Raw genomic sequence first — 56,105 nt, forward strand, 5'->3', positions numbered from 1 at the left:
ACATTTGATTACTTTATACAATGTAGCATTCACTATTTATGATATATATGATTGCCGTGAAATAAAATTACACATTGTGAAATACGATTTTATATCGCTGACCCAGTTGGTTATTAGAGACAACATAAAAATAGTATGATGTGTAAAATAAATTGATTTACTTAAGAATGGTACATTTTTCTGAATTTGCTTTCACTGTTGTTTGATTAGTCTTTTTTGTGCAGGCAAAGTGTCTGTTGTTTGATGGACAGAGAAACAGTTCATCTTAATAAAACTGTCTGTTGACGGCTACCTAAAATAAGAAAACGTGAAATTGTTAATATTTTTGGTTCAGTCTTATTTTATCTGTTCAAATTTTGTATATATTTGTTCAGTAAAATATTGTAAACAATTTAAGGACTGTTTGAAATAATAGAACTGTCTTTCAGTTATATAGTATTACTGTTCTTTGAGGTCAAGAACACCACTCAACTGTTTCACTGTTTCAGAGCAAAATCCAATTAGTTATTTCATCATTACATTACATTCCTTTTCATTTGTCAGCAGTGAGGAAATGTTACCTTTCAAGAATCATGGATTTCTTGTCTTTACTATTCACTGAGGTGCTTATTTTATTAATGCTGTTATATGCTTGAAATTATTCTAATGCATTATGTGCAATGTTGTCAAAAAGCATTTACTAAGGATGAATCAGGAATGTAAAACATTTATTGAATTGCCCAAAGTTTGCTAGCAATATGAAAAACATTAAAACTGTGTACACGTGTACTGTAAAACTGGGCTACAGGTAGCTCTTCTCTTTTAAAGTGTATTTGCCGGTTGGCAACAGATCCACAACGGAGCGTCCAGTTAGAGATTTATACGGGATTAACCCATTTATTGTCACCACAGAATTTGCATGTGTGTGTGGTTTTCTACAAATAAAGATATATATATATATATATATATATATATATATATATATATATATATATATATATATATATATATATATATATATATATATTAAAGCCAAAAGAGTGCTTTAACTCTTAGAAATGAGCGATACATATTAAATATATATAAAATAAACCATATGATGATTAAATCGCACACAGATTATGTCCTTTAAACATAGCGGTAATGTGAGATAACTAGTATGTAAATACACACAAACATCTTTACCAGCTAGTTCGTCTTTGTCAATCGCATGCATTAATTTATAAACACTCAAAGCAGTTCAACGTTCACAAACAATATAGAAAGCAATGGATGAGCAGACTCTTACTCACTTTTTAGGCACGCACACAACTTTGGCAAAGATAAATCGCTACAGTACAGCTAGCATCTGTCCGCTTTCCCGATCGGTAACTTCGTTCTGTGGGCGGGACCGCTGACCTTCGCATCCTGCATGTAGTGCTGATTGGCTCGCAGGATGGATGCTGCGTGTGCGTTGACTGTAGTGTATTGCAGGGGAAACTTAGCCAAATGAATATAACCTGTGTCGCCTTTTTTACATGTACATTAAAATAGATTCAAATAAAAATAGAGACAGCCTGGTGTTTATATTGATGTGCTATAGACACATTTTTAAACATTTTTGTTTGATTACAGGCAAGCATGAAGGAATGAGGAGAGGCTGAGAGGTACATTTCTCAAGAACAATCTTCACGTTTCAGGTGTTATCTGAGGCAGCCAAAGTCTGGGAGACTCAAAGTTGCCTCAAGCTGAGAGTTCACACATGGAGTGAATTGTCAACAAGGTTGAGTCTAGCAACATCCTAAAGCTAGAAGTGTCCATACACCATTGGCTTATGAGGCAAGACAGGATGCCAAAATGATTTTTACTGGCTTTCTAAATCAGAATCTAAATATATATATATATATATATATATATATATATATATATATATATATATATATATATATATATATATATATATATATATACATACATACATACATACATACATACATACATACATACACAAACACACACACACACACACACACACACACACACACACACACACACACACACACACACTACTTTACAAAACTCTTATGCCATTAGTATTTTCACCAAAAAGAAAAAAAGTTTTAAAACAGTTAACTCTATCTTTTGCTGCAGTGTGTCCGTAGAAAATATCAGTTCAAGGAGTCTGACAACAGCCAGTGCTCCACACAGAGATCTGGGGCCAGTTGCATTTAGTTAGCCTCTATGTTAAGCCAGTCTCTTAATTAAGTTTGACCAGTAAGTTTTTCACATATGAACAACAACGTTTTCAAAACCTTTTACACATATCAGCGAAAACGGCCAAAAACGCTATATTACATATGCCAGGACAGTAGTTGGTGATGTCCCCTTGTTAGTAAACAATACCTGTAGGGAAGTGATGATTATATGATGCGTCTCTGCTGTTGGTTGTAATATTGGTGAAGTAAATCCACACTTTGCTGAAGAAGCATTTAGCAAACTCTTGAGCAGCAAAAACAAAACCATGGACTCTGCATGTCTACATAGCCTACCTAACATATACTACTCATGCACATGACGTCACCATTTTCAAAGATTCCCATATTGGGTGTTTACATGGATACGGTGACATTTTCAAAAACTTGCACTTTGAAACCTGTTTTCAAAAACTCTGGTTTCGCTGTCTACACGATAACACTGCAACCAGAGTTTTTGAAAATCTTCACCCTGGCTGGCGTTTTCAAAAATGTTTGGTTTCAGTGCCCTGCTGCTGCATTTGCATGTGGATGAACGGCCAAACCGCATAGAAAAAATTGCAGTTTTGAAAATACCTGCATTTGTGTGGAACAGGGCCTAAATGCTGAAGAAAGGTGGCAACGTCTCCAAGATGCTTCAAGAAACCTATCTGCAAAGCTATCTGAAAAACTATTCGCAAGTGTTCCTAGCAAAAGCTGGTTTAATCCCACCAAATGTTGATTTGATTTCCTAAATCTGTTTAGGACATCATTTTTCACAGAATCCTCACTTTACAGCAGTTTTACACAAGAGCCTAAAACTTTCACAGTACTGTAGCTTTGCAGGTAGGTTTCTTGAAGCATCTTTGAGACGTTGCCACATTTCTTCTGGATTTAGTCTGTATCAGCTTCTTCATGTAATCCCAGATGGATTCGATAATGGGTGAGATCGGATCTCTGTGTGGAGCATTGGCTGTTGTGCATACAAATGTCTCAGTGGAAAATTACAATTAATGGTAAAACGAATGTTTGGAAATAACGATAACTGCCTTAAAACCATTTTATTTTTTTTGGGGTGAAAATACTAAAGGCCTAAGAATTTTGCACAGTAAATGTTTAAAAATGTATACAGACATGTCTTTGCCCTGGTATTAGCAATAAGTTCATGCACCAATATTGCAATATGATTTGTGCAAAGAATAGTTAACTTAAAAGGTTAGTTTACCCAAAAATGAAAATTCAGTCATTAATTACTCACCCTTATGTTGTAACGAACCCATAAGATCTTCGTTCATCTCTGGAACACAAATGAAGATTTTTTTATAAAATCTGATAAAAACATGCGTGCACTGTCTACTGAATGTAACCAACGCTGATTATGTTTATAACATTCTGGAGTACTTTACAAAATGGTAGAAAACGGTAACTCGGGGAGAAGAATTGCTGAATAAACTGTGTTTTTATTATTTTCTTTGCGCACAAAAAGTTTTCTCGTAGCATGGTAAAATGATGGTTGAACCACTGATGTCACATGGACTATTTTACTGATGTCCTTACCACGTTTCTGGACCTGGGAAAATTGCAGCTGCATTGCTGTCTATGGGAAGGTTAGAGAGCTCTCAGATTTGATGAAAAATATCTTAATTTGTGTTCCAAAGATGAACAAAGGTCTTATGGGTTTGTAACGACATGAGGGTGATTAATTAATGACATCATTTTTATTTTTGGGTAAATTTACCCTTTAAATGAGCACAAAATCGATATTAGGATGTGAAAGATAGATGACCAGGAAATGGACAAACAGCTAGATGAAGTTCTCAACAAGTATGATTAAATGACTAATACTGAGCTCAAATGGTCCAGTACTACAGCAAGGGTGCAACAGTAAAGTCTCACTCAAATGTGCATTATGGGGACATATATTATCCATTCTGAGGACACCACTGTATAAATAGGTAAGGTTATCACTTGAAGTAGGATGAAAAGGATTTCAAAATCCAGGAAAATGCATGGAATTGTGGATGGAACCTTTGAAGATAACTGAAATTGTTCAGTGGGTTTGTGTATATGTACTTTACTGATTACCCTTATGCAAATACTTTGAAGAAAGTCACCTTTCAAATAGGAACTTTAAGTTGCTTGACTGGACAAATACAATTCAAGCCACCTATTCAGTTCACCTTTCCTTCTTCCTGGTGATTTAAGGTACCTTTCAGCTGCTAAAATATACTAGTGGAAAAATGGCCTTTCACTTAGAGTGTGTGCAATCATTGTCATGCTGGTGCTCTTATCTCCAGCCCTGGTTCAGCTCTCAATAGGAATTTGTGGCCAAGAGGTGGGGTGCGAAACTGGGAAACTGTTGGCAGCATTTGAGGAACACATCTGCACTTCATCACTGGAGCCATATTCAGATTCCCCAGTCTTTAAAATTCCAAAGTATTCTTGAACTCCTGCATGGACCAGCACAGATAACTTAGTACTGTTTTAAACAGTGTCTATATTTGAATGCTAAACTTTCTGTTAGTTAGTTTTGCATGTGTGTAAATAAAACTGAAAAAAGCTTGCATTTAAGTGTGCAATTTAAACCAGGTACACCCAGCTGTTACCCAACAAACACCATCATTCACACAAAAGACCACACTTGTCATGTAATACAAGAACCACTTAACCTACATAAGAGGGTATAACTGTATAACAGGATCTGAAATGGTTACAAATGTATTTCATGTGGCCTATTTAACAAATGGTTGGTATAAAGAGAGGTTCTCTAATTTTTAGGAAAGGTTGATATTCAAGCTATCAATTAAATATTCCTTTCATGATTGTGCAATTTTCTAGCTAAATAAATAAACATGTAGCCTAAACTACCAGCATTAAGAACACAGATTCAAATACTAATTACAATTAGTTAATTATTATTATTTTGTTTATTTTGTAATCACAAGGTTGCAATTTTAGCTTAAATAAGGTAGGGACTAGCTAGTTTGAGATCAAATGTTCGTTTGTAGGATAAACTTGACATACATTTAAAAAAAGGTTTTATTTATTTTAAAATAATAATAACTTGGATAACAGGTTGAATGGCCTAGCTTGACGAAAATTTTAGTAATTCAAATTTTCAAGTATTTTATACAATTAATTTATATGAATGATAATATTTTGAATTTAGAAACGCAATAACCTTAGACAACTGTTTTTCAAACATATCTACATTGGATGTCTTTGTTATTAAAACTCAAACCTTCTCTGATTAAACATTTATTATTATATTTTAACAAACATTTTCTAGCGTGTGGAAATACAATAGGACCAATTGAATCGGCGATTGTACCTTATTAATATTACGTAAGATGAGTAACGCAATAAATTTATCAAATGTTTAAAACAGACCAATGATTGAGCTCAATGCATGACCTCTTTATTAATATTCATGAGCTCCTCGCTGCCACTCCTCCGCAGTGTCTTCCTGTGATTGTGTTGTCTGTGTCCTATTGGGCAGATACATCTTGCCGGTGGTCACACATTATAGATTTTCACTTTTTCGCGTAAATTATTATTGAAACATGTCGTCTTTGTATAAGCCGTTTTCTGTTTCGGAAGGAGCGTGCAAAGATGCGATACTGAGACGAGGATGCACGCCGCTACAGCATCCTGCAGCGCTGCCCCGGATTGCCTCCGCCGGCGGGGGCTCGACGCGCACCTTTACCCCAATTCCTAACATGTATCCAGGCCAGAGGAATCTAGCGGCCGCAGCAATCGGAGGGAGAAAAATCACCCACCCGTGGAAGGCTATTCTCGCAGGTAAGTGCGTACTGTGTTTGTGTTAGAAGCACACAAGCGCCAATGTTTTGGTGGATCACGCTATACGCTATTATGCGCGAGACCACAACAACAGTCATGCGTGATTACGGATCAAATGTCTCCCATTTATAGCCCCCTCCAGTCTGCCATTACTGTGAAACTCACTGTCAGTCCATGACCTGCATGACTTTTTTTGGGCAACCAAATGGTAGCTTCCAGAAATCTCATGTATTGACATGTAGCTCAGGCATTATACAGGGTTGGACACTTAGAACAGTTTGCTAATACTAACATAAATGTCAGTTTAACTACTCATATTCCAACATTGCAAATTTAACAACAAACACTTCTTTGGTTGGATTGTTCAAACATGTATGTCTTAAACAACCAAGCAGAATGAAAAAAAAAATGTCCTTGTATGAAACTGACTTGTCCTTGATTGAAGTCAAACAGCTGTATCACATAGATTGACTCTGATGTCAGTGAATGTAATTTAGATGCACTTTACTTACTGAAGATATTATTTTTATCCAGGTGGCATTGCAGGAGGCATTGAGATCTGCATCACATTTCCAACAGAGTATGTGAAGACCCAGCTACAGTTAGATGAACGAGCAAATCCTCCACGCTACCGAGGCATAGGTGAGGACAACGACCATTATTAAAGGAATAGCTCACCTCAAAATGACAATTTTCTGAAAATGTACTCGCCTTTAGGCTGTCCAGGATGTAGAAGAGATTATTTCTTTGTCAGAACAGAATTGTAAAAAAGAAATCAACCACTAAAAAGTTTTAACTACTTTTAAATCTGTTTATTCGGGTTAAAATACGATCCCTGAATATATATTATTGCTTTCGCTGGTGAAAAACTCATCTTGTCCGAATCAGGAGAGAAATATGCACAGATCAAGCAGTGTTTACAAGTAAAAACAGTTCTAAATAATGTGTTAGTGGATTTTGATGACAGTGAATGAACAATTTCATTGGAGGAAGTGTTATTATGGATTATGGACTGATATTTTGGCCAGAAGCATCAGTTTAAAAATAAAATACTTTGATGGATTTGTTTCTTAAAAACACTCAGCTTTTCACTTCACAAGACATTCACTGATGGACTGGAGTTGTGTGGATTATCTGTGGATTATTATAACGTTTTTATCAAATATTTGGATTCTCATTCTGACGGCACCCATTCACTGCAGAGGATTCATTGGTGAGCAAGTGATGTAATGCAAAATTTCTTCAAATCTGTCCAGATGAAGAAACAAACTCATGTAGACCTACAATATATATCTATTTTTTGTGAACTATTCCTTATCTATACGAATGGACAAAATATGTGAATGTTTAAATGAAATGCATAACCTGGATTTTTTGCACAGGGGACTGTGTTAAACTGACGGTGCAGGATCATGGGTTGAGAGGTCTATACAGAGGACTTAGTTCACTGCTTTATGGATCCATTCCGAAATCTGCAGTTCGGTAAAAACGTTGGTCTTTAAGTGTTTGAGCCTAAATAGTGTCTCTATTGCTGACACACTTCATTTTGACATTATGGCAGGTTTGGGACATTTGAGGTTCTTAGTAACCCAATGAGGGATGCCACTGGTCGGCTTGACAATAAAGGAAGTTTGCTGTGTGGACTTGGAGCGGGAATTGCAGAGGCGGTGTTGGTGGTCTGTCCAATGGAGACAGTCAAGGTAGGACTGTTACTGGTTGTCTTCATTTTAAATCAAAATAATACATCACCTTAAAGGCATAGTTCACCACAAGTTGGTCCCCACTGACTTGCATAGTGTTTCTTTTTCTTCCTCCATACTGTTTTTTTTTAATTAGTTTATTTGTCAGGGACAATGCAGCGCACATTTTTACATACATAGTTATCACAGTCAGAGCCATAACAAAATGTATAGATGTGTTGAATAGAAGGTTTCTAGCCGATAGGCTAATTTGCAATCCCAGTCCCTGGTCAGACCTTTCTAAAGGATAATCCATATATATGATTTTTAAAAGAACTACATAGTGTGAGTTACACAATTATGCAGCAAATACATTAAATACTAACATCAGCATTTCGAGTCGTGACCATATTACACAAAACAGCACATCATGTAACAAAATAAACACCAAGCACCCAGCTGTTCGTACCTGCTCACCGATAACCCCAATAGTGAGGGCCTGGGCTGCTACAAGATTATCTCCCATACCCCAGACCCCGCCCTGTGGGGTGATCCTTGGCAGCCATGTGTAAACAACCAGGGATCCAACACAGACAATACATCACAACAAAACTGACTCAGTGGCCACATGTTTGATTTTCTTTCAGCCAGTTTTTCACCTTTCTATTAAATGTTTTCAGTTCGTTTTGTGTTTTTATTTCAGTTGGTAAATCATTCCAAAAATGGTTCCCTATCACTGTAAAACATGACTGGCCGAAAGTGGTTTTGCGCCCCTCTGCAATGCAGTTGCCACCCACTGCTCTCCTAGTGGCCACCCTCCTTGTGCTTGTTTTTGTCACAAAAGGACAGAGTACCTCTGGAGCTAGATTATTTGCGCATTTAAAAGTCAGTTTAAGAAAAAATAATTTAATAAAACTATCAAAATCTAGAAGCTTGTATTTCTGTATAATCAAACAGTTGTGCCACATAGTTGGTTTCTGATCCATTATTTTCAATGCCTGTTTGTATAATGATATGATAGGTTTGACTGTTGTCTGGGAGGCTTGGCCCCATAAAGTAACACAATAAGATAAGTGAGAGATTGAAGTCATTGGGGACCAGCAACTGAAGGTGAACTAACCCTTTAACTAATCCTCTGTAATGTACATTGTCACTCAAAATATGTCCTGTTTGTTTTATTTTAAGGTGAAGTTCATTCATGACCAGTGCTCTCTGAGGCCACGCTATCGAGGGTTCTTCCATGGTGTACGGGAAATAATTCGAGATCAGGGTACTAAAATGAAATCACTACAACTTACTTATTCATAAAACCAGTAGGAGACAGATCACTCACAGAAAACTTAATGGAAGTTATAGCATCTATCAACAAGTCGGCCACGAAAAAAAAAAATAGTTGGTGAAAAATAAAATAACATAATAAAATGTAATTTTTTAAATTGTTTTTAAAATAAAAAGTCTATAAAATATAACATTAAAAAAATAAATAATCTTGCCTAATAGCATATTTATTTTATGTTTGTAGGTGTCCGAGGGACTTATCAAGGGCTGACTGCTACTCTTCTGAAGCAGGGTAGCAACCAGGCTATACGCTTTTATGTTATGAACTTGTTGCGCAACTGGTACAAAGGTGAGGATGAGATAACTGTCCTTTATTTGACAGTAATATTTTGAAAGTAATTGATTTGAATATTGCCATTCAACAAAATGATCATCTTGACTTTTTTTTTTCAGGCGATGACCCCAGCCGTGACATGCATCCACTGGTTACAGCATTGTTTGGAGCAACAGCCGGGGCGGCGAGTGTTTTTGGGAACACGCCACTTGATGTGGTGAAGACTCGAATGCAGGTCAGCAGAGACTGATGCTTATTATTTATTAAATAATAATAAAATGAATCTATTTATTAATTAGTATAGAAAATGGTATTAAATACCACTCATATTTTATATATATATATATATATTTTTTTTTAGGGGTTGGAGGCTCATCGCTACAAGAACACGTTAGATTGTGCATTCCAGATTTTGAAGAATGAAGGCCCTCAAGCGTATGTTTTTTTTTATTGATTTAGAATCATTATTTCCTTTTGAATTAAATGTTCTATCCTTAAGCCTTAAAGGGATAGTTCACCCAAAACTTTAAATTCTGTCATTTACTCAACCCTTGAGCTGTTCCAAATCTGTATAAATTTCGAACCAAAGAGTTTCTGTTCTCCATTGACTTGCATAGTATTTTTTTCTTAGTATTCAGGTTAATGGAGACCAGCAACCAGTGGTTGCACACATTCTTCAAAATATCTTCAACTGTGCGTAAATGATGACAGTATTTTGGGTCAAGTGTTCTTTAAAGCTGCGGTCACTGAACCCGATGCAACATCTGCATCTGGAAATCTTTCACCCACAGCGAATCTATTGAAGTGATACTGAAACTTTTCTGAACCGCTGAAAACATGACCTCTCCATAACACTTTTTTTTAACTTTGCATCACAGGTTCTACAAAGGCACGGTCCCACGACTGGGCAGAGTGTGTCTAGACGTGGCCATTGTCTTTGTTCTCTATGAGGAGGTTGTAAAGCTACTGAACAATGTCTGGAGAACAGACTGAAGACGCACCAGGTTGCAGAACTGATCGAGACAGACTGAACTATCCAAACACAGTTGGCCACGTCAGTCAAGTCTAAAGATCTAGACTTGAACAGTGATCTCTGGCCTAGAGGATTTATACCATCAATCTGTGTCTGCATTGTTGAATCCGCGAGCTTGAGCCATGAGAAAGAACCTGTAGCTTACGGTATATTTATTGACGCACAAAAATATTCGTACATGAGCAAGCGTTTCATCATTTTGCACTTCAGTAAAATCGTGTGAATCATGTGAACAAGTGTCTTCTCACCACCATGTCGTGAGACAGTCTACTTATGTGGCATGAAATGTAATAGCACAACCATGTACACAGAAATATAAATGTAATGCAAATGATCTTTTGTCTTAGTTAACATGTACAGCTCTGAAAATGTGCTTCAAGTCTCAAAACTGGTAGAGGCTCAAGACATTTGTGATTCTCGATATAAAACTTGCATGTCGAGTGCAATCATGAAGACCAGGGCATTCAAGCTTGATGTTTTTTATTTTTAAACACTGTAAATGGCAGCTTTTTTTTAGTTGTGCAATTTGTTTATAAGCTTCCTTGTTCTTAACACAAGCATTTCCCACAAAGGTTGCTTATTCTGTACTAGTCATGCTACTTTTGTTTTAGTGTCCGATATATAAGCAGTGCTTCTTCACAACCGATTCAACACAGATTCAATAAACCAAAAAGGGTCAGTTTCCCGGCCCGTGACCGTATTGAGTAGCCAATATTGATCAGTCGACCCAAACTCTTTGAATTCCATCTTAAGACTCTTCACGTCATACGTGTGCTGTGCGATAACATCAAACTGCTTTTGATGCTCTACAGTTGTTCATTCAAGATAAGAAAGCCACACGACACAGGTCCCATAAAAATCCTTGTACTGCTTGTTAAATGAGAAAACGTCTCTGCTGACGTAGTACGGCCCACTGTGACGATGCCGGTTATCTCTCGGCACTGGAACAGACCCAGTTAATGCCGCCTGTATCGCAGCATTCGGGATTAAGTTAATTACAAAGATTACACAGATTAGACTGGGTCAGTTCGCCTGCAATTCCACAGGGCTATTGCTTATTTGAGTGGGGCAAAAAGGCAGCGTTTTATCTTCCTTCTATCTGGCCCAACAACATCAGAGAGCATTATATGTCAGCTATTGTGATACTGTCGAAGCGGTTTCATTGGACAAATAGGCTAGGGCTTAATGCTCCGACACTGCTGTCCACCAAGCTGTGGAGTGATGCTTTGAGACGCATGATTGGCTGTTGCGTGCAGAGCCAGGGGTCGCTGGTTTCTCTGGGTTACTTCCTCCATCTAAAGGGGAACAGAAGAGAAGACATGCCAGGTGTTCCTAGCAGGTGGTGTGGCACACCGCATTGTGTGTGTGTGGAAATAAATAATCGGTGTAGAGTCACTTACATCCTTAAACACTTGTCTTTTCCACCACTGGCCACTCTCTGACCGTCGGGACTCCAGTCAACTGCAAAAACCTGAGCAATGAAAGAAAGCTAGATTAGTGGTGTTTGTCCAGGCAAAAACCACTGCTATGCTGTTGCTAATGTATTTTGAGTGTTTTTTAGTATTTTGCTATGTGGTCACGTAGTGACCTGTCAAAAGTAATCTCTAAATGTGGCAAGTTATATGGTTAACAAATATAAAATATATAAAATATGCATACATATATATAACGAAAACCAATGCAACTGGTTCTTGACTCGTGAACGAGTCAATCTTTCGTTCATTATCTGGCTCGGCTCAGTGTTCATCTTCAGTTCTCTCTTCACAGCAGTTCAGTCAGTGTACTGTTTGAGTACATGAATTACTCCGGGATATTGGTTTGTTTTAACTCAGAGGGAGTGTCAGCCACATTAAAAAAGTTAACAGCTTAAGTCATTTGTGGATTAATGCGTATTGGAGACACGAACCGTTTTGATTTGGTGAACTGGTTCAAAAAGATCCAGTTACATCAAATGATTCGTTCGCGAACCGGATATTACTACACTGCAGTGAACGCACTCGCAACAGACCGGAAGAGAAGACAATGATGAATAAAGTCGTAGTTTTTTTTTTTTTTTAGACCAATATTTATTTTCGATTCTTCAACAAATTCTAACTGACCCTCTGATGTCACATGGACTACTTTGATGATGTTTTTCTTACCTGAGATAAACGGAGGTCTTACGGGTTTGGAACGACATGAGGGTGAGTTATTGATAACATAATTATGATTTTTCGATGAACTAACCCTTTAAGTTGAAGTACTAAAATTCCTTAAACAAAAAAATAAAATTAAAGCTAAATAAAAATATATATTTTTAAATGAAATGTTATTAAGGCTGATATGAAATAAAATCTTAATTTTAGATTAAAAAAAATAAATAAATTGCTTGGTAACAATCTGAAGTAAACACATTTAAGTTGAAGTACTACAATAACCCAAACTAAATTAACAAATACAGCTATATAGAAATTTGACAAAAGCACATAAAATTACATCTTAAATAAATAAAAAAATATTACCTACTAAAATATTATAATAATAGAAATGCAACTAAAATAACAGATGTAGGTGTACTGAAAAAGAGAAGTCATTCTAAAGCTCAGGCATATGTACAAGACTCCATTCTAAATCCATTCAGTGTGTCACCTCATCAGCGTGGCCAGGCAGATCTGCGTTCAGCTTGCCCTTCTTGATGTCCCACACCTTCAGGGTGCTGTCACTGCTGCCACTGACCAACAAACGGCTGTCTGCGGACCACGCCACCTGGTACACCGACCCCACATGACCAGGAAGTGAGGTCAGGTACCTGAAAAAACAACGAAAAGAGGATTATACAGTCATTTAAAAACACTTTCACAAAGTTAGAGAAAACATATTAATGTTGTATTTCAAGAAACTCTGGGTTGTTGTTGCCATGCACAGACGAGCAAAATATATCAGCGCTGATGTGATCTGAGTGCCATTTAGTGTACACTACTGGAAGTAGTGTACACTAGAATCCATTTAACACTAATGTTGAATTAATGTAGAATCTGTATATTCATAGCATACAGAATATATGCATACTTTGCAGACACTTTACATATTATATAGTAATATTAATATTGAAATATACAGTAGTGAACATTTGAAGTGGATCGAAACCTTTCATCAAAGTTGTCCTAAAACCAAAACAATACCCGTTCTCATCTTAGGACATATTTGATGAACTTTTTTTGATCCACTTCAAACGTTGACTACCGTAGTACTGCACATATATTACAGAAATGGTAGTATGCTATTCTGAAAAACAACAGCAACCAAATCAACCAAGGATCTGTGACCATCCTGCTTACTTTCCCGTCTTTCCATCCCAGATCTTTATAGACTTATTGAAGGAAGCGCTGGCTATCAGCCGTGTGTCTGGTGAAAACAGCACCTCATTGACCAACGGGCCACAATTGTCAAATGGGCCACTGGCTTCTTCTCCTCTGCTGGGTTCCATAAGAACATTGTGAAATCATCTGATCCTGACACCAGCCTCTCATGACCTTCACCCTTGAAAAGACCAGATGTTCAGGTTTACACATGAATTCTTTCTCTTACGGGTCAGTACTGTATATAGACTGGTCCCGCTCACTCTGACACTGTTGTAGCGCTTCAAAGCCTTTTCCTTGATCTCTTCCATTGTGGAAAGCAGAAACATTTAGATTTATAAAATGATCCACAAACCTTTGAACAGTAGTGTAGTGTATAATAATGAATCAACTGCAGGTGTTGAAACATACATGATCCAGAGAGATCCTGAGGGTTTATGGTTGCAGTAGCTGGCTCAAACGCTCCTGTGCGCAGAACGTAATCTGTGCTGAGGGCCAGCGTGTTGACCTAGTGAGCGTGACCTTGCAGTGTCCGACACTGAACCCCCTACAGCACAGACCAGAACAGATGTTCACACCATCATTCAATCAAACAGCCTAGTAAATACAGTTTCAAGTTCTATTTAATCTGTCTCATCTTACATCTTTGGCTCTCCAGACTTTAATGGTTCTGTCCTGAGATGAAGTGTACAGCAGACCATCACCTCCCCATTTTACACATGTCACAGACTGTGTGTGTCCGGTCAGGATCTTATCACAGCGGCCCAAAACCGTATCCCAGATCCGAATCGAACAGTCTTTACTGGTGCTAGCCAAATACCAACACTCTGGGTTCCTGTGATGGAGTGAAAATTGCTGATTAATTGTTATGTTATTTTATTACTTTATTATAAAATGTTCAGAACAACATCTTGAAGTCTGATGTCTGGTAACCGTAGTATAAGTGGAATAACTGACTCCAGTCTATTGAATTATTAGAAAATAGTGCACACCTGAGGTGTAATGGCATCACTACCACAGGTGTGCATTATTTTCCAACAATTCAATGGCTCATCTTCAATTATTCCTTACATAAACAATATAATATTAATTAGAAGAATAAAACGGAATACAAAAACTAAAAACAAGCTAATAAATTATTTTAATTTATAATAAATTTGATCATGACTTCAGTGTGGAGCTAAAATAACCAAATTAACACATTCACATTAACAAATATAAAACATACTTTAAATACAAGGCCAAAAAGATCGTTCTAAACTCACAGATGGAGAGGTTCCCAGCACAGCCAGGTGATCCACTTCGTATGTCCTGTCAAGGTCTTTCCAATCTGACTTCCTGTGATCAGATCCCACAAGAAGATCTGCGAAAATCATAGGAAATATAAAACAGTCTTGTACACTGGAATATCAGTGACTTATAATAAACCAGATATGCTCACCTGACTGTTTTTGCACCCTGATGCTAGTTTCTTGCCATCTGGAGACCAGGCAATGGACAAAACCCAATGTGTGTGTCCTTATGAAACATGATGGACAAAATGTAAGATGCATGGTTTAATTTACAGATGCTCTGTATTTTATATCACTCAGTGAAAAACTGACCCCTAGCAGTGTGGTGTGGCGTTTCTGTGCTTAGATCCCTAACCTCACTGTCGTGTCCCCAGATCCACTGGCAAGATATCTGAGTAACATCCCCAAAAAGCTTTATTTGAATGCATGCAGCCTGATTTGTTAAATATTTATATGAATTAACATGCAATGTCACGGTTTAATCCACTTACTTTTTCCTGTAGGGCTAAAAGACACAGAGATGACGGCCTCTGTGTGGCCCTCCAAAGAGCTGGTGCATCGAGCCACGGCTCGGACATGAAACACGGCCTGTGGCTGGTACACAACTGGCAGCACCTGCTCGGTCTCCAGGCCCAAAGTCTGTACACAGGAGCCCAGGGACGACACCAGCTCTGCATCCTTCACAAAGAACAGGAACGGCACAGGCTCCTCCTGCAGACAGACAAAAAGATCAGGGTTATGAAACAATCAAATCTGCAGTAAAGCATAACCTGCATCATTCACAACCAGACTCTAGTCATTCAAAGTGATATTTAAAATAAAATAAAATTTTTGTTGTTTTAGACATAGTATGTCAAACTGCTGTCACATCATGTCAACTACTCAAATATATGAACAGCACATGAGGATAAAGTGATTTCGTGTTTTATAGATTGCAATAAACTAAGTATACATAACTGTTTGGGATCAGTGAGATGTTTTGAAAATGTATTACTTTTATTTAGAACCAGTGCATTATCAAAACTGACATGAAAAGACATTTACGGTGTTGCAAAAGATATCGATTTCATATAAATGCAATCTGAAAGTCCTGAAAAAATGCATCACAACTGTTTCCATCCATCATTGATGATAATTCGAAAGGTTTCTTAACCCGTTTAATCCAACATTTTTCCCAGACATGACAATATCCAAATTATGTGTCATTAGTAACCCTTTGAAATAATCAATATTCATTATTTCAATTTTTTTTGGAAAAGTGTGTGAAAAATTGTTTTATGTTAGGTCACAATTAGTATAATGTGTGCACTGAAATAACATTTTTATATGTTAAATGATATTAAAATAGGAAAACAAACAGTCATTCTAAGTTGTAATATTACAATATATCAAACTTTTGAACGGTAGATATATGCATTACGCATCTTAATACAGTGTTTCAAATCTATCTAAAAGTAGGTTTCTAAAAGAATAGACCACAGGTACCATACTCTAATATATCATGGGCTCTGTCAGCTGGATGAAGTACACACTCCAGTCAGTCGTTCCTACCTTCTGTAACAGTGCGTTGCAGACCAGCTGCAGTTTATCCGGACTGATGTCCAGCGGCATCGAAGGGGGATCCGAGCACCTCATCCTGGAGCTGGATCAACACGCGCTCCGCGTCCACGCTCATCCTTCTCTTCAAACGAGAAACACATTGAACTGAAGTATACACTACCAACACGCGAGGCACGAAAGTATTTTGTATCAAATACCTGTCAGTAAGATGTTATAAATAAAAACAAACAAACAAACAAGAATTCCATATCTATACAGAATACAAGAATGTCCACAAAGTAAAAACAAACAAACAAGAATTCCATATCTATACAGAATACAAGAATGTCCACAAAGTAAAAACAGAAATACCTGTCGTTATCTATCAAAGAAAGCACACTCCACGCGTGCAACGTGATGTATTTTGGACGCACGCGAACTGCGCGTGCCTGACATCATAACCGCGCGCCTAGTGTGACTCTCAAGTCTGAATTAAGATGCAAAGGCTCAGCAGGCACAAGAATGGGTGGCAAAAATAAACAGAGAACGAAAGGAAATGTTCAGGTAAGACAAATAAAAGTTACTCGATTATTAACATTTTCTAGCTACCACCCAAAACGGTAAAATAATAGCAAAAGTCAGTATAGCTGGCTCTGCAACTGTTCACATGGATAAATCACTACAATAAAATTAATATTATGTGCTTTCTGTCAATCATGGTATCTTCACTTCTCTTATGTAAACCTGTGTTCTTAGGGTTCTGTCGTCACATGTTTGTAGTGTAAAAAGACAGAAAGGGCATTAGTTGAGCAACCATATATGATGTAACCTGACTATACTAAAGTACTATAATAATCTAGATAGGGAATGGTGATGAATGTATAATGACAGCCCTATGTTTTCTGTCTTTCAGCCATCCAGCAGTGGGAGAGCTGCTGATCAGTTGGCCAGGGAAAGTGGCGTCGTACCCGGGTTCGTAGGAGTTGGTGTCTCTTCCTCCAGTTATCCAGGATATGTACCTGCAGTACAGGGGGCCGAGGAGATAGACAATCAGGTTGATGCAGACTTCCGCATGATTCTACAGAAGCTGTCCAAGAGAGATGCGGTCACTAAATTGAAGGTATAATTTATCGTTATTGATTGGAGTTCAGTGTTGCCTAGTGGGCAAATGTTTGAAAAGGGATGAGTCGAATTGTTAAAATGTGGATCACTAGGCACCATCACGCTCATTCTTGATCTCCACACACATTTAATCTTAAGGATTAAAATCTGTAACGGTTGTAGAGGTACATGGAGTTTCTCTTTTAAGTTGTTCTTTCAAGTAATAGAAATGTTTTGTTTTTTAGTTTAAGTGATTCTTAGATGTATGTTGTTGTCGATTAAACCTGTTAAATAAAAGAACATTGTTGAGTATTTTTATGTACTGTGGTTTATACATGCAATGTTTTTTTTTTTTTTACTTTTGTTACTTACAGGCACATTTCAAGTTACATTTTTAACACAAATCTGTCACAAATATTTATTAGCATCTAACAAAATACCGCATGTAATAGATAGAATGAATAAAATATAATGGCTATCTAAGGTATATTGAAAAAACATTAATTTGAACTGCAAATATCAGAAAATAAACCAAATAATCCAGTCCCGTGACATATGTATACAAAACATATACATTTCAATAAAATATTTCATTTAACTGACTCTGTAATGGAATGACTCCTAAATGCTGGCTAATGTGTATTTCAGGCATTACAAGAGTTTGGAGCAGTGTGTCAAGAGCGACAGTTTGATGTTGTAAATGGTGTCCTCCCATAGTGGCCTGTGATATACTGCCGAATATCAATGGTAAGGGAAGAATGACAACCATATCCTTATTTGTATATTATTTTTTGATATATTTATAATTGTATCTTGTATATAATATTAAGTGTTTGTGTAAATGTACATTTTTCAGTTAAACTTTATATTCAAATTGTAATATTGATGATCTCATTTTCAATGAAAGAGTTTGGTTAAATAAGAAAGAGAAGTTTTCTCTAGTGGTCTCCGATATTTGGATCCCACTTCATATAGAGGCAGCAGGAAGATGTAAATGTTTAGTTTAGCTGAATTTGAATGTTCAGTTTAGTTTTATTTGTGGTTGAATATATGTTTTCATCAGGACCACGATTGCCGTGTGTGATAGGCCACACAGCAGGGCTTTGAGCAGCTGGTTTTAAAAGTGAAGAGGAGTCTGGCCCCCTACCTGAAGGCCATCATGGGGTCACTGGCTCATCTCTCAGTGTGACACATACTGTACTCTCCTGCTGCCTCGGCTGCCAGCACTGCTTTCCAGGCCGCATTTCCCCTGAATAAACATTCAGAGGCAATCAGCTTCTGTAAAGATGAAGTCCTGGATGTAAGATAAAGCATATCTTAAGCTCATAGTGAGAAAAAAATGACACACTGCAGATTTTTTGATGAATCTTGTAATTGCTTAGGTAAAAAATTATCTTTGATTTTCAGATTCTCCAAGACAATTTGCTGAAAGAAACAGCTGACACTCTCAGTGACCAGCAGTAAATTCCGGAAGTACAGCAAACACAAGACCCCACAGGTGAGCCTAACCAGTATCCTAACCAGACGTGACCATGACAGGCAACCTTTCACTTTACACCCACATCTAAATCTCACTGGCTCAAAATCCTCTCCAAACTAGCTTTATATTAAACATTAAATATGCTGTGAATTGTTATTAAAATGGAAATATATTAAAATAGAGATGTTAGTCTGTTTTGCTTTTATTGAGAACAGAAAAATGACTAGGGTTTGGGGTAAGAGGTCACTGTAATCTGCAGTGTTATTAGATTATTCACAGTGTGTTTTGTACTGATTGTTACCTGATTACTTGAAGATCCACATCAGGTGTTTTAGTATCAGTTCTGTTTTATTTTCTAGATTCGAGGGGCATTCTTTGAGCTGATTGCCACCATGTGTGCGCGCACACCCCAGCTGATCCAGGCAGAAGCGGCCCGAGCGTGTGCTGCTGTCTATTGATGACGTGTTCTGCTGTGCTGCCTCTTCTGTGGGATGCGGTTCTCCATATTCTGTACTCTGTTGATGTGAGACTGATTATTTTGTACACCAATATAATACATTAAAATACATTACTGTTTAATACTTTGGGGGCAGTAAGGTTTTATTTTTTGAGCAGCAAATCAGCATATGTTAGTAACGATGCTGAAAATTCATTTTAAGACATTAAAATGTAAAACTATAATTTTCAGTTGTAATAATATAAAAAAATGAAGCTGTTTTTACTGAGAATTAGATTTATTTTTTATTTTTTTAATATTAATAAATCTTTTTAACCACAAACTTTTAAATAGTTGTGTAACTGAATATTTTTATAAATATTTATTTTAAATAATAAACAACACAGATCTCATATTTTCCAGCTCTGCCATAACCTGTATTCATTATAAGATGAAAGCTTCTTATGCAGTCTAATAGAAATATCATTGCATTGTCAGCGGTGATTCAGAATCACTGTCATCATGTGAACTCTGTGCAGAACTGCTGGACACATGTCAGTGCCAGGAAAGGTGTGATGCTGAAGCTCTGGGTGCTTCTTAAAGAAGGAGGTCGAGGTCTTGCAACATCTCTGCATCCAAACCTGCTCTCGTTTATAAGCAAACTGCCAGCAGAGGTCACACAGCCCAACCTGGACTTCTCCAGGACATTCCTCACATCAGTCATACAGGGGTAAGTAATGTCATATAGTCATTCATCCTATATTCACGTACCTGCAGCAGAATCACCTTTTTAAATTTGCTACATTACTTCTACTATATACTTCAACTAATTCGCCTCAAAAATAATAAGATCTTTATATGTGGCCATGGACCACAAAACCATTCAAAAGGGTTCATTTTTTTTAAAACTGACATTTTATACATCATCTGTAATCTGAATAAGCTTTCCATTGATGTATGGTTTGTTAGGATAGGGCAATATTGGGCTGAGATACAATTATTTGAAAATCTGAGGGTGCAAAAAAAAAAAAAAAACTCTTAGCAATGCATATTACCACTAAAAAAATGAGTTTTGATATATTTGCGGTAGGAAATGTACAAAATATCTCCATGGAACATGATCTTTACTTAATATACTAATGATTTTTGGCATAAAAGAAAAATCTATAATTTTGACCCATACAATGTATTTTTGGCTATTGCTAAAAAATTTACTTGTGCTACTTATGACTGCTTTTGTGCTCCAGGGTCACATATGAGGGAAAAACATTGTGTTTTTCCCTAGTATAATAAGTCCACTTATAAAGTTTCTCAATAGTTATAATTATATATGAGGGGGGGGGGGGTAATACAATAAAAACAATTCCTTTAAAAACATTTAAAAAATCATAATTATTTCAGAATTTTGACTGGTAGTGTATATTTGCTCTTTTTAATTGATGTTTTCCTTTATTCTGGTCTGTTTGGACCAGGATGTCGAGTGATCGTGCCACGTCCAGTCCCTCAGAGAGTGCAGCCATTATTTTTGCCACATTGGAGTGCCTTCGGTTTATCATCCTACAGAATGCTGGAGATGAGCAGGAGCAGAGAAACATCCAGAACATGCTGATCTCAGAACAGGTCCGTGGATCACAATGAAAAGGCCTCCCTCTAATATCTCATGTACTGAACTCTCTCTTCACAGCTCCTGCCGTTGATTGACAGGGCTCTGAGAAACCCATCGCTGCAGATGGGTCCTCTGTTCCCTCAGGTCTCAGATATGCTGCTCTCCTGGGAAAAGCAGGTGGCTGGGAAAAAGACTCCCACCTTTCAAAGACTGCTGTGACGACACCTGCTGTTGATTCTGTGAATTGTGGTTTGCACCTGAGACCATTAATTACCTAAATTGCCAGTCTACTGGAAACACCTGTGTTCGTGCCTTGGATGCTGTTTAAAAGATCACCAATTGACTGGGGAGAGGCAGTCTTTGGTTTTGGACTCTTTGGTTGTGTTGTATTTTGTTACTCTTTTCATTTGCACTTCAACACTACATTACACTTCACACCTGCATCTTGCTTTACACACTGACCTTACTGATGAATACAGAAATACTGTTATTTTCTTTAATTTTTTTCATTCTATAATATAGTGTTGTCTCATTTTGTAAGTAAATAAATATTACTTTGAGCTTATAATTTGGGTTTTTCGTGTGTCCCTTGTTTTGTTGCTTCCCTTGAGCCAAGGGTCGTAACAAATTGGGGGCTCGTCCTTGCTTTGGTTATTTGATTGTATTGATTATTTTTGGACATACGAAATTGATTTGTACCAAAGTGAATTTTTTCACCGTGTGAAATCACCAGTTGGTAAGTACATGTGCAATATTGTTTTTTTTTTTACATGAGTTTTCTCTGATAGGTATAGCGGCATGTTTCTTTTGAGACGTGTCGGATTTGTTATTTTTGTGTAGTGTTGCGGTGAAAGTGGGAAGTAGTAATTATCTCGGGAGCACATCCGTGGTGTTGAAGGCGTCGCTGGTTTTTCACCCAGCGGGCTATAGTGCATAAATACCCCCCACCGGTAATCGCATGAAGACTAGGGTTGAGTTAGGTAGAGCTACTGAAAGGTAGAGGGAAAACTCTTGTTATTTGATTGCACTGTGCTAATTAAATTATTCTGGTGATTTTTAGCATGGCTGATATTGATGAGTTTGTTAGTTCACCTTCGCATGAATTTTTGGACCGGTGTACTAAAGAGCAATTATTAAGTATTGCCGAACGTTATGAAATTTTGATTAAAGATAAAAAAGCTCAAAGAATGTTAAAATAGCTTTGAAAACTGAGTTGATCAAAAAAGGTTTATTAGACACTGAGATGAAGGAATATGTACCAATTGCATCTGATTTAAAAAGTAATTTGTCTTTTGAACAACAGAAAGAGCTGCTACTCTTACAGATAGATCACGAGAAGTTAAAACTGCGTTCTGAACAGGGTAAAATGGAATTAGAAAAGGCAAAATTAGATTTGGAATTGCTCCAGCTCAACCTAATGAAAGAAGGTAAGCTTTCTAGTTTTGGTCAGGAGCACAGTGTGTCTTTTTCGATCCCTTCTAATCTAAAACTTGTCCCCAAATTCAATGAGGAAGATCCTGATACTTTCTTCACTCTATTTGAACGCATGGCAGAATTAAGGAACTGGTCAGATGATAATCGTGTTGCACTGCTGCAGTGTGTTTTAACTGGGAAAGCACAGGTAGCATTTACTTCATTGTCAGTTGAGGAGTGTAAAAATTATGATAGTTAAATCTCTCATTTTAAAGGCATATGAATGTGTTCCCGAAGCATACAGACAGCACTTTCGATTGCAGAAAAAAGACGAGTTACAAACAAATTTAGAATTTGTGCGTGATCTGAGAAAACACTAAAACATTGAAAACATTAAAACATTGGAAGATTTGATGGTGTTGGAACAATTTAAAAATTCAGTTCCAAGACGTATTGCTATGTATATCAGTGAGCATAATGTTAGGACGCCAGAGGAAGCGGCTATGTTGCACAAAACCACTTTTGTTGATTTGCATGCTCGTGATGTTCAGTATGAAAAGTCTCCATCTACGTATAACCGTTTTTTCACAGGAAAATTTGATCCAAGTAAGATTTGCAACTACTGTCATGAGAAAGGACATTGGAAAGTAGATTGTCCAGTCCTTAAATATATCCAAAAGTAATGCACAAAGTTCACAAGCTAAGCCTTCTGCTCTTGCAGTACCAGTCCTGTTGGTAGGGAGTGAAATCGTTGAAAGTCAAAAACTTGATGTTGCTTTCTCTTCTTACTCCCCTTTTATTACAGAAGGGCATGTATCTCTGGTTGGAGAGAAAGAGGAAATCCCCGTTAAAATCTTGCGGGATACTGGCGCAATGGATTCATTTATTTTGGAATCAGTTTTGCCTTTTTCTTCACAGTCTCATACTGGTGAGAGTGTTTTAATTCGTGGAATAGGACTGAATATTCTGTCTGTGCCTCTTCATAAAGTAAAGCTTCAGTCCGATTTGATTCAAGGTGAGGTTGTAGTGGGAGTACGACCAGCTTTGCAAGTTGAGGGGGTCCATATTATTTTGGGTAATGGACTGGTAGGTGAACGTGTGTGGGCTGATACTTCAGTGTTTCCCATAGTGACCACTGACAATAAAATTAAAACTGAGCAGAGTGTTTTGTGCCAGGATTCATCAGGTGTCGTGACTCGTGCTATGAAATGTGCCAATGAGTATGAAATGTGTGATCAAAACGAGATTCAATCTGATAAAGGCTGTAATAAGTTGTTTATGCCTGACTTGTCTGCTTTGTCTTTTCCTGTCTCTGTAGAGGATTTAGGAAAGGAACAGCGAACTGACTCCTCTTTGGCTGAACTTTTTCAGAGTGCTGTTCTTCCAGTAGAGGAGTGTCACGTTGCCCGTGGATATTTCGTTCACAATGGAGTGTTGTTGAGAAAATGGAGTCCTCCCAAAGATTTCGTTGGGGATCCTGTTTTTCAAGTAGTTGTTCCTACTAAGTTTCGACAAGTGATGATCGAAATTGCGCATGATCAATTAGGTCACCAGGGGGTGCGTAAGACTTACGATCGCCTGTTGCGATATTTTTTTTTGGCCGCGTTTAAAACGAGATGTCTCCGCTTGTATTTAAGAGATGTAAAACCTGCCATTTAACCAGTAAGCCGAACCAGGTGTTGAAACCTGCTCCGTTGAAACCAATTCCGGCTACTGGTGAACCGTTTGAGCATCTTGTTGTTGATTGTGTAGGGCCACTTCCTCGTTCGAAGTCTGGTAGTAGTATTTGTTTACTGTGTGTTTGAACACGCGTTTTCCTGCGGCATATCCATTACGTACAATTACGTCTCGTTCTATTGTGAAAGCTCTAACCCAGTTTATATCTATTTTCGGAATTCCGAAAATCATCCAGAGTGCTCAAGGTTCAAATCTAACTTCGCATCTCTTCCAGCAAGTTTTAAAACCGCTGCACATTAAGCATAATCAATCTACTGCGTTTCATGCACAAAGTCAGGGTGGATTGGAGAGATTCCATCAGTCGTTAAAATCACTTCTCCGTGCATACTGTGTGCAGCTGGATAGAGATTGGGAAGAGGGTTTACCATGGATGATGCTAGCTGCACGTGAAGTAGTGCAGGAAAGTATGGGTTTCAGCCCTAACGACTTGGTCTTTGGCCATAATGTTCGTGGACTGTTGTCTGTATTTCAGCAGGTTGGTAAAGCTGTAGAGCCTCCTAAAAACTTGGTGTCATATGTTTTGGGGTTTAAAAACAGACTCATCCAGGCTAGAGAACTAGCGAAATTAAGTCTCGAAAAACATCAAAAAAACATGAAACGATTGTATGATCGTACGGTTGAACGTCCGGTGTTTGAACCAGGTGATCAAGATCTTGTCTTACGACCGATGGTATCTTCTCCTTTTGAAGCCAAATTTGATGGCCCATTTGTTGTAAAACGGAAAGTGACTGATAAATTATGAAGTCTCAATGCTGTCGCGGAAAAGGTCAGTTAAACTGTGCCATGTAAATCTATTATGAAAAAGAAAATTCGACATCTTTGCATCCAGCACTTTCGGCCGTTTCCATCGGTGGGGGTAATGTGAGTTTGGTGGGTGAGGAAGAGTAGACCATTTCGCCGATGATTGTGTTTTCCGGGGTCGTTTGAATAATTCTGAGTCATTGCACAACTTGGAGTTTACTCTCCATCATTTATCTCCTGTAAGATGTCAGGAGTTATGTGATTTATTACGTAGTTTTCATGAATTATTCGGTAATGCACTTATTCCTCGGTGTTTTTGGGAGCTGTCTGTGGTTCTGAACTTGAGTGTACCCTATGACTGAATTTTGTTTTGTTACAGGGATCTTTGTGAGAGTCCCTGTCTTATGGGGAGGGGTGTGACGACACCTGCTGTTGATTCTGTGAATTGTGGTTGGCACCTGAGACCATTAATTACCTAAATTGCCAGTCTACTGGAAACACCTGTGTTCGTGCCTTGGATGCTGTTTAAAAGATCACCAATTGATTGGGGAGAGGCAGTCTTTGGTTTTGGACTCTTTGGTTGTGTTGTATTTTGTTACTCTTTTCATTTGCACTTCAACACTACATTACACTTCACACCTGCGTCTTGCTTTACACACTGACCTTACTGATGAATACAGAAATACTGTTATTTTCTTTAATTTTTTTCATTCTATAATATAGTGTTGTCATTTTGTAAGTAAATAAATATTACTTTGAGCTTATAATTTGGGTTTTTCGTGTGTCCCTTGTTTTGTTGCTTCCCTTGAGCCAAGGGTCGTAACACTGCTCTTAGACTTCTGGGAGGGTCTGGGTCGCTTGTGCACAACTTACGTAGACTATGAAGAAGCCAAGCAAACCGCCCTGGAGGGCATTCCATCACTCCTGCAGATTATACATAACCCGAACAGTGCCAGTAAACAGACTAAGATGAAGAAAACTGAAAATTTGCTTCACGGACAAGGAAGAAAAGAGGCCAAGGAGAGGAACCTCCCAGGGAAACTCCAGCGGTGGAGGAGCAGCGCTGTCCCTTGAGAAATACACACCTGCTGGATTTAGTGTGCCAGCTGGCGAGGCTCAACATGGTGTACATGAGCGAACGTGAGTCGGAAAGGCTGCGCTTTTTGTCTCCGCAGCTCGTGGCATTCCCAAGTCCTCAGGTATTCCAGGTGCTGCTGAGGCCACATGTTTCGGGAGATTGGGATGATATGGGGATATATTAAAGCGATAACCCACGAGATGATGCATTTCAGTGTTTTTACCATGTTTAAAAGTCTTTTATCATTAGGCATGACACAAAGTGACAACATCAGCATAGAAAACACATCTGTCTAAATAATTGTGATATTTTTTTTCTAACGTTTTCACAAAAGTCTTGATATGATATAATATAATAATGTAATATTTATAGAAAGGGCTCTTAGTATAATTTTGTAACGATTAAAAACTCCATGATCATCGGGAAGAAGGAGGCGGGAACCGGCCTTTATTTTAATTATAAAATAAAGACAAAACAGCGGGTCAGCCCCTCACGGACGACTGACGCGCACAAATAAAAACCAAACACAACTAAAACCCAGGCCTGGTCCTCTCTCGTCCTTCACTGTCGTCGCTCCAGTTTTATATCCTTCCATCTCCTACGTGGGACTCGAGACCGGTGGGTCGAGCAGGTGTCGCTCATCTCCAATCACTCCACAGGCCTCGCTCTGTTCCCACGTCTCTCGGCACCGCCCCACTCGTCACAAATTTTTATTCTGTTTAACTTGTTGGATTTTTACTTGCTTTGCAATTTTTTTTTTTGCATTGCGGTCATGTTTGGGGGACAGTACGATATTTGTATTTTTTATTTTAAAGGAATTAATACTTTTATTCACCAAGGATGTGTTGTATTAACCAAAAGTGACCGAAAAACGTCTTGTAACATTATAAATATCTTTACTATTCAAAAAATATATTTTGAAGTATAAATATAAGTAAATTAATATAAATATAAGTTTAAACATTTTCCATCAGTTTCTTTCGAAAACAAGAAAAAAATCTTACCAAACCCAAACCTTTTGTATGTTTTTAATGAAATGTTACATTTTCCAACTTTTTTTTTAACTTCACATCTGTATATAAAAAGACATTCTCCCTCATTTACAAACATGTAATATCAATAATTAGTTATTTGTCTTTTTAAAACAGAGGGATTTGAATTGGAGTCTGACTCTCCAGCTTATTGAAAAGGTATCGGTTTTAATTAAGTTATCTTTTCAGTTAAGTCACATTGTTTGTATTGAAGAAATATGAGTTAACAAAATCATCTCTTGTCACTTTCATGACACCAGGCCTGTGCAGATCCTGTCTTGTCCGTTTGGGGGTGTGTGTTGGCTGGCTGAGGGGTCCAGTGTTAGGGGAGAGGTTGGTGGGTCTGGCTGGAGAACTGTGTCTGATGGGTCTGCGTGGATTCCCTTCTTTATCATCCCATCAGCACCTGGCTGGCCTCTCATCAGCCTATTATTATAGCCTATACTATCAGTATTATTATGTGTTGCAAATGACTTAATGAATAGATGGCTTAAAGGAGATAATCCTGTTTCATCCTTTCTTCTCTCTGCAGAGCCTCTCATTGGCAAGGCCTATGTCAGATCATTGACCAGCTTCACGCCACCCTGTCAGAAGCAAAGGGCATGCCAGACGCTGGGAACATGGAGCCGATGGTCACTTTCATCTCTGATATGGCTGCCACCTTCTTTTCTCCGGTTAAGGGCTGCCTGCTGCTGGCGTCTGCCGATGACTGTTTTCCAGCTTTGTGCACAGGACCAAATCTTCACTCACCTCTCAGGTACAGTTCTCCAAACCATCAAGAAGTTCAAACATTTGTCTATGAAGAATGTGGTTCTTCATTTATTTCAATATTACACAACCAAGAATGTCTCCTCAACTGTGTGTATTGCTTTTAAATGCATTTCCCCGGCAGATGCTCTTCTTCTGAAGCTACAGCAAACCTACACTGCTGGCATTCAGTCATTGATCACTCACCTGGGTGCAGGGGTCACAAAGGGCACCCTCCTCCACAATATTGGACTCTGGGTTAAAAGTCAGCTGCTCACCATACCACAGATGGTCAAAAGGTCTCAAAAGAACACATCTATTGGTCTTTAGATAAATGTGTTTTCTCCGAATACTGTTACTTTTTTATTTGGATGGCTGAAAGAATTGTTTGGGAACTTGTCTCAGTCTCCTCTGTTATTAATGTCAGTCTGCAGGTCCTGGTGCATGCTGTGGAAAGTCTGGCTCAGACCATCGCCTCAGCCCAGAACACCAGCTGTCTCCTGTCTCAGTTTATCTGCTGTCTTCTACTGAGGAGGAATGGAGTTGCATTAGATGGGCCCTGCCTCCTCAGGCAGTCACAAACGACATTCACACAGGCCAAACAGGCCAGCAAAAGACTTTTGGAGGAACCACTGGGGTTTAATATTTTGTCAAAATGGAATAAAGAAGGTACTTCCTTAAAGGAATAGTTCACCCAAAAATGAAAATTCAGTCATTAATTACACGCCCTCATGTTGTTCCAAACACGTAATAACAAAATTCCAAACCCGTAGAAAACAAAAATAATTACTTTATTTAACTATTTCTTCTCCTCCCTCTCACTCCCTGTCAGACATGCATTCCTGATAGTACCACACATGTGTGTGGTGCTGACGTAGAACCCGGATGTGCTGCACCTTGTTTGCAAGCAGAGGATTGCACACACATATGTTGTGTTACTCTCGTGAATGAGCGCCGAAGACTGACACGAAGAGAAGACATTGTTGAATAAAGCTGTTATTTTTGTTTTCTTTGCGCAGAAAAAGTATTCTCAAAGCTTCATAAAATTCTGGTTGAACCACTGATGTCACGTGGACTATTTTATCGATGTCATTGCTACCTTTCTGGGCCTTGAACATGGTAGTTCCATTGCTGTCTATGGAGGGTCCGAAAACTCGGATTTCATCAAAAATATCTTCAATTGTGTTTTGAAGATGAACGGAGGAGGTCTTATGGGTTTGGAATGACATGAGGGTGAGTAATACAGTTGAAGTCAAAAGTTTAAATACACCTTGCAGAATCTGCAAAATGTTAACTATTTTACCAAAATCGCACAAAGGGATCACACAAAATGCATGTTATTTTTTATTTAGTACTAACCTGAATAAGATATTTCACAAAAAAGATGTGTACACATAGTAAGAGAATAATAGCATTTATATTATTAGAGAAAATAATAGTTGAATTTATAAAAATGACACATACACTTGATTCTTAATACTGTGTTGTTACCTGAATGAGCCACAGCTGTTTTTTTTTTTTTCATTTCGTGATAGTTTTTCAGTAGTCCCTTGTTTGTCCTGAACAGTTAAAAGGCCTGCTGTTCTTCAGAAAACTACTTTAGGTCCCACGAATTCTTTGGTTTTCCAGCAAAATTGTGTATTTGAACCCTTTCCGACAATGACTGAATGATTTTTAAATCCATCTTTTCACACTGAGGACAACTGAGGGGCTCATAAATTTTACAGAATGTTTAAACTCTCACTGATGCTCCAGAAGGAAAAATTATTTATTTTTTGTAAACTTGATTAAAACCATAAATGACAGAATTTTCATTTTTGGGTGAACTGTCCCTTTACAATGGTGAAAATGTCATTTTAATTAAAAATCTTTGTGCATCTCTGAAGTGGGTGAAACACCCTCTACTGTGTGGTCGTCTCAGAGTCGCTGGTGAATACCCCTGCATGGACTTGTGGACTAACCGGCTGTCTGCACACCTGTGTGTAAGTGCATTACTGGGCAGAATCATCTTCACTGCAGCTTCACCTGATGACCAGCAGGTGGAGGCAGACCTCTCTGTGAGACTCAATCATTCATCTAGCTTTTTCTTTATCATTTTTTCAAGATTTTTTGCTAATGCATTACATATTCTGAAAGGATAATTTAAAGATTTTTTTAGAGGAGGATGTATTCTGATAGTGTGTAAAGTGAATCAGTCTTTAAAACAGTGTATTATTTTAATGAAATGCACACAAATATCACTTTATATTTCCCAGTGCATTTTATTATGATTTAAATGCTAGTTTTATGATCAATGCACGATTAATGCTTTCATTGTGGGGACAAACAAATAATGCAATGAAATATGTGACGAAATGTGGAAGCATATGGGTAGCAATATTCAATTTGGGATGTAATATGCAAAATGACAATGCAATATGTAAAATGACAATGCATTTCTGTATTTACATTTACATTTTCCAATACATTTGTGCAACGTTTGGTGCAAAATGAAAATGAAAATTAAATTACATAATTTTAATTTGCCATTTCATACACCAGTTTTAATATGTAAAATGAATACTAATTTTAACGCTTTATAAGTTGCAAAATGAAAATGAAAATGTATTACAGAAATGATTAGATATGTCTAACATGTTCAAGCAAAAACTGTGGCAAAATGATCATTTAAATGATCACTCACAGTCAAGACACTTACGATTGCATTTTCATTCAATGTCCTGCAATGAATGTAGCAAAATTCAATGTGCACATTGAAAATGAATTCCGAGCCGATCACGTGTCCGCCCCCTCCCGCCATGTCAATCACTGCGTGAACAAGTTTCATTCGCACTTTCGGGTGGAGTGAAACGCTGCTTTCATCTGATTGGTCGAATCGCTCCACCTTCAGCTCGGTCTTTTCATTCTTTCAGGCAGAATAACAGTCAGTGCGAGTGAAGCACTGTAATGTCTGAAAATACACTCACTGTTAATTAGCATAATATTTGAATCAGATGTAGCTGGGCACATAATTTGTGCTGCTGAGACCTGCAAATTATTTCTAGGTTGTAGTATTGTATGAATATTGTCCCACTGATAAATACAGTGCAAATAGTTCTGTCTCCTTGGATAACAGTGAAGTGGAAATAAATATAGTTAAATTTATGAAATAAAATTAAATAGGATTTTTTGGGAAGGTAAGTCTGGCCAGTTATACAGCAACACGAGTCAGACGAGTCTGAAGATCTGAGCTGAATTTGGTGAAACATTAAAGTTCTAGTCTGTCAATTACTCTCATAATAATAATAATGTTACCCGTATTTTTCAGTATAAGTTGCATCAGTCCAAAAATACGTCATGACGAGGAAAAAAACATATACAAGTCGCATTTATTCAGAACCAAGAGAAAACATTACCGTCTACAGCCGCAAGAGGGCGCTCTGGGGTAGGCTACAGGAGCACTGAGCAGCATAGAGCTAATTTTACTATTTTTATTTAGAAAATATATATGTAATAATATATGTAACTATATTAATTTTTACAATTATTTATTAATGTCACACACACATACCTAGTGCCTTATGACTTAAAAGATGAGAGTGGTAAATGTTATAGACATGGAACTGTTCAGTCTATTGTTGATTTTTATTTCCACTTCACTTTTATCCAAAGAGAGAGAACTATTTGCACTGTATTTATCAGTGGGACAATATTCATACAATACTACAACCTAGAAATAATTTGCAGGTCTCAACAGCATGAATTATGTGCCCAGCTACATCTGATTCAAATATTATGCTAATGAACAGTGAGCAGTGGTTTCAGACATTACACTCGCACTGACTGTTATTCTGCCTGAAAGAATGAAAAGACCGAGCTGAAGGTGGAGCAATTCGACCAATCAGATGAAAGCAGCGTTTCAGCGCCGCCCACAAATGTGAATGAAATATTGAAGCCATAAACTGAAATGATCAAAACGTACACGGACCAACTGTCTTTATCCATGTTCTCTCACTTGAATCCTCTTCTTGAGTCTTGAGTCTCTTGACCTTCTGCCAGCCCCGCCTTGTTCACGCAGTGATTGACATGCTGGGAGGGGGCGGAGACGTGATCGGCTTGGAATGCATTTTCAATGTGCACATTGAATTTTGCTACATGCATTGCGGGACATTGAATGAAAATACAATCGTAAGTGTCTTGACTGTGAGTGTTAATGCATTTAAGAAAAATAGCATTTAAATGACCATTTTGCCACAGTTTTTGCTTGAACATGTTATACATATCTAATCATTTCTGTAATACATTTTCATTTTCATTTTGCAACTTATAAAGCGTTATAATTAGTATTCATTTTACATATTAAAACTGGTGTATGAAATGGCAAATGAAAATTATGTAATTTCATTTTCATTTTGCACCAAATGTTGCACAAATGTATTGGAAAATGTAAATGTAAATACAGAAATGCATTGTCATTTTTCATATTACATCCCAAATTGAATATTGCTACCCATATGCTTCCATAATGAAAACTGATGCATATAAAAAATGATAAAGTAGGCTTTATAGAGTTAAAATAAAGTGTCACCAATACTTGTTTTAATGTAGTTTCAGAGATTTTAGAGCAAAGGATCCACAGTGACAGCCTGATCCAAACTACTCTGTTAGACACAATTTTCACAAGGTCAACTCATTCATGTGATTGATTTATTTCTGTGCATTTTCAATAGTAATGGCCTAGCCTATATGTATAAATGTCTGTATTTTGTTTTAATGAGCATAATTCATGGACCCTTTTATCCTTTTTAATCACAGGTCACAAGAAGAGGGCTCCCTCTGGTCACTAGCTCTGGAAAAATACATGCAGAACAGCAAAATAGAACCAAGCCACATTAAGACCTTATATGGCAATGTAGAAAGGTAAGATATTCATCAACACACACGCACACACACATGGTGCTGGTGCTGTGTCCATTTCTAGCCAGTGAAAAGAGAGAATCCCTCATCGACTTGTGTGTCGCAGAGCTCCTTAACTGGCAGGACAGAGAGCAGGACTGCATCGATAGTGGGATTCTAATCATAAACACACACACTGCACATGATAGGCTGGGCAACACCGATCTCACTCACTTAAGTGATGTGAAAGAATAATGTTGTGGTTGTGTAGGTGTGCGCTGCTGTCTGGCCGTGCTGCTCTGCTGTCTACAGGCCGACACGGCTGTGGAGGATGAGATCTCGTTGGCTGTCGTAGCCATGATTGCTGAATGGAGGAACAGTAGAGAGCAGTGGTTCCTCTTCAACAGGTGAGACTGCCTCGGCTATGTGTATCTCTGTAATGAGGAAGACAGCAGTGGCAGTCATGTTTATGCCAGAGCTGTGGCCGTGATGCTCAAGTAGGTGATGCAGGTTTTTTTCTGGCCTCTTCATTATAGCTTTCCAATAATAAACTAATAATGCATAAAATGTAAAAAAAAAAAAAAAAAAAAAAGTCATATTTAAAATATCTTTATATATATAAATATGTATACACACACACGCATATATGCACACATGCAACTTGAAATAATATATAACAGTATATAAACATTTTGAATGCATTTTTGGAAAATGCATTCATACCAAAACATGAATGCAGAAAAACTGAAAAATTATCATAAAAATTATCATGAAAAATTATCATAATACTATCCCATCTTTACTATATTTTTGGAATAAAACATTTAAAATCTGAATTCAGTAAGTAATACAAAAAATCTGGATTATAATAGCTAGAATAACAATGTTAAATGTATCAAGAATGTAAACTTCATACAGAATAATATACAAACATATTAATTAAAAAGAGGAAAATCACCAAAAACTGTTTTCATTTTCCTCTCTGCTATACCATAAGAATAAAAATACAAAATATAAATTAACAAGTACTAATAAACTACTATCATAGCACATTTTTTTTTAAGATTGTCAAGCATCTTTTCACTTTTTTTCACTTTTTTTTAAATGATGCCTAACAATATATAAACATTTTCTTAAAATTTTAAAATGTTTTAAAGCTGAAAAAAAGAAAAATCAATAAAACTTTTTTATTCCCTTTTTACTATATCTTTAACTAAAAAATATATTTAAAAGAAAATTATATATAATTTTAATGCAATTGTTAAATTAAGTATAATTTATTATATTTATTTAATTAAATAAAATTGAATTAAATAATTTGTTTTAAATTATTTTTACTTTGTGTCCATTTGCAGTGACCTCGGAAAAGTGTCTAGCGCAGGGCTCTTATTGGCAGTAGAAGTGATGCGTTTCTTGTGCTGGATGGTGGATCATTCTCCTACAGTCTTGGGAAACACTCATTGGGATCTCCTGCTCTGCTCAATGCTGGCATGGATTGAGGTGAGATTTCTTTCTCCATCTTTATTCACACTTGTTTGTATGCAGTAGACAGGCTCACAGCGACCCTTTCCAGAAATTTCCACCCCGGTGCACAATCAAATCTGCATTTTGAATAGATCTTATTTAAACACAAGGTGTAAAATGAGATATGAGAGGCTTTACACATATGGCTGATCTTATAAATAATCACACCTACTCTGAGAACCATGCTGCATACAGACAACGATCTGAGCGAACGTCATTTTTAATCAGCGCAATATGTAATTGTGTGTTTTTCACAGACTGCCAGTGAGAACAGCAGCATGTTCTGGAATCCATGGGTGCAGCTGTTTGTGTGTGCGAACTGTGAGCCGATCGTAAGGCTGAGTGAGTTTTTCACATCGCCCCCTGCTGGTGTGGAGGAGCAGCTTCCTGCAGAGCTGAACTCAGAGTGGAAGGAGTTCTTTTTGAAGGGAATTCACAACCTTCTGCTCTCACTGCTTATTAAGATCCCTGTTGAGTCGCCTTAACAAGAACCTTTAAGTTTGGTTTGTGGTTTAATGACCCCCCCCCCACCCCTTGTAATGTTATATCTAAACTACTGTTCAAAAGTTTGTGGTCAGATAATGGTTTTGAAAGACGTCTTTATGCTCACCAAAGCTGCATTTATTTGATCAAAAATTCAAGTAATATTGTGAAATATATTCCAATTTAAAATAACTGCTTTCTATCTTATTATATTTTATAATTTAGTTTATTAATGGAATAATAAAGCTGAATATCCAGTCTTCAGAAATTCACATAAAAAATATGGTTACGTTTTAGGTATTACAGGATAGAATATTGAAAGCCAGACCTTTCCACAAACATGGGCAGTACTCAAAAACAGATGGTGCACAGTGTCATACACACAAAGACAAAATGCCAACAGGGTTTTTTTTTTTTTTACAGTAGCATTTTACATTGCAAAAAAATAAAATAAAATTCCAAACATAATTAAAGCTCCATCATTACACGAAACAACCAAAAAAAAATCTATATATATAAGCCATTCAAACTTAGTAATCATGTTTGCATAATAGGCCTTGTGACTCATCCCTAGTGTTAACCTAGAAATCATTTTATGCTACTTGTATCAGTTATACTTCTGGAAACATGTTTAATGGAAACATGATGTCTGGTGGTTAAATGTCAAACTTTTGTCTCAGTGGACTTTACAGAGCCAGATGACCCTTTGTTCCCCCTGCCGGCCTTGAGGGCAGTGGGGGAGGCTCTTACCTACATCCCTGTGGAGCTGCCCACACAGAATAAACTCCCTCCCCGGTTTGTGGCCGACCAGAGGAGCAGTCTGCCAGAGCCCCTCCAGACCCTGCTGAATACCCTCTCACCCCTGCTGCTCTTCAAAGCCCGGCTGTTACAGCTCGCAGTCTACCACATCCTACACAAGTACTGACTCTCTCACTTTATTTGAACTTCTGCTTCATTCTAACTCCACACAGTAGACATTTAAATAGGTCATATAATGGAAAACTTACTGTTTTGAAGGAATAGTTACCTAAAAAGGAAAATTTGCTGAAATTTTTGCATCACCTGCTCACCAATGGATCCTCTGCAGTGAATTGGTGACGTCAGGAGGAGAGTTCAAACAACTGATAAAAACATCACAATAATCCACGAACCTCAAGTCCATCAATTAAGGAATTATGTAGTAAAAAGCTACGTGTTTGTAATAAATCCTTAATTTTTTGGCGAAAGTAGCAGTCCTTCATCTACAATAATGCTTCCTCCAATAAAAAATAAATAAAATGTTGTACTCTCACATCAAAATCCACTGAGAGTTCCGTTTTCTATTTCCAACTGTTTTGGACTGTTTTTGACCGTAAATGGTGCTTTATCTGGGCATATTTCTTTCCTTATTGAGATGAGATTACTTTTTCTCTGAAAAAAAAAAATATATATAGAGGACTTTAGCCTGAAGCAAGGGTTTGAAGTAAAAAATTACCGTATTTTTTGGACTATAAGTCGCACCTGAGTATAAGTCGCATCAGTCCAAAAATACGTCACGATGAGGAAAAAAACACATATAAGTCGCACTGGGCTATAAGTGGCATTTATTTAGAACCAAGCACCAAGAGAAAACATTACCGTCTACAGCCGCCAGAGGGCGCTCTATACTGCTCAATGTAGACTACAGGAGCACTAAGCAGTATAGAGCGCCCTCTCACGGCTGAAGACGGTAATGTTTTCTCTTGGTTCATGTCACTTTCTGATGGCACCCATTAAATCTAGAGAATACAATGGTGAGCAAGAGATGTTGTTTTTTTTTTTTTTTTTATATGTTGAAATTGCTGAAATTTCTCCAAATTTTCACCAAATTTTATTTCATGTGAGAACTTTTCCCAAAGTTCTGTATAATGTAGATATACTCTAAATGTCCTTTCACATGATCAGCAACCATAAGCAAATTAACATAAGTACAGCACAGTACTTGGTACAGTAGCAAAAACAAACTTTTTAATACTAACGAGTCAGTTGAAGGACAGAAAATGGTCTTACTAAACTAAATTACAACTATTTGTGGTGCAGGAAAACTTGTTTAACATTATAATTGGACTTGTGGGAAAAATGTGTCTTACCACCTACACATTGTTTGTTTTCTACCTGTTCTGCAGCGTCTGCAGAAACGCTATAATGGACTTTCCTGTAAGTTGTTTTGGTAGGAAAGTATCTGTCTAGAACATAATTTTAAATGTAATTGAAATGAATACTCCAAGGGACGGCCGGTTTTTGCATCGCCTTAAGGTCATATTGTAAGGAAGAAGTTTAATCCACAATGCGTTCTGCTTTGGGTTTAATTAAATATGCTTCATTGAGAGCACAAGCCTCTGGGAGAGAAACAGTTTTATATTCCACGGGGTTAGCTGAGATCTCTGTGCTGTTGTCCATTACAAGCCTTTGAAGGAGCTTCAGTGCTGACGTGGAATCATCTCAGGAGAAATGTGGGAGACGTGTTCGTGTCTTACAGGGTGATGCCTTTGTTGCCAGAGAGTGCCAGCGCTAAATCTGATGACGAAGATGGAGAAGAACCATGCTTGTAAGACACACAAAGACACCAGTTATACCAATATATATATATATATATTTTTTTTTACTTTTTATCTATATTTTCATTATTTAATTATGTTTACTCTTTTATATAATGGTTTTTGTTTTAAATATTAATTTAAAATATATTATTATTTAAAATATCTGTTTAATATTTAATATTTGTTTTATGTTATTATTTAATAAAATAATCCACTTCACAAGACTTTAATGGACTGGCGTTTTTGATTATTGTTATGCTTTTATTACTTTGTTGTATGCTGTTTTATTCTTTTATCAGCTGTTTCTGATGGCATTCTGATGTTATTCAAAATATCAGTTTAAAATATTATTATTTATAAAATCTATCTAATATATATTTGTTTTTTTTATTTACAATTTATTATTATTATTATTATTTTGTTGTGGGGTCACCCATAACTTTTATGTTATCTAGATGACATATTGTGTGCACTTCCTGTAGGTCTCCTCCAGCAGCACTGATGAGCATTCTTTCAGCCACAGAAAAGCTCTTGGAGAATATTCTAGGTTGCGTGCAAGTGGTTGAGTTTGCAGTGGTGCAGCCCCTCAGTATGGAGCACTGCTTCATCCTGGGATATCTTCTGGCCTGGAAACTCCTCTTAACCTTCTTCAAGGCTTCATCATCTCATGTAAGTAAAAAATGTATAATGCTCTGGAACATCGACCAATATGGGTTTTTCTCTAGCCGGTGACCGATATATTATGCCATTTTCTTTTTGGCCGATTTTCTTTTTCTTTTCCCCCCTTCATCTCGTAAAATATATTTTAAGTAAATGTTTACTGCAGGGTACAAGATAAGCTACTACTACTACTAAGTCATAGTAATAATAAACGGCCCAAAAGCGCCTTCTCCAAAAAATTCTGAAGGACACCAGTGTTTCCCACAGAATTGCAAATGCAAATCCATTCTCTGCCAGCTGGAGGCGCTGTTGGAGCGGGAGATATAGTGGTTTCCCCGGTAACGGCTGTAATCAAAGAAGCGCTGCGCTCACAAACACTACTTTTCACATTTTATTTATGAATAGAATAAGCACGGTCAGAATCTATTCTTGCAGGGTAAAACGTAATTATGCTTTCGAAACGGTCTGTTTTCCCCTGCCATCATTAGCTGAAGCTGTGTGTGAGCAAGCGGCGGCTGCAGAGTATGAGCTGCTCTGTCTCACGCAGCCTCATGGTGCGTTTCCACTGGCATGTAGCAAGCGCAGCGGAACGAACGTTTCAAATTCATTCCTATGGAAGTTGAGCTTAAACGCTTGCGCGGTGAATTATGGGATTGAAAGCGGTGCAGAGAAAGCGTTGAGAGTGGCTGAGAGCGTTAAAGAGCTTGGGCATTCTTCGACTTTATGCAAATATCGAGCAAAAAATGCCGTGCGACAACCAATTGGTGTGAAAAGAATAAACATGGTTTTTAGAGTTGTGTTCTGCCCTAAATTTGACACGCCCCAAAGCAATTGCATTGTAGCATTGCCAGCGGCACTGAGCACAGATTTGACACTATTGGAAATGCACCTCAGTTCGCAACAATGCTTAGCTGTCTGCAGATGCGTCTGCCTATAGATCGGCCTCATTTGTCGATGCCAATTAATTAAAAATTCCAAAAATGTTGGCCGATCAATCGGTCGACCTCTAGTCTCATCCTTTTTGATAGACTTTTAACAGAGACATTCTAGAGGTTAAATGATCTGTCAGATGTGTCCTTCTCATTGTGACAGAAATGTTGAGTGATCACATTTATCACAGCTTTCATCTCCACAGCTCTTTATGATTTTGAGTGAACATAAAAAAGGCCACAGTACTTATTTGTAATGTAAGCAACATGACATGTCTTTTACGTAGTGATAATGTCTGTTCTTGTTTCTCAGCTGCGAGCTCAGTACTCTTTGCACTTGAAAAAGACTCGTTCTCTTCATCAACTCCTGCTTCACCTGTTCCGCCTGATGCCAGAGAACCCATCAGTGCCTGGACAACCAGCAGAACCCTCGGGCAAAGAACCCAAAACCTTCTTCACTGAGAGTTTGTCTCTCGCCCCCCAGAGTATGTCGCAGATCATTTAGAGCTGTGATTCTCATCGTAGGATTAAACACACTACAAAAATGATTTATTGAAAATAAACATCTTGTTAAAATCAGGCATAAAAAATAAATATATTAATATATGTATTAACATTATTACAAAACTGCATAGACCCAACAATATGCAATATTATTAATAATTTTACTAAAATAATATTTTAGTAGTTTTTTTTAGATGGATGTTATGTTGGTGTTACATATTAATACATTTTGAATTAGCTTTCTATTTTTCTATTTTCATTTTTAAAGTTTTAGCAATATTTTGTGCTTTTGTCATTTTTTTATATTTCTGTTTAGCTTTAATAATATTATCATTAAAAAAAATGTTATTCTAAATTTTAAGATTTTTATTTAAAGTATTTATTTTATTTCAGCTTGATTGCTGAAAATGTAATCGTTTTAATATAAAATGTAATAGTTTGTAATAGTTTTCAGAACCTGCTACCCGTGACCTGATAAGAACAGATCTTTGGCCCATCAGTTGTTAACCAATGATTTGTAACATTTATGTATTTCTCTCTTATCTGAGATCATTTCATTAAGTGTGTGTGTGTTTTCTAGAAAGTGATGGTCTGCAGTTTGAGGTTCCCCATCTGGCCTGCTCGGTGTACTATGGTGCGTTGAAGGACTTGCCTGCAATGGTGCGTCTGTGGTGGAACAGCCAAGAGAAACGTGTCTTCAGCACGGTGGATAAATTCACCAGCAAGTATGTCAGCGGCATTTTGTCTGCCCAGGAGATCGCATCAGTCCAGCACCCAGACTTTTGAGAACATGACGGTGAGCTGTGGTGGAAATTCAAAGTGCTCTGTGCTTAAGCGGTTTAATGAATTGTAATGGGATGTGTTTTTTGCCACGCGGCAGGTGATTGCCACTTACTCTGTCGACGATATCTTCATAGAGCTGGTGATTCAGCTGCCTCAGAATTATCCGCTCGGCTCAATCTCGGTGGAGAGTGGGCGGAGAGTGGGCGTGGCTGTTCAGCAGTGGCGCAATTGGATGCTTCAGCTAAGCACGTACCTCACACACCAGGTACAGGAAGTAGAACTGTTCTGTCTAAACATTTAAGATAAATGCAATAACATTTAGTTTAAGAAAATAACTATACACTACTGTTCAAAGGTTTGTGGTCGGTAAGCTTGAAAGTGATTTTCTTTTTTCTTTTTAATCTGATTAACTAAAAATGGCCAGACTAGTTTTGATGATGTTTTCGTGTGTGGTAGAATGGCAGTATTCTGGAAGGTCTGTCGCAGTGGAAGAACAATGTTGACAAGCGTTTTGAGGGGGTGGAGGACTGTATGAACTACTTCTCTGTCATTCACGGATCCAATTACTCGCTGCCAAAGAAAGCCTGCCGTACCTGCAAAAAGAAGTTCCACTCCGCCTGTCTGGTGAGTACCACATACACAATCTTTCGCTCTTCCATCAGAGTTATTTTTAGATGAAAGCTTTTTGAGAGTAGTAACTGTAGTTTTGAGCTTTTGTTATTTTACAAATTTACATCACTATCTATAATATCTGCAATTTAAAGTTAACATTGCACTCATTTTACTTCTGTAATCTGTAAGTAAAGTATTTGTGTGAAACAGGATATTCAAATGGTATTCAGAAAGTGATATTTTGACCTTTTTGATGTTTAGTTTTTTTTTATTGATAGCATGACTGCATCCCTTTCAAATCATACGTTTAAAACCCTATAAAAGGTCACCAATGCACTTGAAAAATGAAATAGAAAATTGTATCATTTCCCATCCGCAGCAAAGTTCTCAATCAGTCACCATTTATTACTGCATTTCTGCAGATATTTCAGAATCAGCAAAATCTGCAACCTTGAATGATCTCAAACGCTTCTCGTTCCTCACTGACCGCTTGTTTCCATTTCTTTTCATTCCACAGTATAAATGGTTCACATCTAGCAACAAATCCACATGTCCTCTGTGCCGAGAGACCTTCTTCTAAGCTCTGTCTCCATGGACACAAATAATAGCAAAATGACGTCCTCGGCAAACAGCTGACTCGGAAAGAAATGTTCTGTTCGTTTTTTTTTTACATGCGATTTTTGCAGTGCTGCAAACTACCGTTGCCTTTTAGTTTTTGACTCTGAAGATGCACCCAACAACACCCGTCACAAACAACGAAATGAACAAACAGTAGGAATTCCAGAAAACAAGTACCCAGGCTAGATTAAAGACTGCTTGACAGGACAATGAAGGCTGAACAAGCCTACGCATTCATGGCCTTAAAGGAATAGTTCACCAGAGATCAACATTTTGCCATTATTTTGCACACTCATGTCATTCCAGACCTGTTTCATGTTATTATTTTTTCAGAATTTTGAAGGAAAAATGACAGGATATAGAAGTCATATGGTAGCTTGGTGAAAGGAATGGCACAAAACATAGGTGGTTGTTCTCTTTTTGTTTTGGATTAGGTAACATGACACAATTTGTGGTTTATCATATGTCATTTTATGTAATCTGCTTCTGTCGATCAGATTGACAGTGTCACATCTATGCATTTGTGTCTGTTCCTCAGAGTCACGGTAGCATATCTATTGAAGCTGCAAGCTAAACTGCAGTTTGCATTACGCAGGGAAGACATGCATTGAAGAATAATTTCAGAGGCAAAAAAGATTGGTGATCAAAGCACATCTGAATCCATCTGTTGCTCGGCTATTAATATTTAATAGACGTTCCCAGTGCAGAGCCACATGTATTGCATGATGCAGAACACTACCTGAAACAAATATGAACAAAACCATGTGTCTCCTCTAGCCATGTTTAAATTTTAAACCTGTGCATGTTATTGAAGCTTATGTAAGTAGTCAGACAGGAAAAGCCTTTGATCTTCAATCCCATATGGCTGTGGGATTCCTTTACACAACCAGTGTGACCACACATTATGTTGTCAAAATACCTCATGACTACAGAGATGGTTTTATTAGCAGAAACATGCATAATACACATGTATTACAATGTTATTACACTGTAATTACATTGTAATTACATTGTAATAACAGTATAATTTCGAAAAGATTCAGAAAAACACTAGCACATCATGTATATGTGTGTGCATATCATTATAGCCATTTGCATAATAGTAACACAGTTTTTCACATGTATTTCTCAAATGCAAAGCCTGCACTCACTCCTATCAGTCATCTTCATTCTGTATTGTTGTCTGTATCTGTTGCCCTATACGGCATGACTGAGGCTTATCTCTTGAGAGAGGAAGGAGCAGAGGTCCCCCAAAACCAGAAAGAAAAGATCATTTTCTGTTCCATGCAGAGGAAGCTAATGCTTCTGGGTGAAGAGAAGAAGGCTTTAGAGCTCTTGGGGAGATTTAGCCGCCTTATCTATGATAAAAATCAATAGCGGTAAAGACTACAATGAGCACCGGAGAGACGGGATTGTCGGAAGGCTCGGGATATATTACGAGAGGAAACGCATATATTTTAGTCACTTTCCCGTGCTAATAGAACTGCCTTAATAGTTAACGTGTAAGAGAGAGGAGAAAAGGAAAGAATGAGAGGAAGAAGAGAAAAGGCCAAAATTCTAGATTTCACAGGGAAAGCTTTGCAGAGTTCACACATATAATGAGCACTGTCACAACAACCTTCCCTGATTTCCTGTTGTAAAAGCCTTTTATCGGATTTATTATGCTTAGGATGCCAATAGCAATTTCAGTGTTACTGTAAAATGCTAACCCTAGTTCTTGCAAGCATGACCAATTAGACGGTGGCTGCTGGCGCCAAAATGGCACTGGTTCTCAGGTCCCAGGTCTGTCTCGCTGGCGTTCGAGTCATTTATTGTAATGGAGGCTTTGTTTTCATTACATGCTTGTTTGGAAGTCATTAGGTAATTAAACATGACACGTGTATTCACTGGAGTGCTCTCAGCCGATGCTGTGTTTTACAACCTTGATGCCTTAAAAATAGGCCCATCATTGTTCATAAGCTTCAAGTATTGAACTCACAGCTGATATTTCTACAAAGCAGCTACAGGTTTATGTGAACCACTAGGTGGCAGCATTGGATGGTGTCTGTGAATGTTTGACATGGGCTTTGCTTCTTTTTAAAATCCATCTTCAGAGATGTTTTATTCAATTCGCTCTCTGTCAAGAGAGGGTTATTGCTCTTTAAAAGTATCAAACCAAAGCCATCAGAAAAAATTTACTGTTCTGTATTCTCAGTGCAAAATGAGGATAGATAGATAGATAGATAGATAGATAGATAGATAGATAGATAGATAGATAGATAGATAGATAGATAGATGTAGGTATTTGAATGGATGACAGAAAATACAACAGAAAAATAGAACGATGGAATGATAGAACAACATATGGATAGATAGAATGACAGAACAATAGGATAATGGATTTGGGTAAGACAATATTGGGATGGATGGATGGATAGATGACAATGAAAATATGATAGATAGATAGATAGATAGATAGATAGATAAAGTAGGTGAACTTTCAGGAATAAAAGAAATGTAACATTCAGGTTCTTGTATATTGTATATAATGCTTTATAATGTTCTTTAGTGTAACATTGTGCATTAGCACACTCACTTTGTTAAAGTTGCAAGCTCTCTGTCTTACAGCAAACTCTTATAATCTTAATGCAATCAGTGTTCTTCCTGCCATTTTAGAATGTGTGTGTGTGTGTGTGTGTTACAGAAAGCGTAGGCAGGACCAGAGCTGCATGTTCAATTTTCAGCATAATGCTGCTGCGAGAACTAGTGTGCGGGGCCTAGTTAATATTCAGTCCATCCTGACCCATTTGAGGACTGCTGGTACTTCCAGAGTTGTCACGCCTCAGTTCAGTGCTGTAGGCTTCTTTTCAACTCTCTAAATAGCAGCTTGTCACTGCTGCTCTGCCAGCACAATGAAACCAGGCCAGCTCTCCTCCGCCTTCTTTCCACTTTCATTATTACCATTAAAGTAGCCAATTTGCATGGCCAGTGGTTTGGCTGACCCCTAGTGGAGACCGGCTCTGCTGTTCTGGCTTTAATTTTTTCTTGTGTGTCTAGTTCTACACTTGGCTGTATTAGGAAATGCCCTTGTTTGATGAGGAGGTCACATCTCTACTCTCACATTTTTTTCTTTCAAGCCACTGGCAGAAGAAAAATGAGGATTTATCCAGTCTCATCTAGGAGTTTGGCTATTGAATGGACAGGAATTAGGCAGTTGGAAAACAGTCACTTTGCTCTGAATTCACTTTTCATTTCTCTGTCTTGATTTCTGTTGCATAACAAAAACTGTAGCTTAGCAGATCAGCGTGTTGTGTGTGTGTGTATGTACATACATTGTGACGGGAGGAGCACAAGACAGACACAGTGGGCGTGGCGTCAGGCATCGGAGAGGCTTTTATTAACAGAATATCAAATAAAACAGGGGATAAAGGTGGCCAAAGGGGAAGAGTGTCCAAAATAAACAGGGAATCTGGTGTCCTCGTCGTGCTGCGGGGTTCGTGTGGGTCGGGCAGTGTTCATGTAGGAAGGGTCCAGGTAAGGGGCGGAGTCCGGCGGCCGCACGCGCTCCCCTCTTCGGTCCGGGGCGCGAGGGGCGGCGGCTTCCTCTAGCGGCCGCATCACTCTCGTTGGCCGCGGCGCTGGAAGGGGATGGACGGCCCGGCATCCTGGCCCGTCGGTCGTGTAAACGGTCCCCCGAGGAGAGGCGCGTTGGGCTTTTAAACTGCGGCGGTGATGAGGCTCCATTTCCTTCAGGTGTGCCCCATCACACGCTGCCAGCCCTGACTCGTTCAGCGCCCCTCCTCTCACACACCCACTCCAGTCGGGAGCCTTGTGAAGGGCGGCGATTTAGGACGGGGTGCCGGTGACAATCAGGGAGGAGGCAGCTGACTCGTCACAATATATATATATATATGTATATGTACAGTAGACCAAAAGTTTGGACACACCTCATTCAAAGAGTTTTCTTTATTTTCATGACTTTGAAAATTCTAGATTCACACTGAAGGCATCAAAACTATGAATTAACACATGTGGAATTATATATGGAATTATATACATAACAAAAAAGTGTGAAACAACTGAAAATATGTCATATTCTAGGTTCTTCAAAGTAGCCACCTTTTGCTTTGATTACTGCTTTGCACACTCTTGGCATTCTCTTGATGAGCTTCAAGAGGTAGTCACCTGAAATGGTCTTCCAACAGTCTTGAAGGAGTTCCCAGAGATGCTTAGCACTTGTTGGCCATTTTGCCTTCAATCTGCGGTCCAGCTCACCCCTAAACCATCTCGATTGGGTTCAGGTCCAGTGACTGTGGAGGCCAGGTCATCTGGCGCAGCACCCCATCACTCTCCTTCTTGGTCAAATAGCCCTTGATGCCTTCAGTGTGACTCTACAATTTTCATAGTCATGAAAATAAAGAAAACTCTTTGAATGAGAAGGTGTGTCCAAACTTTTGGTCTGTACTGTATATATGTATTTATGTATATATATATATATATGTGTGTGTGTGTGTGTGCATATGTGTCTTTCATTATTCCATTATTAACAGTAGTCAATTATAGGAATTATTAAACAAAAATACTATGAAATAACTGCTTAACTAAAATTACCTTATGAAGCATTTTGAGTGTTTCAGCATGATGTGGCAGGGGTCAGGTATAAGCTCCAAGAAAATTCAACTTTACAAGGTGTAATTAGGAGTTCTACAAAGACCTGAATGATTTTACTAGCCAGAGTCTTATGATTACTGTAATTCTGTCATGTTGTTAAGTCAATTTTTGTTCAAAAAGTAAATTTTAAGCCTTTCCATGTGACTCATTCTACCTCAAATCTTATGACGTGTGCATCCTGTTTAAATGACCAGAAGATAATTTTTTTTAATCAATTACTCACCCTCATGTTGTTTCATACCTGTAAAACCTTAATTTATCTTCGTAACACAAATAAAGATTTTTTGATGCGTTCCCAAGGGCGCTCTGACCCTCCAATAGACAGAAAGGATCCTAACACGATCAAGGCTTAGAAACATAGCAAGGAGATCGTTAAAATAATCCATGTGACATCAGTGGTTCAACTGTAATTTTTAGATGCGATGAGAATACGTTTAGTGCGTTAAGAAAACAAAAATAATGACTTTATTCAACAATTCGTCTCCTCCAAGTCCCTCCAACCCTATAGCACAATTTTTGGAGAGTATCACATGCGTAAACATAGTATGCTGTTCTGTGTCAGCAGCACCATGATATGCAGTTTACGTTGTTTCTACTTTGATCTGAAAGTAAATATCCGCGTACAGACATTGCATACATTGTTTCCATATGTGATATGTCCATATGTCACTATAGGGTGACATGGAGGAGATGAATTGTTGAATAGAGTCATTATTTTTGTATTCATTACGCACACAAAAGTATTCTCGTAGCTTTGTGAAATTACAGTATGGATTATTTTAACAATCTCCTTGCTATGTCTATATGGGAGGGTCAGAGAACTCTCGGAATGCATAAAAAATATCTTGATTTGTGTTCCAAAGATGAATGAAGGTCTTACAGGTTTGGAATGACATGAGGGTGATTAATTAAAGACAGAATTTCACTTTTGGGTGAACCAACCCTTTAACTAGAAGATTTGCCTCAGTAAACTACTAATTTTCTCTCTATTAATAGTTAGTAAGGTACAGGGTATTTGTTAAATTTAGGTATTGGGTTGGGATATAGAATATGGTCATGCAGAATATGTGCTTGGAAAAATGTGCGTGTGGTGATATTACGTTGCTTCAGGTATATTTTTAATGCCCTGTAAGTGGCTTGGAAAAGCGCATTCTGTTTTATCTGAAACAGATGAACTTAGTAATGTTTTATAGTGTTGGCTGTTGTACGTATCGCAGGAGTGCCATCTGTGCCATGAGTGCTGTTAAAGGTTAATTTTCAATTGCATTTAAAAATATCATACCATCTACATTAAAACCCTACCCTGAACCTAGCTGATAGTACTATGAAAAGCTATTTGCTATCTGCTGAAGCAACCATGCCATTTTAGCTTCCTTGAACAAGTCTTTGAGCTCTTTTAGTGACTCAAGTGCTTTGCATCACAAGTGCAGTGCTGTACCAGGTGGGCTACCGAGCATGTTTACTACATCAGAAAAGCCATTTAAATGGAGCTGGTTATGGGACTTAAACTTCACATGTGTGTGCTGTGGTAATATAGTATGTGCTGTGATAAAACTGTTTTGAGGTCATGGCATAGGATTGTTGAAGGGACTGTACTAACATAATTTAAGTTAGTACATAAATCTGTCCCTTTAATCATGATGTGTGTGAAAAGAATAAAAGTTTTTAGCAACCTAGTGCTAATTTGAGCTAAAGACAGTGAATTGTATGTGGATAGGTATGTTTTTGGAGTTTTGCCAAAATGTAGGTAAAAGCACATTTTCCCAGTGAGTCTAGGTTGAGTTTTATGTCAAGCTCAATTGTGTCTTCCAAACCCCTTTAGCTGTGATAATGCACTCCGTGTGTTATTACTTTATTAGAGTTGTCTTTAAATTCTGCATGCATTCTGCAAACTCACCCCTCATCTCAGATGTCTTTGTCAGCTCATGCAGCTCATCTTTTTTCTTCTGATTGGAGGGCGGGAGGAAGCGGGGTGGTGAGGCTGTGATATGTACCCAGATGGCTTCTCGCTGTGGCTGTAGGCCGACTCCCTTGCGCCACACTCTTTAATCTCCCTCAGCTGTGAAGCCGGGATATCTAAATTAGAGGGGAGAGGAGAGCGGAGCTTCCGTTCTCCATGCTTCAGGTTGTTTATTTGCTGTGACTCAGTTGCAGAGGTAGAACAAATGGGGAGCCCAGGGAGAGGCTTAGGACTGCGACTCAGCTAAGAGACTTTTAAGAGAGAGGCCATTAACACCAGTCTTCTACTACACGGGCCGCCGCGTGAAGGAACAGCCACGGGCGGGAGAGGATAGGCTGTAACAATGCATCCAAGGCAAATGTGGCACTACTTACCCAAGCGGATTTGTAAAAGGAGAACCAACTCCAGAACGTCCGCAGTCCCCTAAATTGAAACTCTATTCATTACGAGCGAAACCTTTCGCAGCTCGCCATTCAGCGGGTGAGGACGACCTCTGCCCGCATCATCCGTTATTCGCGCAGAGCGAGGCTGTTGTTTACGGAGAGCGTCGTCTGTTTACGGGAGTATGCTAATGAGGTCATAGCCTCTAGGTCTTGAGATCAGAGAGGCTCAGCGTGGAGCAGGAGCCCGAGGCAGCTGCCTCACGGGGAGCTGAAGGGAGAGAGTGTCTTACATGACAGTAATGCTGAAAACAATTTTTATAAGGCCCTGTTTATGGCATGCTTGGTGGCAGAAAGGCTGTTTGCTGTCGAGACGGCTGAAATACTTCTGAGATGCTACAATCAAAGTCAGCGAGACCGCTGGGGTGAAGGAATGCTTTTTTATTCTGACATGAGAATTATTAGGGTAATCGAAGTAACTTTGTTTTTGTTCTATACCATTAAGCAAATCCTAATTGCCAATTACCTTGATTTATAATCTAAAATGCTCCTCAACAGTTCATTTAATGGTGCATTGGTAATTGAAGATGGTAATTGCTTTCTTAAAATAAGAATGAGGTGTCGTTTTGGTTTGGTATGTTTTTGTTGGTGTTAAGCACCCAGAAATAAGATATAATGGTAGATTCTGTGTTTTGGATGGATTTAGTTGAGAGATCCTACTCTACACTCAAAAAAAATTAAGGTTCCTTATTTCTAATCTTTTGGTTCTATTAACACCCTTTAACATCCCTGGAACCTTTCCATTTCACAAAAGGTTCTTTATGCAGAAAAAAAGCTTCTTCGAACATTCAAATGTTCATCACAATAAGATAAAATAGTTGTTTTAAGAACTGTTCACTGAAAGGAACATTCCGAAATGGTTCTTCTATGACATTACTGCACGAAAAAAAAAAAAAAAAAAAACTTTTGGAACCTTTATTTCCAAGAGTGTCAAGGCTCTGGGGTGTTGGATGCAACTTCCTATCAGTATCAAATATAATGCCGATTACATTTCACACAGAATAATTATCCCTAAAGTCTTATTAGAGCAAACTGAATTGCCAGACTCGGTGAACTTCTCAGGAAGATCTTTGAACTTCAGGTGAATCCTTTAATAATTCTATTGCCATCATTAAATGAGGGAGGAAAAAGACAACAACAAAAAAAGTCATCTACTACTCCTACTACTTCTAGTTTGAGGTTGGTTTCATATTTCTGTATATATATATATATATATATATTTGTCTCTCTTCAAGGGTAGAACTAGTAGGGATTTTTTTTTATAAGGCTTTGCAGTTTTTACGACTTGAAAGTGGATGTCTCACTTAGATTCTAACAAGGTCACAGTTGTCAACAAGTGGCAAGGCCGTAGAGTGATATACTGTGGCCTGAAGCAAACAACATTTCTCATCATCCTATTGGAATGCTTAGTGTACGAGCAGCCCAGGATATCTGGACGCCCATCGCTGGGTCGAGATCCAAGGTGCTCCGAGCTCTGTCACAGGCCAACTCATTCTGCTGATATATGACTGGCTCAAAAACAACCTTCAAGCTGTAAGATATTCAACAATTTCTCTCTCTTTTAAAGTCTCTATGCCTCTTTTCATCACTGGATTCTGGATCTGGGCAGATACAGTGTTGTAAGAGGCATGATGTGTATGTTTAATTTGTTGGACATCAAATTTATTGATTTTTTCTTTTATGCTAAATATCATTAGGATATTAAGTAAAGATCATGTTCCATGAAGATATTTTACTGTATCTTACTGTAAATATATCAAAGTTTAATATGCATTTCTAAAGACTTAATGTGGACAACTTTAAAGGCGATTTTCTCAATATTTAGATTTTTTTACACCCTCATGTTCCAGATTTTCAAATAGTTGTATCCGGGCTAAATATTGTCCTATCCTAAAAAAACATATACATCAATATTTCAGATGATGTATATATCTCTATAAAAAAAAAAACTGACCCTTATGGTTTTGTGATCTGGGATCACGTTATATTACATGTCCGATTCAAGTTTAAATTTTATAATGTATATATATATATATATATATATATATATATATATTATAAAATTTAAACTTGAATCGGACATGTAATATTCCTTATTTGTATTAGTTAAAGTTAAAGGACCTGCATACCTAGGCACACACCTGAACATGAAGTCTCAACAGTTGTTTCCTTGCCCGGGTATGGCCCTCTCCCCAGGTCCTAATTAGTTTTAACGAAAAGCCATTATGCCATGGCAGCATGGACACACCTGCAGGTGGTTGGAATCACACACTAATTGAAAAACAGTAATTAAAACCCCAGGTAGCTGGCCACCCGGCATTCACCAAAAAAGCCAGAGTGACACAAAAAGTTGTGAGCTTGGCATGAGTGTCACATGATGCTTCATGAAAAAGAAACCTGTCCATAAAAGCCTCACTTTTACAGCCAGTCCGATCTTACTTTGTGTAATCGCCCCCAGCTCGGCAAACCCGGCTGTTTCAGAGAAAAGGATCAGATGGAGGACGAAGTGGTAACATCGAGATTGATAGGAGCCAGACAGGCACAGGACTCAACTGAATGAGAAAGCGTCAGTCAGCCTGTTTATTGGTGGTCATTATTGAAAAGGGAGTCGCTCTTCTGCATTGATTTACAGTTGACACCAGCAAATCAGCTCTAGTCACTTCCAGTCTAGCAGGGCATCAGCTGCTATTTGAATTCATGGCTTTGCAGCTAATGTTTCACATCTTTCGGGGCTGAGGCTTGGCCCATCTGATCGCAGTAAGTTCACTGTGCTGTCTTCAGTTGTGAGATGTCAGTGGTAGACACGGTTCTCACACGGCTGTGCTGTCAAGCATCTAAAGTCTATAAACCTCAGGGACTGGGCCTTGAATTTGCAGCCCATATGGTATGAACGCCGTAAATAATTTGCTCAGTCGAGTGAAAAAGTATCATTGGAGCAATCTGTTGTTATGAAAGTGAGGGTAGGGTTGAACAGGTATTGCTGTCGCCTTTCAGAACTGATTGGAGCTATTGAACAAAACACGATTTGCTTATTCCAAAACTGACACCTAATTGCTGAAGCCAACGTGGACTGAAACAATGAACAAACTGTAAAGTGATGTGGTGATTGCTTCTCTCAGATCTTTCATTGGTGGCCAGACCAATCCCAGCCCGTTGAATTCTGCTGCTATGACTCTAAAAGAGACCGTAGCTGTGATCCAAATACCATTTTAACATACCTGTACTGTTTCAGTAGCACGTAGTATACGGAGTATGCTAAAGCTGGCTGCAAAAGTAGACTATTTTCAAATCTTAACCAATTTTAAAACCATGGGAGACCACAGACATGATGATTGTAGGGACGATTTCACAGTGACACATGATCTCACAGAGACTCCCGAGATCAAACGTGACTAGAGAAGAAAATCAAATGGAAGACAATCGATGTTGTCAGCTGACTCAAACTTGCATACTCTTGAGTATTTTTGTGCTAGTGAAGAAGAATTTACTTTGTGAGCATTAAAAAAATGTGTGTAGTACAAATGTTATCTGGAAGTATTACTCTCCTGTGGCCCGATTGGATAAAAGTAAGTGTCCATAAGATGTGCACTTCAGAATCGCGTAGGTATTTTTATTTTTTTTTTTTATAAATACTTACTTCGCAAAGTTTATCCTATATGTTATATGGTAGTTAACTGTCTGTCAGGTGTGCATGTCAATATCTAGCCTGAAATAGCAGGTCATCTTGGTACTTTTTGCCTATTGGTTTACAAATAGACACCGAGCTGGTGCCTACATAAGGGAGCATTTATATTTATTTGTTTTATATTTCTAATTTATATATTTACATTCCTTGGCACTGGGCCTGACTGGACATACTCTTTTTTTTTTTTTTACATAATTTTTTAAAGCCTACTTTATTAGTTAAGTAGGCATATTCAGATGCAGACTTTATAATTAGTGTATCCCACAATGCAGTGTGTTCAACGTGACCTTATATTTCCTGCATGATGAATGAATTATTATCATACAAAATTCTATCCCCTTTTCTCAGTTTCTGATCAAAAAGATAGCACCTTATTGAGATATCTTTAAAGTTTCTCTTAAACAGAGCTACTATGCTTAGCTAACGGTACAAAGGAAGGGAATGAAACTACTGCCATGATTAAGCATAAATATAGCAGTTATTTTCTAATATTTCTAAATGGGCACTGTTTAGAGCATCCATCAAAAGTTCAATTTCAACTTTTTTTATTTTGTGAATGTTTTTGGTGCCAAAAATAAAAGATTTACAAGTTATGTCAGGAGAGCAACTTTTCAACCTTTTATTTTTGGCACATTTTACAAAGGCAGTTTATTTTTTATAGCAAAACATGTCCAGTATTTTTCTCCTGCCCCTGCGGTGATCTCATTTATCTTTGAGTGAAAGACGTTTTTAATAAAAGTCCAACTGTTTTCCTGAGCTCTCCTGTACTATTTGAGTTCCCGAGTCCCCGTTCTATGAAGCCCGAGCAGTGTTGCTACCGTTGACAGGTGATTTACGGACACTGTTTCCAGAAAGCGGGATTAAGTAAGGACACATATTCAGCTGCCGGACACAGATAGCAGCTGCTGCTGTGTTTATGGATTCTGCTTAAGCTGTGGCTCAGGAATAGTCAGAGGCTCTCAGCTTCACAAGTGCACAAACACAGCACTGAAGTGTAAGCCATCATGTCCTGCTGTGTTACACAGAAGTAAAAGGTCTCTGTGCGCCACAGATTACAGAATTTAGACCGAGCCGGGAAGTGTTATGGATAGGAATGAGAGGAGCAAGGACGATTCTGGTACCAATTCACATTCCTATTAACAACTATAGTTCATTAATGATTTCATTAATGATTCTTTTAGAACTTTTGAGTAAGAAAGGACATTGAAAATATAAAAACTTGTGACCGTAAGTAGCCATTTCTACCTCATCTGACATATAACAATCACTTGTTCACTCTTAAAAATAAAGGCTTCAGAAGGTTCTTCAAGCGATTCCATAGAAGAACCATTTTTGGTTCCACAAATAACCATTCATTCAAAGGTTCTTAAAAGAGCCATATCCTTCTTACCTTTTCATAATCTGAAGAACCTTCTTTCACCTCAAAAAAACTTTTGTGCAGCTTAATAGAGAAATGCACAAGTAGCACAAACAACAACAAATTTAACTCAAGAAAACGAAAATTAACCATGGGTTTTTTTTTTTGTCATATTTATTACCATTTGCCACAGTTGTTCAAATACCAAAACTACTTACCTTTTCATAATCTGAAGAACCTTCTTTCACCTCAAAAAACCTTTTGTGCAGCTTAATAGAGAAATGCACAAGTAGCACAAACAACAACAAATTTAACTCAAGAAAACGAAAATTAACCATGGTTTTTTTTTTTTGTCATATTTATTACCATTTGCCACAGTTGTTCAAATACCAAAACTATGTTAGGTGTAGTAAATCCATGGTTAATTTTTTCTTAATTTGCATGTGTTGTTTAATATGGAGCGTTGAGCTTTCTCGGCCATCATATTTTGAGGATGGAGCAATTTCTATGTCATTATTAATAATAATTCTACCTGTTAATAATAATAATAATAATAATAATAATAATAATATTAATAATTTCAATTTACTTCAAAAGACAAAAATGGTTAATCCTCACAACTGATTATTATGTAAAAAGTTGATTCAGTGATATCACATATTATATTTTAATAGATATATTTTATAATAGTATCCAATAAATATTATGATATTTTATATTTTATATATTTTTTTATAAAAAATTACATCTTAATAAAATTTTATTATTTTAACAAAAGTTATTTTAGATGCTTCATTATTATTTATTTATTTATTTTTAATAATCTCTGTTCTTAATTTCAGGCCAGTTTCATCTCCAGAGCTCACTAGTAGAATCCCTTTACTATTATTTAACATCAACATGTACCATCTTTGGTCTTCATTCCTGATAGACTGTGAGGGCAACACTTTGAACTTGCTTCAGCTCTTGTTTCAGGTCAATGAAGTTTGATTATTTGACTACATGTTGAAGAAGAATCAAGTCTGGAGATTGTTGGCTGGCAGGTGGTCTCTTGACTAAGGATCTTAACTACTTTGATTGTTCCATATGCCAGGTGGTTCTCGCGCCTGTACCCAGAACAGTCATACTAATTTGGCTCAGAATTTGGAGTGGGTAATGGTTAGACCCTCGTGGGGCTACGGCGACTGCGCATGTGCAGACCAGCATTCCGCACCTGCTACGATTCCCACCAAGTATTATTCTCCCAACACGTGCAGATGTGATTAACCATATTATGATAAATCCACAACCTTATCCATGACAAACTAGGCCGTGCAAATGCCATTTCCCAGATTTTCCATGCAGTTACGGAATTTGATTTCTTGAGGCAATTGGAAAAAGTTTTGAAAGCACATGAGGTTAAACCACAGTTGTCCTGAACCTTAAAACATTTTCACTTTAACCATTTTACAAAATAAATTTTTTTTGGAGGTCTGAAGGACTGGGAAGTCAAACAGAAAGACATTGGCTAGAAGGAGCAAACGGCCTAGTTCTCTGTGGTTCTGTCACCCGAGCAGTAAATGTGGACCCCGCTCCGCCTGGGGGGCCTTTAGCCATATCTGCGCCTGCATGGACCAGGGTGGCCACGCTTCTCCCCTTAGCCACTGTGGAAAATGCACATTTTAATTGAGTCCCTGCTGAGTCTCGGAAAGATATTCAGACTCTCTTGCTTTAACAGATGGTGCACTATTTTTACCCCCACCTGCTGTTACACTCGGTGGGGAGAAAGGCTGCAGCTTAATGGTCTCCCATGGGTTTCCTTTCCCTGACACGCTCCATGGCAGGTTTGAGCACACCTGGAGGAAGAGCCTTCAGTAGCAACACAGCCCGCTCAGTAACCCAGAAAAGAGAACATGAATCACAGAGTGTGCTTTAATTGTTTGAGAAAATTGTCGACAGTCAGCGGAAGACCTGGTTATTGTACTTGTCATGGTGCTGACGGCCGCGGTGGTTGAGTCAGACCCGTTCGCCCATCCCTATCAGAGGGGACGGGGTTGAAAACAGACTTTGTGAAAGCTGAGCAGTGCATGTTCGGAACTTACTTGACAGCTTAACTGCGAGAGTTGGATTAGATTTTTAGACTTTCTCCTGATTTCGAACTCATTCGACTTCTTCTTAAGCTTTTAAAGTGATGATTATGTAAGAAAAGTCTAATGCTGCTTCCATCAGCTTTCACCAGATTTTTACCCATTTGTAGGTTATTTTTCATATCTCCCTCTTCTTGCTTTGTAAGGAAGCTCTTCAAATATGAGCTCTGCTTGAAGGTAAAAAAAAAATGACCAAAGTGATATTTTCAGGATTCATTTTTTTTTCATTCACACTGCATGCAGAAGTGAAAATAATTACATTTATAATGTTACAAAATAATTATATTTCAAATAATGCATCACATAATGTTTCTCAAAAACATTATGCAGCACATCGATGGTAATAAAAAATGAGGCAAATCAGCATATTAGAATGATTTCTGAATGATCATGTCACACTGAAGACTGGAGTAATGATGCTGAAAATTCAGCTTTGCATAACAGGAATAAATTACATTTTAAAATATATTAAAATAAAAAACAGCTAT

General features: G+C 37.9%; 3 protein-coding genes across 3 annotated transcripts; 2 read left to right on the forward strand and 1 right to left on the reverse strand.

Moving 5' to 3' along the window:
• The first annotated feature begins 5,504 nt into the window (after positions 1–5,504).
• On the forward strand, positions 5,505–10,993 carry slc25a1a (solute carrier family 25 member 1a). Its single transcript, XM_059539139.1, has 9 exons — positions 5,505–5,990; positions 6,525–6,632; positions 7,373–7,472; positions 7,552–7,690; positions 8,855–8,939; positions 9,192–9,296; positions 9,401–9,516; positions 9,643–9,716; positions 10,160–10,993. The coding sequence occupies exons 1-9, from the start codon at positions 5,753–5,755 to the stop codon at positions 10,272–10,274; spliced, it is 1,080 nt and encodes a 359-aa protein (XP_059395122.1). The 5' UTR covers positions 5,505–5,752; the 3' UTR covers positions 10,275–10,993.
• On the reverse strand, positions 10,452–16,769 carry nle1 (notchless homolog 1 (Drosophila)). Its single transcript, XM_059539138.1, is given in 15 exon segments — positions 10,452–11,609; positions 11,715–11,785; positions 12,943–13,102; positions 13,632–13,737; positions 13,740–13,833; positions 13,916–13,964; positions 14,066–14,199; positions 14,295–14,487; positions 14,918–15,015; positions 15,094–15,170; positions 15,257–15,295; positions 15,298–15,335; positions 15,432–15,655; positions 16,496–16,553; positions 16,555–16,769. Coding segments are annotated over 15 exon segments (1,419 nt in total). The 5' UTR covers positions 16,620–16,769; the 3' UTR covers positions 10,452–11,596.
• A 583-nt stretch (positions 16,770–17,352) lies between these two features.
• ltn1 (listerin E3 ubiquitin protein ligase 1) lies at positions 17,353–41,689 on the forward strand. Its single transcript, XM_059538604.1, is given in 30 exon segments — positions 17,353–17,603; positions 18,233–18,331; positions 18,648–18,746; positions 18,748–18,777; positions 18,780–18,884; positions 18,992–19,082; positions 19,292–19,299; positions 19,424–19,493; positions 19,496–19,587; positions 20,040–20,230; positions 20,973–21,120; positions 21,185–21,321; positions 25,983–26,216; positions 27,367–27,443; positions 27,639–27,662; positions 27,665–27,815; positions 27,817–27,863; positions 27,999–28,180; positions 28,288–28,522; positions 33,000–33,135; positions 34,084–34,228; positions 34,510–34,594; positions 35,416–35,653; positions 37,233–37,301; positions 37,776–37,962; positions 39,196–39,367; positions 39,967–40,156; positions 40,158–40,434; positions 40,626–40,793; positions 41,299–41,689. Coding segments are annotated over 30 exon segments (3,993 nt in total). The 5' UTR covers positions 17,353–17,360; the 3' UTR covers positions 41,362–41,689.
• The last annotated feature ends 14,416 nt before the right edge of the window (positions 41,690–56,105 follow it).

This window comes from Carassius carassius, chromosome 45, assembly GCF_963082965.1.
Source record: "Carassius carassius chromosome 45, fCarCar2.1, whole genome shotgun sequence".
Classification (NCBI taxonomy): Eukaryota; Metazoa; Chordata; class Actinopteri; order Cypriniformes; family Cyprinidae; genus Carassius; species Carassius carassius.

Excerpts from the sequence above, each read along its gene's own strand:
- slc25a1a (XM_059539139.1), top strand. The coding sequence starts at position 5,753 with ATGTCGTCTTTGTATAAGCCGTTTTCTGTTTCGGAAGGAGCGTGCAAA. Across the intron at positions 6,633-7,372 it reads TCCACGCTACCGAGGCATAG|GGGACTGTGTTAAACTGACG; the intron begins GTGAGGACAACG and ends TTTTTTGCACAG. Across the intron at positions 9,517-9,642 it reads TGGTGAAGACTCGAATGCAG|GGGTTGGAGGCTCATCGCTA; the intron begins GTCAGCAGAGAC and ends ATTTTTTTTTAG.